The 72,089-nt window shown below is 38.5% G+C and overlaps 1 protein-coding gene across 1 annotated transcript; it reads left to right on the top strand.

Moving 5' to 3' along the window:
• Positions 1 to 26,359: 26,359 nt before the first annotated feature.
• On the top strand, positions 26,360 to 43,251 carry EDNRB (endothelin receptor type B). The gene is made up of 7 exons (XM_072361070.1): positions 26,360 to 27,205; positions 35,521 to 35,633; positions 35,808 to 36,012; positions 36,358 to 36,507; positions 37,448 to 37,581; positions 38,153 to 38,261; positions 39,833 to 43,251. The coding sequence occupies exons 1-7, from the start codon at positions 26,729 to 26,731 to the stop codon at positions 39,962 to 39,964; spliced, it is 1,320 nt and encodes a 439-aa protein (XP_072217171.1). The 5' UTR covers positions 26,360 to 26,728; the 3' UTR covers positions 39,965 to 43,251.
• The last annotated feature ends 28,838 nt before the right edge of the window (positions 43,252 to 72,089 follow it).

Consider the following 72,089-nt stretch of genomic DNA (forward strand, 5'->3'; position numbering starts at 1 on the left):
TAAGTCATCTTTTTTTCTCACTTTTACAAGCTAAACACTAAAGAATTAAGTACCACATAATTAATCATCAGAAGCTCAGGTTTTGCATTCACTTGTTCCAGAATGCATTCATAAAAGGACTAGTGAAAGCAGTGTATTTATGTTAATGATATATTTATATCACTGAGAGATTAATCACATTCAGTGTATTTAAAAAGAGCAGGACACTGATCTAAGCAACATACATTCCCACAGGCATTACCTTCTAACTGAGGTTGTCAAGATTAGATACCCAGAATTTACATAACAGTCCAAATAAATGGTGCCTGATGAAAATTCTCCCAAGGTAAATTCAAGACCTATGTAAGTTTAAATCATCGGAGCTTCATTAAATGCTCCAGCCAAATCCAGCGCTCAGCCAAGGACAGCATCAAATATTTTTCTGTCAACCTGGAAAATGATATACATTAATATGAATATAATGAACAGGGCCACTTGGGGCCTGTGTGCTTCAGTGGCATGGGGTCATAGCTTCTGACTGTAACTCTTGATGTGAAGTCAGTGTCTATGAAAAGCAGGAAAAAAATATATTGTATGTTACAGAATCCATATTCAGAAGATCCAGGCAATTGTTATCTTTTGTCCAATATACAGCCCAGCACGACGACCATTTGGTAGCAGGGAGCTGAGAGTGAGTGGTATACCTCTTGGAGTGTGACTGTATGAGAGACTTTTAGGCTTGAGGATTCCTAGACTGAGAGATTCCTGGGAAATACAAGAGAAGATGTGGCATGGAAGAAGCCCGCTATAGTGCTTCCATGTGGAGAATAAGCATGAAGGTCTACTCTGAATAAGGAATCAAAAAGGAGAGGTTATGAACGTAAAGCAAGATGCATTATAACAAAACCAAATATACCTTGTATTCTGTGCCTTTTAACACACAGAAGAGGTGTGTACCCTAGCAGTTGAAGGGCCTACCAGCAGAAGGGCTCTGACTCATCAGATGCCCTTTGAGGAATAGCCAGAACAAACACAGATAGCTGATAAATGCATGGTGTATGTCATCTGCAGATGTTTAGTCAGAACATGTTAGTTTGGAAGAAGGCTGAAAAATGTAAACAATTTCATAGTCAGCCTGACTTTATCATCTACTTCAGAAAACCCACAAAAGAGAAAAGAGGGCAGTTGCTGTTCCTCTTGCCTTCCTATAGAAGTTTTTTCTGGGGGGAGAAGAAAAAAAAAAAAAAAGAAGGTTTACTAAACTTTTCTGAGGTGTACTTTTCAGAGAAATATATTTGCAGTATAATTGTTCTGAAAGAGCAAATCCTGCAGGTATCATTGACCATTCTCTGATTATCACTCATCATTCAGATTTAAGGTAACATTGAAGTAAACAGAAATTCTGCAGTCATTTTGCATAGTGGCAGTCCGCCCTGGAAGATTCTTTCTTATCAGCTCTGTGTCTTTCCTCTGTACCTTACCACAGGAATCAGGAACGAGTGATTCTCTTATTATCTTTTTGCATGAAATGAGAAGCTTGCTGAAATAAGTATTTATAGCAGTAGTTCTACATACTGTAAAGGAAAGGCAACACAAAGAAGGTTCAACTTTCTGGTAGTCCAATTAAAGTTACCCAGATATAACTTGCTGTCTCTTCTTGCCCTTTTCAATATCCAAATTGCATTACAAGATGATAAGAAATACACTGAATACTCCCACAATGGTTGCTACAGGAATGCAATGTAGTTACAGATGGGAAGAGAGATGGTCTGTCTGAATTCAAGTGAGGGGAAAGGCAGTTCCCCTAGACTGTCTCTCCCTCTCTCAGAACACTGCCGAGATTCATATTCTGAGACCATGATAAACTGTGGGAAAACAATGAATAATTGGCAGTTTCTTACAGTTGCTTCAGAACTCAAAGCTACCATGCAGCTAAGTGACCTCTGGTTCTGCAGGGTCACAAGGAGGTAAATAACAGGAGAAAGGCAGTAAATGAAGCATTATTGTGCAGACTCTGCCTGTACTGTATCAGTTCTGTAGAAAAATAAAGGTTTCCTGTGTTCTGTTCCTCCATGGTCTCAATTGTGTGATTAAGCACAGCACTGTGTGGTGTGAGTTGCTTTGCCCCAGGCTAAGCACTGGGAGGTTCAGTGAAACAAAAAGATTCCCAGAATGAAGTAGTTTACATAATGAAAGCTTGAGTAAACTGCTTTGTATCTGTGGTCTGGGACATATGGAGTGACCAGGGGCAGTCCCATGCCCTTGCCTTACAGCAAGAGGTGAGACAAGGGGAGAAGTGGTCGTGCAGCCTACTTTTCCTTTTCCGTGATGTGTGTGCCTCCTCTACTCTTTTCCCCAGATTTACTCACGTCATTAGAGTATATAATCTGCAACACTATCCCTCCAATGCATGAGCACATTTGCTTCAAATCAGTGACGGCATTTCAATATGAAATACACTTCTGGGAGAAGGGAGAAACAAGGTGCATTATGCTAGACAGAATGCAGTAGGTATGTAGTCCTTCCAGGGCCTAATCTTGTCCATTTGGACATGGCATTGAAGAATATCTTGTAGTGATATTCCCTGGGAAGTTCTTATCCCTTCTCTGGCAAAATGAAGAGTTAGAAAACTATAGAATTTTAATTATACTCAAAACTTGGAATTAAGCAGATATGTGAAATGTAGAATTACAATAAATATTTTGTTTGTTTTACTCCCGTGATTTCTAGACAGTCTCACAGATCACGATTTACAGTGTTTCAGCATTCAATACCCATCACATCATGTTAAAGTCATTTTTACCTAGCAAAAGGATGGTTGGCTTGTCAATCAAACCACACAGCATATTCACAAATATGCAACATTTCTGCTGCCTTGAAACAAGAGCTGGGCTTTCTCCTAGAAGCCTTTACTGTTGTCAGTAATCCTCCTACACATGAATGATACTAACTAAATAATATTATTCATTTCAGATTAAAAAAAAAAAAATGTCAGACTCCAAATTTGAATTTAAGGCAGTGGCTCTTCCAGGTAAATGAGTCAGAATTGCACATTATGTTTGCATTTCCTTTGAACATCAAATCAGCTCCACCAAGTTTTTTTGCAAGCAAAGATTAATCACTTTCACACCACATTTTAATGTAAGTCATTCATCTAATGCTATCCCTCTAATGATCCAGACATCAATTTATCTTTTACTTTTCTATTACAAATGAAACATCATATGCTTAATGGGAAAAAGGAAATACATAACTTCTAAGAATCAGAAGCAGATTTGAAGTAGTCATAGCTTTGGGCTGTTTTGTTTGTAGCTTAGTAATATTTAACATAAATGTAAATGACAAAATCTCCCAATTGTCATCTGAAATGCAGGAAGAAAACTCTAACTCCAATGTGGTGTCAGAAAGCAGCATTCCTTTATTCCTCACAATATGTACTGGGTGACCTGACAAATCAAGTACGCGCGCTCAGAGTTCAAGTTCTTCATTTAAGCAGTTAGGACATATGCAGTATATTGGTCCTTCCTCTGATCCCTGTTGCTAAACCAGCCTATATGAAAGTAGTAGAGGACATTTCTCATCAAAAGCTACATGCTACACTTATGAGCAGAACTATACTGTTGACAAACATTATAAATGTAAGTAGCTCTTTTATATCTGGTAGTCCTCTAGGAATAGTGAGCAAAGCGTGAACTTGATGTGATGGCAACTCAGTGAAGAAGAAAGAGAAAAATGATGGAAACTCTAGAAAGACGTGCGTTTACAAGAGAAAAAAAGGGAGGAAGCTGATGAAAGAACCCACAATAGACAGAGTGTTTGGAAAACGTGCAGAATATCTGTTGAATATCTGAGTCTGAAAATGTTTTTCACAACAAGCTTATCTGACACAAGAGAATTAATAATATATTTCATTACATCTGGCTTTCAACAAAGTATCTGAAATACATCAGTGCTGGCTTGGGTGGCCAGTCTGCTTTGGTGGTCACTTATTTTCCCATCAGAGACATTCAAGTTTATCTCGGATTAAAGTTCTACTATAATTAAATTTTATGATCAGTAACAGCAATCCATTTTCATTTAGATTAATGATATATCACTCTGAACATTCTGACAAGACAGAGAAGGTCTTGGAAAACAGGCCAAAAGTGCTGTAGATGTTTATGTACATCATACCATTCAGCTGTTTCACAATGAATTGGCCTGGAGATATTTCTATCTGTGTTTTTATAGGAGATTTGAGGTGTTTATTTTTGCCTCCAAGAACTGTTGATTAAATAATTCTTTTCAAATGAACTTTTAAGTTTACTCAGTTTTCAAGAAGCAATCCAACAATTAACTTTTTAAATGTTGAATCACATTTTCTTGTAAAATGCCAGAAGATCTGTAGTCTAATAACTGAGGCCTCATTAAGGACAACTATGCTCAAACTAGAGTCTTTGGGTTTGAAGTTGGTTTCATTTTAGTTACTAGTGGAGATGACCACCAACAAATACAATAAATAATCCTGGATTTCATCTGGAAACATCTGTCCATGTAAACATCCCTCAACTCAAACAAGACCAGGGGACAAAGCCAGGTATACCATCCAGCCAATAATGATCTGACCAGTACCAGAAATATACCTCTGTTTCTGACAGCATACAGGCATAGGAGGAGATGAGTGACCCAAATGAATACAGTTGAGCACACAGTCATACCACTTTCTTCTTGCTTTAACTACAGGTATCATGCAGCTGATATCTTTCTTGCTTGCAAGTGCTAACTGTGCTCACACACTACAACTTCAGTTTGATCCTTCACAGAATGACTTTGTTCTTGTTTCTGTGGTTCCTCTCCTTTGGGAAGTGTTGCAGCCTAACACACTCTCAGCTGGAAGATTCGTTTCATGAAGCTGTCAGAATAGCTCTGTATATCTGCAGAGTCCAAGTCCTCATGTTTTCTAGGGGAAACCATACAGGCGTCAGACAAAAGCCATACTTCTGAGTATGAAACTCTTAATACATGAATCTATAACTCATTCAGCAGTGACACTGTCTTGAGGAAAATACTCCATGTGCTGTGAAGAAAAAACGTAGTGGGGGAAATTTGACAGTATGAACACCAAGGCTAGCCATGAGAAACTCTTGCCTGACAAAACATACAAGCACTTCATTTTCTAAATAATTGGTACTTGGTGAAATATTTGTGCACACTTATCATTGTGTCAGAGATGTCAGGGCCAATTGAACGTCTCAGGCATTCTGCAACTAAGATGACAAAGGCCCTCCACTGTGCAATTCACACTGCTGTGCTTCAGTGAAACCTTTTATGTCCCATGTCAGACAGACATACTCAAATGTATCTACTCTGCATGACATTGGTGACATTCTTTTTTGATAGCAATGGACTTTCATTTAGGCTGGATCTGTTAAAGTTATGTGAGCAGGAAGGATGTGAACCCCATACTGAGTTCAGTTTACAATGTGCTATACACGGAGTCTTTGCTTAAAAAAGCTTTCAAATATTTCTCATATCTGTGGGTTGCTATTCTACCTGATCGTCACTTTGAGTCATTTCTGCACTCTTAAAATCAGTGCATAATGTGAAGAGGAACACAATATAAGCAATATTAGAATATACAACTAAGCTGGAATTTGTTTCATATCACCAGGAATTCTATTGCAAGCAAACACCCTCTCTCTTTATCTCCAGTTCATCATTAAAGAAGAGAACACTCCCTCTGGTATGCTCTAATAGCCCCATGCCATGTCAGATATGCAAAGCAATCATAAATCCACTTTAGCTTGTTAGTTTACTGCTGTTTTCTATCACCAGACAAGCACAAAGCAACTGGAATGTGTCAGTGAATCTGGCCCTAAATCACACTTCCTTTTTTTCTTTTTCAAGTGGTATTTTTAAGCCATGCCAAGTAATAACATTCCAGGGAAAAGAATTACACCATATTCAGTGGCTTTCTAGCATGCAGATAGCTCAGTTCTAAGGAAGCACTGGTTGCATGGCACTCTTCAGGAAAAAGGCAGTTTAACCCCAGCCCTGCTGATAAATTAAATGAAATTTACTAGAGTAGTATGCACAAGTATATTCTTTGTGAAAGAGATGCAGCAGCAGTCAATAACTTAACTCATTTATTTTATTAAAACATTCAGAATCATTAATTACAATTGTAGTGTTTAAAGTTTCTTCCTATCTCCCTTCTATATGAACGGCACTACTGTATCTACATTTTACTGTTGTTTTGTCAAGAGGAAAACCAGAAGTATGAGTGACAGGAAGATAGAACTGTACTACTGGGTCTCAGTTAAAAGTCAGATCTGTACTAGGTTAAAAGACATGCATAGAAGATACAAAGACAGTGGCTAGTAAACCTAGAATGACAAGAAGTCTTTAAACAAGACATGGAAGCCTATAAAGATCTCTTTTAACACCACGTTCCAAAATGACCGTGCTGGTTCCATAGCCAGACTAAATGAAGTGACAATACATTTGGCAAAGATGTTGCTGAAATTTTATTTCTTTCACTTGTCACTGACCCAAAGAAAACTATGAAATCAGAAGCTAATGAAACATTAGGATGATCTGAATGTTCCTGTAGTCAGGGAATGACTTCATAAAATGTATATTGGAAAATTACGGGATTTCAATATTATTTTGCTTAATGTGACAGGAAAAAACAAGTCTGACTGTTTTTCTCAAAATCAAGTATAACAACCTTATTTGCTTTAAATAAGTATGTGGATTAAATTATCTACATGCTCAAAAAAAAAAATAAAAAAAAAAATCAATACAAATACATTTGTTCCATTGAAAGACAGCAACTCAAGTAACCTAGGACAGAAGAGAAAGTATTTATATGGAGAGCCTCTTCCCACATTTGTGACTTAATTCTCCAGCCTAGTAGGGCTTCAAATACAGGCAACAATTTAAGGTAGTTAGGGAACCAAACCCTATAGCTGAGGTGGAGGTTCTATAAAGGACCCTGTTTGTTTAAACAAACAAACAAACCACAACAACCAAAAAAAAACCACACAAAAAACAAAACAAAACAACAAAAAAAAACACCAACAACAAAAACGAGAGAAAGAGAGAATTACAGATTTCTTTAATATATATTCTTCTGCTCTTATTCCATGGGTGATCTATTTCATAGGTATTCCACAGTGCTATAACTTAGTGGCACATGGCTTCCTAGGGTAAATTAGTGATGCAGAGGTTGGTATATATTAATGGCCTGATTTCACAAAGCCAAAGAATGTGATCCATCTCCTCTCCAGGCTGAACCATCTCCCATCCCTTGGTCTTTTCAAAGGGCAAGTGCCCTGGTTCTCCTAAACATTCTGGTGGCCTTTCATTGGACCATTCTCAAGATTTGTACTACTACTTCTTTGGCATATACAGCTCCAAACAGAAGTTGTGTAGAAACGTTCAATTTTAAAGTTATTTAATTCAGTATGTATTTGAAATAGATATTTATAATCCAGTATATGTAGGAGTTGTTCTCACCTAAAACTTCCTTTACACTGTTGAGCTTTGAAGTGCTTCTCTTTAGACTTTCACATCCCAAATGTCTCATATAAAACTCTGTATAGTATTCAGTCACTCCCTTAGGTCTTTAACCTCTCTCACACTCTCTCCCTTTTTTTCTTTCTCATGATCACTTTCTTTCTACATCTTATCTCCCTTTATACAGAAAAGGCATCCAAATATATATTTTTAGATACTTTCTGAGAGAGCACTTTCAGACTGACAAGACTGTAAAGTCGCAGCATTCCCCAAAAGAAAAGCCACTCAGTTTCAGCTTTGTTTTCTCTGGTGATTTGAGGAAGATGAATAGCAATAATAACTATAGTGCACTCTGAAGCAAAACCTGGCAATCTGTGAGACAATTTGAAATGAAACAAAAGAGAAAAAAACAAAACAAACAAAAACAAAATAGCTCTTTTCTGACAGGTACAAAATGTTTCTGTGACTATTTTGAAATAATTACCTCTGTAGTTAGTTAACATTTTAAAAAGAATACTCAATGCAAGCTGATAGTCTGAACCATTTTCTATCATATACAGTGTTACTATTAGATTTCAGAAGATTTCAAATACCTATTAAAATGAGAAGTATTGTATTTCTTATCAAAGTATTATAATTTTGATTATTACAAAGAAAACATTATTTGGCAGCTTTGTATAGGGAGTTCAAAGTTAGCTTTAGGGGAAACACATTTTGGAATTGGCTGGTCAATTTTGTCCTTTGGTCCTTATTAAAATGATCTCTAGTGTAGTAGACAAGTAAGAGAATGAGTGAATTGAGGCACCTTATTCATAGAATCATAGAATCATAAAATTACTCAGGTTGGAAAAGACCTCAAAGGCCATAAAGTCACCTGTCACCAATGAGAAGAGACTTGCCCCGCTCTCACTGTAAGCACCTTTCCGATACTGGAAGAGATATATAAGGTCTCCCCTCAGCCTCCTTTTCCCCAGGCTAAACAGCCCCAGCTCCCTCAGCCTCTCCTCATAGGGCTGATTTTCTAAGACTTTCACAAGCCTCGTTGCCCTCCTCTGGACCTGCTCCAGTACCTCCATGCCCTTTTTGTACTGAGGTGCCCAAAACTGAACACAGAACTTGAGGTGAGGCCTCACCAATGCTGAGTACAGGGGCAGGATGACTTCCCTAGTCCTGCTCACCATACCATTCCTGATACAAGCCAGGATGCCATTGGCCTTCTTGGCCACCTGTGCACACTGTTGGCTCATATTCAGCCGACTGTCCATCAGCACACCAAGGTCCCTTTCCATCAGGCAGCTTTCCAGCCACACCTCCCCAAGCCTGTAGGGTTGCCTAGGGTTGTTGTGACCAAAATCCAGGACCCAACACTTGGCCCTACTGAAACTCATGCCATCAATCTTTGCCCATCAATGCAGTCTATCCAGGTTCCTCTGTAGTGCCTTTGTTCCTTCTGGCAGATAAACACTCCCTCCCAACTTGCTGTCTTCTGCAAACTTACTGAGGATGCACTCAATCCCCTTGTCAAGATCATCAATGAAGATGTTAAATAGAAGCGGTCCCAGCACTGAGCCCTTGGGGACACCGCTCGTGACCGGCTGCCAACTGGATTCAACTCCATTGACCACAACTCCTTGGGCCCACCCATCCAGCCAGTGTTTCACCCAGCAAGGTGTATGCCCATCCAGACCATGGGCAGCCAGCTTCTCCAGGAGAATGTTATGGGGGACAGTGTCAAAGGCCTTACTGAAGTCCAGGTAGACCACACTGACAGCCTTACCCTCATCCACCAATTGAGTCACCTTGTCATAGAATGAAATCAGGTTTGTCAGACAGGATCTACCATTCATAAACCCATGCTGACTAGGCCTGATCTCCTGGCTGACCTTTAATTGGTCCATGATGGTTCCTGAGATTATTCGTTCCATAACCTTTCTGGGCACCGAGGTGAGACTGATAGGCCTGTAGCTACCAGGATAATCTTTCCAGCCCTTTTTGAAGATGGCTGTCACATTCGCCAGTCTCCAATCCACCAGGACTTACTGTTTCATTAGCTCCCTGTGCATTGAAATACTGCTTTTTCAAATGGAAATCTTTCCTTCCATTCTCTTGACTGCTATGTATAAAAATACTTCCACTGGCTACAGTGCAATCTTTAAGCCAGAAAGGGAAAGTATCCCTATGAGCATGATGATCTTTATGAGCTAAATGGTCAGAGCAGTCAGAAGAGGACAAATTTCTTGTTCCTGTTCCTAGTTACTCAAAGCCAAGAAAAAATTAAACACAGCAAAAGTCCTCATAGCTGGTGCCATAACATTCTCAACTGTTGCATAAAATGTATCACTATATAGTCATTGGCTGTCCTTTTTAAAAAAATGTAAATACAACCTCTTAGCATATGTTACACGTGCCCGTAGTATATTGGTTGTATCAGTTTTATCAGGGCAGATAGGCAAACAAATATTCAGATTCAGGACTCCAACTCTGTCAGGTCAGATGCTCAGCCCTGTTAAAAGCAGAGTAATGCTGGGTGTAGTTGGAAACATGAAAGTAAAAATGGGAATTTTCTATGACATTTGAGTACTTCAAGTTCTGTGATACCTGAGTCTAGACTAATTTGTATATCAATAATTTAAGTTTAAACTCTCAGTACCTACCTAATTCCTGAGATGTAATCTAGCTCTTACTGTAATCACACCAACTTTTTTCTTTGGATTCCCTGGTTGTTTACATCTAACCTGGCCTCTCAAAGTCAGGAGTTTTTTCCAAAATAGTAATTTCAAAAGAGTGAGATGACTGCAGATGAACCAACCTTGTTTAAGTATCTGGGACAAAAAAGAATCACTTGTGCTAAATGCCAAAACACGTGCCAAAAGTGGTCCTATCCTAGGTTTGTGATATATTTTCTAATGAAAATTTAATGTAACACAGCACATTTCTGCTGAGGATTGTAGTTTTCTAACAAAATTCACTTTCCTAAGCATGCCTGTCTGTTTCTACTTCAAGCAGGACTTCAGTCTCTTAAAGAGAGCTAGATTATGACACACTGTCTTCAGTCAAGGAAGGGTCATACAGGAATCCACTGCAGCGTGTGTTTAACTGTTTTACTGGATGAGAAAAAGAGTAACCTGTGTATTTGAAGATCAAGTCCACCTGTGTGGTACTATTACAGATCAAAAATCTTATGAGACTTCTAAAGGTCTTGAGTACAATAAGCATTTGGAACAAAAAACTGCTTAGGATTTGCTATGGGAAGATCAAGGCAACAGTTTGTCGCCTGCATTACTGGAGAGAGAGAAGAAAAAATTCTCAAGGGACCACAAATTAACAAATTTTTATGGGGAAAGAAAAGTTGTATGAAATCCTGGAAGAATCCAAATCAGTTCTGAAAGATTAAATGAGCGTATAGTATAACCAGCATTTTAATACATTTTAGCAAATCAAGTCTAGATGTATTTAGGCATGTATGGATCATTTCTAGCATGTTTTTAACTCTAAAATAATGATGTTGGCATTACTGCTGGTAATAAAAAATGTTTTTATGAGTTTATCAAGTAGGAAGCAGTGTGATCTCAGCAGGCATAGCAAAGATCTTTCAGATGTTCTAAACTTAGCATTTGTTACCATATGACTTTTGCTCAGACAGAAAATTTATTAATGCTGAACAGACCCTGAAAAGTATTCTTTAAAGTCTTATCTGTGTATCAATGGCACAAATATATTTTACCAGGACCAGTATAATATCCATCTCTTCAATTCTGTCCACACAGCCATATAAATTGAGACTAATTCTTTGTTCATACTGATTAATTAACTGAAATAGACTTTGATTTTCTACCATCTCTGTAGCCTTTTACTAATCTCAGAGCACAGGAAAGCTACACAACTGCTATGTAATGATAGGATCGGCAGAACTGCCACAAAGCTGTACCAAAAGATAGATATTCAGACTAGATATTAAGAAAAATGTGTTTATAGTAAGGGTGATCAAATGCTGGAACAAGCTTCCTGGTGAAGTGGTTGATTCCCCAAGTCTGTCATTATTCAAGAAGCATTTGTATAATGCCCTCAATAATACACTTTTAATTTTTGTTTAGCTTTGAAGTGGTCATGTAGATGGACTTGATGATCTTTGTAGGTCCCTTTCAAACAAATTATTCTGCCCTCCCATCCCCAGAGGAGAAATCAAGGCTACTCTCCTCATCTCTGTTCCATCTCAACATTAGAAAACACTTATTTGCTGCGAAAGTAGCTGATCACTTGCTCAGGTCACCCAGAGAAATCTCTCAGCCTGTAGCTACCTAAAAACCATCTAGGCATCATGTTGGGCAACCTTCTCCACATGGCCTTGCTTGAGAAGAGGGGTTGGACCAGACAGACTCCAGAGATCCCTTCCTATCTCAGCCATTCTGTGATTTGTGATCTTTGATGCCAACAAATGAAGCCTCATAAATTAAGCCTTTCAAAGGAAGGATGATAAGTAACCGGGTAAGTATAAGAAAGAAGCTGGGACAGAATAGAGAATGTAGGTAAGTTCCAAATATTTAGTGTTAAAGAATACCTCAAGCTACATCTTACATAGCTTTTAAACTTATCATATTCACCATATATTTTTCCGCAAGCCCTCTAAACTTCAGTCATTTTCTTTTGCTAACATTGACTACTGACAATGTGGGAAAAGAGCAGAACACAGGTCATTGGAATTTCTACATGATAATCCAAAATGAACTACAACATACATAAAACACCAACAAATGTCTAAATGATTATTTAAAAAACTCTTGAACTTAATCAAGTCATGTTTCATGACAACCTCATATTATAAAATTCTCTCAGAAGATTCCTATCTTTGCCTGGGCCAAAAATATAAGAAAATTCCTTGGAATATACTGACAGACTCATAAATGATCCACTAGTAATTAATACTCTGTGACCATTTTAAAATCAAGTTAACCAATTTGATTAGTTTGATTTTGGAAAGGGTTTAGTTCAATTCATTTCAGTGATGGGACAAGCTGTTTTTCCTATGATCTCTCTCTCTCTATTTTTTTTTTAGGTCAAATGCCTAGAATCATGTTAGGAATTAGGAGCTGATTCATTGTATCAACAGCCAACTCCAATTGTGGCTTTATTGAAGTCACTAGCACCTTTGCATCAGTTTTTCCACCTTTAACAAGAATAGTTATCAGCACAGAAGTAATGGTTAGATTATATTTTGTGAGAAGAAAATTAATATTTAGAATCTTAAGCCTTCAAAAGGATGCCTAATTATTAACTAGCTTACTAGAGCTTTAAAGCATAAAACATCATGACAAGATTGTTTCAGTAGATCATAAGCAGCCAAAACAAATGTTTTTTCCTCACATGTAGAAATAAATCATTTGTATAAAATAGAAAATGCCTGCTGTGCTTTTTATGAAAATAACAGTAGCACTTCAGACAATGAAGCTGAGGGTGGGACTACTAACAGTTATAAATACAACATTAACAACGTCACTGTATTTCCCTTGACTTCCACACTTCTATCTCTGGGGAAATAAAGGCCCTGTTACTTACTAACTTGAATTCCTGTCATTGTGCTTTGAGAATCAGTTGCTTGAGATGAAAATGTACAACATATGCCTAAGGTTATCATATCTGGGGTCATACACAAGCACTGATGTAGAGTCAAAAGAATTTTTTTTTCTTTTTTTTTTTCTTTTGTTGTTGTTGTTGTTGTTGAAAGGGACACAGAGAGAGAGAACTTAAGTAAACCAGAATTAAAACAATTAAGTGATAGCAGAAATGTAGTAGGAAAGTGAAAGATTTCCCTAGTTTTACTAGAAGTTTTACTAGAAAATAACCATCCTGTACTGTGATAATGATAATTTCATTATTAAGTTTTTAGTCTGTCCAAAGTGATGATGTCTCAAGCTTTGCAAAAACATCAATTCCATAATTTCCAGTATCTCTCCCTCCTTCTTGTCACTATTCTGTTAAATTGGACTGATGACATCAAAACACACTGTTCTCGCACTATTTAGTTTTCTAATAGATGTATGATTGAAGAGATACCTAAATTAAGAGCATTATTGCTCTAAGCTTCCTTTGTTGTCATTAGGACAGGGAGGTCCTGCAGACTGCCCAAAATATTACACATCAGACATTGATTTCCCAAATCTCTTTCTGTCGATTTTGTTATTTCCTACTGAATCTAGGAGTTCTAGGAAAACAAATTCTAAATTCCAATGACTTTCACTGTATATTTTTCAAACTACTTGCATGGACTGCATGACAATTTAAGATTCTCCAGTCAATACCTATTTTCATTGTTATTAGTGAAATCCCAATAAAGGTATCAAATCCATTCAACTTACTTTTTGTACAGTAATGATTTCTATGTTTTCAGACCTTCTGAAACATTTTCATCATCATGATATTCAATACAATTTATCAGAGCACACTGCCTTTTCAAGTAAAACAAAACAAACCAAAACCAAAACCAAACCAAAACAAAACCATAATGTAAAATATTCTGTCTCCTTTACCCATTACATATTTATTAAACCTGGATTTTGTCCAGAAAATGTATCACTGCTGCTGATTTATTACTTTTCTTATCAGTGTTTGTAACTAAGATAATTGAATTAATCAAAGATATTTATTATTAATGATCCTATCCTGTTTGTCCAGAAGCCCAGTGGGAGACATGTTACAGATTTTCAGAAGAGTAGGACTACTTCAAAATTATCTGACTGAATGCCAATAAAAAGTTTGTTTTGGTCTGAGCTTTTGGCTAGTTTCTACCACCAAAAATAGAGATACTGTAAGAAACAGGCAATAAGCTGTTTTCTAGAAAAATTAATTCTGATTTACTAGTGGTGACTCAGGTTATACACAGTTACTTAGTGAGTTGGGGAACAGATACTGAGTTGAGACCGTAATGACAAGAGAGCCTCTGTCACATAATTTGCTTTTGACCAAGTATAAAATTAATGTGATAAAATGTGGAAAAATGAGGAATCTCAAGAAGTTCAGCTAACAGGTGTTGGAAGAAAAGCTTATTATCTTTTTTAACTTGCATACCCTACCCTAAACGTTCTTCCTGAACTAAAGCTCAGACACTGATGTTCATCTCACCTAGTTTGAAATATCTAGAATCTTGACAATTCTGAGCTAGTCACTGTGCTCTCAATAGACTCAATGGGAAGAGAGTAGTAGATAATCCAGAAGACAAATCTCCTGAGCAGTTTTATGCCCAAATCTGCAGGTGCAGTTAATCACCTTCAGAGGCACCTGGTTTCAATCAAGTAGAGAAACAGAAGCTACTTCAGGTTCAGAACCCTTCACGCAGATGTCTAGCTCTGAAATTATTCTCATGTGTAGTACAGCCACTAGCATACACTTTGTAGAGAAGCAAGGAAATCAGGAAAAACAGAGCTCCATTTAGCCAGAATCTGCCCATAGTTGCCTAGTCATTGCTGAAGGCCTCATGTGCATCAGGCTCTTAGAGACACAAAACAGAAATGCACAGATATTCTACAGCCAGCCTGCAGCAACCCATTAACTTATTTAGATGGCTCTGCATCTAGATCTAAAGAAGGACAGACTGTTCCTCTTTCCTATTCTACAGCTGTTAGTCCCCTCAGTTGAGTCTGAAACACTCCTGTTTTTATCCCAGATGACCCTTTTTTTTCAGCTACTGATCTCTATGTTGCCTGTGTTATAAGCTGATGCAGGCCTGACTATGAAAGCTCTACCTGCTTATATTTGAGATGAGTGGCTCCCAACTGGATGACATTCCTCCCCAGACAGAAGACAACTCCAGTTTCATCCATAACCCTGTCTCTGAGGCTTCCCTGGAACATGCAGTTCATACCTGCATCAATAAATAGAATTATCCTCGGACCTGCCATGACCCAGCTTACTTACAGGCATCTAATGCTCTTCCTTCACACACAGACCAAGGTGGTTGTGTCCAGATTTCTTATCGTAACAGTCTGTATCACACATTATCCTCATGAAGCATCCAGGCATTATTTAGCACAGCAAAAGCTAGCACAGACATAACAATATTGTGGTGCAGGTGTTCGCTAAACAGTTTTACCCATACATTAGTTCATCAGAAAAACATGGAATTACTCCTTGTTTGCCAAATCTTTCTCTTGCACTACAGTGTTTAGATATATAACTGCTCATGGTACTTAACAGGCTAGTGCGCTCTTGAAGCAAATCACCTGCCAAGAGGAAGGGTTGTAAAGTCCTTGTAGATGTCCTCTGACTAACATTCTCAAGATCATTTTCATCAATCAATCATTGATATGTAGGAACCATAGGTGTACATGTTTGCAGCTACCATGAAAAAGTTAGGGAAGGAACAAATGTATCTGTTACCTACTTTTTTTTTCCTGACCCAAGAAATAAACACACCGCTTTTCTCTTTGGTCTACTGAGCTTGTTGGGGTTTAAATGTTAAAAGGGGTAGAAGTGTTCCTTAAAATAGCAGCATAAAGAAAGAATGATGAGAAAGGCAGCAAACTGTCTCTTTTCTTATCAGTGAGGGCAAGCAGAGAGATACACTGGCAGACACATTGCTGGTCTGATGTATATCAGTACTAACTAGTCCTAATGATCAACAGGCAGCAGTAAATCTGCACTGCTATGCTTCTCAATTCCTAAAAGAGAAATAAATTTATTAGGAATTAAGCTGGTTACATTGGCACTAACAAGTAACTTTTGGCAAATTTGATGTTGCTACAGAGGAATCATACAACAGAGAAAATTGCAATTGCATTCTAAAATATTATAGTATTTTATCTTCCTTGCCCTAATTCTCATGGCTTTTTGCCCTTTGCATCTGGGCTTCTGGCATAACACAACTATGAAAGAAATGTGCATTTCAGTTAAGTGATTTAAAGGAAGGGTTACATCAATCATAATGCACAGGAATCATGTCTGAGGGATGCAACTTGTATTTATCCAGGAAATTCCCACTAAAATAAAGTGTCTTGTTTGCAAGGGCATTCTGTGTCTAAAATAGAGGAAGCAGTGATCCTCATTCACGTCATCAGAATAAGGAGGCAATACATCTGCAGTGAGGACATGGGCTAAAGGGTTATCATTCTCTTATATTTGACTAAAAATACAACTTTGGGACTTTATTTTTAACATAATAGGAGCAAGCTCTTTCTGCTGACAATGAGCAGAAATAGGGGAAACGGCTCAGATATAAGAAAACCTTCTCTGTCATTTCTCCCAAATTAGAATGACCCTTTGGAATCTGCAATATTTATACTTGCTTTTCTTTATTATCACTTAAGTTTAGTGCCTCTAATTCCTACCAAAAATAATAATAATAATAATAATAAAAAAACACAGCAGGGACAAGGAAACAAGTGAAATACATCTATTCTACAATTACTGTTCTGACTAGAAACCAAAATTGTAGAAGTGACCATAGACAGAGTTTTCTGTGAATTAAAGCTATTTCCAAAAACAGCTCAATTGGATTTGCTCAATCCGAGTGCATACTGCAGGTAATATGATGTGATGTAATGATGTGAATTTCTGTTCAGTTTCTATGTACATTTCATATGGTCTCATTCTAAAAGTCAGTTACATATAAATGTCAGACACACCAGAGAAAAGGCACAAAAGGCAAAGAGGTAACTTTATTAACTATTTGCTCTACTGTGCTAATTAATGAGCAGAGAGAGACAAAGGTGAGCTCGAATTGGCTTTGTAAGCAAATTGGCATAATGGAGAATGAGAAATGTGTGGTGGTCAAAACTTGGAATGGTGAGAATTCTATGAGGCAGAAGAATCATGAAAACCACAACTAGATGGAGACTATTTACATGGAGAATTTATTCCTTGAGAACAGTGTATCAAAATACACTCATTTGGATTGAAGTTAAGCTTGGAACTACCTCTCTAAGGTTTGTCACCTAGGTGTAGAGTCCTCCTCAAATCTAAAGCTGAAATTTCAGTAGAGAATTAGAAGAACTTTATTCTGCCTGCTTATGGTAGAATTACAACCCTTATTCAGTTATGGTGGAGAAAACAATAAATACGTCTATAAGAAGACACTGGCTTTGTGAAGGACTTTGAGGAGTTCCAAGCTTCTGAAAATAAAAAATGAGCAAAATCAAGATTCCAAAGGTAAAAACTGATATAGTAGAAGAAAGATCAACAACTTTAATTTACGAAGAACAAGTAGATGTACAACAGTAAAGTTTGAATACCATTTTTTTTCCAGAACCTGGAAATACATGGATCATGCTGTTAGCCTGCAAGTATGTGAATGTGGAGGTCTCTCTGGTTCTTGTAATAGATTCATGTCATGCTCAGAAACTCTGAGGAAGGAGAACTGGAGAAGAAACCAGAGGACTGCTCTGAGAAGAAACAGTATTCTGTGTCTTTGGCTTCCAGGAAAGTTCAAATTCTTCTATGGAAAAAATTCAGTAGATGAGGTCAAGGCTACATTAAGTACATGAGATATCACAGGAAGAGAAATGCCAGAAGCACAGTTTCAATGAAAAAGACAAAAAAGATCAGGAAAAAGTGAAAAAAAAAAAAAAAAAAAAAAAAAAAGTGAAAAAATATATACATATATGAGCTTCAGAGTATAGTTAACAAAAGAAAAGAGTGCACAACCTTGAATACTATATTTGTACCCAATGCAAACAATGAAAAAATTAAGTTAGAATGGAGAGAGTGTAGTATTAGGGAAGCTTATTTGGAAAGATGAATGCCAGCTGTAGAATGTCTCCAGTTCAAAAAACTGTGAGAGGACTGGTAAGGAGATAATTTCTAATTGGTACTGGGGAGAATATGATTATGCTGGCTTGGAAGCTTAAGAGAAAGAGGTAAAGGGACACTTCTCTAGCAAAGAAGAGAGGGAAGGAAGGGTCATGAAGGAAGGTCACTAAAAGATGATATGTAAAGGTCAAGGATGGGGAGAAAGCTAAAAATAAGTTGGATGAACTTTTCCTTGGAGAAATCAAAATGCATTTTGAGTGGGAAGTAACTTGGAAAGTTCCTCCTGAAACAAGAATACCTAACTTCCTGGAGAAAAAAAAAAATAGATTGCCATTAGGAGTAGAGGTCCATTTCACAGAACAGTGGCTTGATTTGAGAACTAATACATAACCAAGTGAATCTACAGAGATTTACTGTTAAGATTGCAGAGTCAGAAACAAGCAAGGCAATGTTCTGTTAACGGTTATAAGTGGAATGGGTATAATGGAGCACAAATCTGTGCAAGCCAGATGGAGAGTTTTGGGCTCCCCCGTACAAGAGAGATATGGAGCTACTAGATAGAGATCAATGAAGATGATTAAAGGGTTAGAGAATCTTTCATACGAGGAGAGGCTGAGAGAGCTGGGACAGTTCAGTTGGAGAAGAGGATGCTCAGAGGGGTATCTAGACATATATAAATATCTACAGAGATGATGCCAGGCCCTTTTCATTGGTGCCCAATGCCAGGTCAAGGCAATGATAACAAACAGGTTGTTTCCTCTGAACACCATTAAACATTTTATTGTGGGGGTATCTGAGTAGTGGCATAGGTTGCCCAGAGATATGGAGTCTCCACCTTGGAGATATTTAAATGCCTCCTGGACATGAGCCTGGGCACCCTACTATGGGTGTCCCTGCTTGAGAGGAGATTGGAAAAGCTGGAAGCAGGAATCCCTCCCAACCTCAACAGTTCTGTAATTCTGTGAAATGTTGTCATGATGGTACCAATGGCTATAAAGCTGGTTCATCTGAAGGGCCAGAGACTCCAGGAGATGTCACACAAAGTGAAAAAAATTAGAACCCAAAATGGATTCCAGAAAAAAAATAGAGAAGAGGAAAAGAGAAAAAGGGAAAGGGGAAAGAGGAAGAAAGAAAAGGAAAAGGAAAGGCCAAGGGCAAAGGAAAGGGAAAGGAAAAAGGAAAGAACAAAAAGGAGAAAGTGAAAGTAAAAGTGAAAGAGAAAGATGAGAGAGAGACAGAGAGAGAAAGGCAGTTCCAGTGCACCTGGAACTAACTAAATGTATTTTGTGTAGCAACAGGATGATTTCTTTTTATAGAGGACTTCTTGTTGTGAATCAGTGCCTATACAGGTTATATTAAAGGACTGTTTTAATAGTGGCAGCGCATCCAAGCAGAAGAACCCACTTTAAGCTTTCTTTAAGCCCTCAATGTGCTGAAATAGTAAGAAATATGTGTGGAGTGAAATGGAAAATTTTGAAGCTAGAATATTGGTAACTTCAATAATAAAGTTAGGGTTTGAGACTTCTTAAAGTAGCCATCTTCTATAAAACAAAACAAACAAACAAACAAAAAACAACTAACAGGAAAAAGAAAAAGCAAAAGAAAACATAAAACCCCACACCAATAACATCTGAAAATAGAATTCTCACTTTCTGTTAGCTAACAGCATAGGACCTCTTAGCACTAACCACAAATGTGTGTAAAATGAACATTCAGTTTGAGTCTTTATCACATAAAGGGCAAAGTAAGTCTTACTTCATGACCACATTTTTTTTAACTGGTGACGACTACATATTGTTGCAAAACAAACAATATAAGAAAAACATATTTGTGTTCAATATTGTAAGGACTGGATTTGATGAGTCCCTAAGAAGTAATGCATCTGTAGTAACTGCAGAATGTGTATGTAGAATACAAATCCTTCACCAGTGCCTTGAAAAGTATAATTGAAGTAAATATCTGTACAGATGTGATAAAAGGTGGTTTCAGTTTATAACATGATGATCTAGGTCTCCCAGATACAAAAAGTATGGTCAGCATGGCAATTAATATTGAGAGATTCCTAAAAGGTATCATGCAGCTTCAGTCTTCATTAGTGGGACAGAAGAGACTGCCCTACCCTTCTCTGCACTGAGAGCTAATGAGCTACCCAGCTTTTCCCATGGAAATACATTGCCAACATCCAAGACTGAGAAAATGACTAAACAACATTTTTCATCTACAGTTCAGTGCTAGTTTGAAATAAAAGTGAGGAGCTTCTCCAAATGTCTGAACAGTGGAGACAACAACAACAACAAAACTAAGAGAGGAGACTTCGATTAGATATAAGGAAGAAGTTTTTTACAATTAGGGCACTTATTATAAGGATTGAACAGATTGGTGGTTAATGTGCCATCCCTGGAGACATTCAACACCAGGCTGGATGTTGCCTTGAGCAACCTGATGTAGGTGTCCCTGTTCACTGCAGAGCAGTTGGACTGGATGGTCTTTAAGAGTTCCTTCCATCTCAAATGATTCTATGATTCTATGAATTTACTGTTGCACAGTTCTATCTACACAGCTTAAATTCAGTACATGCTAGTGGATTCATTCTATTATGATGAATGTTCTGTTTGTATGACATGGCCACCCTTGCAGAAAAGTATGGATGAGTGGAATCATTGCCTCTCTAGTTGAGCACAGACATTTTGCCCGGAAATGAATTTAATCCAGACTTGAAAGGTTTGCCTGGAGTGATTTCTGTGCAACACCTTAAACAGTGTATGGTCAGTTACCACCTTTGTTTGTATAAACTCATACATTGCTCAGCAACAGAAAAGAGGGTTTTGGTTTTTTTGTTAGTTAATTAGTTAGTTAGTTTGTTTGTTTCTTGACTAGATCTTATCTATCTTATCCAAGTTTCCTGGGAGAATCTGTTCCAGCCTCCTACCAAAACTGGAATTTACATGTAAACATGGTCACTTTCCTTCTTGAAATATGATGAAAAATATCTTTAATCATTTCAGTAAAATTCAAAACTGCTGCTCGTACAAATCCATAGGAACCCACAGCACAATTTTCAACCCCTTTTTGTAGCTTTTTTCTTAGAAGACATTGATTCAGTATATTTTATCATGCATCAATTACATGCCATTAATGATAAATGTTAACTGCTTTAAATTCAGCTTGTGATTTTCTCTGCTGATGCTTAATAGGAGGAATAAGTTGGGTAAGTTTTACTAAGTTCCATCATATTTTTTATCTTTGATTTAGAGGGGAAACATATTTCAGCTTAGCTTAAAGCCTCAAACTGTATTTAAAAAACTTCCGAACTCATATCAATAATGAACATTAATAGACAATTTTTTTCTTCCAGGTACAGATCATAGAATCACAGAATCATAGAATCATTGAATCATTGAGTCATTGAATCAGAATGGCCTGGGTTGAAAATGACCCCAAAGATCATCGAATTTCAGCCCCCCTGCTATGTGCAGGGTCACCAACCACCAGACCAGGCTGCCCAGAGCCACATCCAGCCTGGTCTTGAATGCCTCCAGGGATGGGGTATCCACAACCTCTCTGGGCAACCTGTTCCAGTGCGTCACCACCCTGTGAGCAAAAAACTTTCTCCAAATATCTATTTGCTATGATTGTCTTTTACCACTTTGCCTCTTACTACTTCAAGAGAAATTATGCCATTATTTAAGATGAAAACTCTTAAATCAAAATAGGTATTTGCACTCAGATTTCATGTTTCATTTGTGATATCTTCTGATATTATTTTATTGTAACTTTTAACAATAAAATAAATAAAGCTCCACCGTTTCCAGGATTAGATGAAACATCAATACACTGCAGGTGACAGCCAAAACTACAATTTATACAAGTTGCTTCACTTCTAAAAGAAGAGACAAAGCACAAACATATAGCACTCACAAAAAAAAAAAAAAAAAAAAAAAAAAAAAAAAAAAAAAAAAAAAAAAAAAAAGTGTTGGGAAGGACCTACAAGACCATCTCATCCAACTGTCCTCCCCTCCTCCCCTCACCACAAGCCACTAAACCATCTCTCATAGCTCGTCATCCAGATGCCTCTTGAACACTGTCAGGGATGGCATTCCACCACCTCCCTGGGCAGGCCGTCCCAGTGCCTGACCACCCTCTGAGAGTTTTTCCTAATGTCTAATCTAAATCTCCTCTGGCACAACATGTGGCCATTTCCTCAGGTCCTGTTTGTTGCCTGGGAGAAGAGGCCAAGCCCCTCCTCATCACAACCTCCCTTCAGGAAGTTGTAGAGTGCAATGAGGTCTCCCCTGAGCATCCTCCAGACTGAATGATCCCAGCTCCCTCACCACTCCTCATAAGACTTATATTCCAGACCCCTCACCAGTTTTGTTGCCCTTCTCTGGACATGTTCCAGTGCCTCAATGCACTTTCTTTCTTGCAGTGAGGGGCCGAAAAGTGAACACAATACTTGAGGTGCGGCCTCACCAGTGCTGAGTACAGGGGGATGATTACCTCCCTGCTCCTGCTGGCCACACTATTTCTAAAGCACACGTAACCAATGAGCAGCTCCACAGAAGTGGCTATTCTTTCTGTTCTTCCGGAACTTGCCCAGTTAGCAGGCAAATTTCTACTGGGCTCAATAAAAACAAAAGCAGACCTGATGCAGCAGATTTCCAAAGCTATTTATTTACTGAACAATATAAACAGAAAATGAATTAGATTTGCAATAGTACCAGCAAGCTCATGCTTTTGTTCAGTGAATACAGCATGCATTAAAATACGCATTCCTGAGGTGTGTTTTATCATCTTCATAAATGGAATTTCTGATGCCATAATCTTGACCAATTTGCATGATTTATTCTACACACAGTGGCATCATTCTTAAAACCTTTCCTTTGTTGAAAATCATCCTGCTGTTGACTACAAGTTATCCAGTCTATCGAGTTTATGAGGTTCCAAAACAAATGTCAGAGCTTTATCAGCCATTATACTGTAGGGCACCTGCTTTAGCAGGGGGCTGGGCTTGACAATCTCATGAGGTCCCTTCCAACCCCTGCAATTCTGTGATCAGCCATTGATGAACATGATACCATGGACTTGCAATTAAGAGAGTCATTAGTTACAGTTCATAAACTGTTAGTAGAAAATGAAGTACAGAAAATATTTAAACAAGTGCCAGGGAGCGTGGAGGATATATTATACAGTGATTTAACTTTTCTCACTCTGTACAAAAATGAACTTTAGGTAGGTCAGAACTATTTCTTCTTTCTGGGGAAAAAAAAGAAAAGCGAGTCAGATACATGAGAAGAAATTTGCATCATCTGTGATCAATTTCATACAGTTCAACACAGAATTTACTTCATAATTAGCAACCTTAATCAGCAGTTGCTTAATTAGTAATTTGGACCACTTAAGATAAATGGTCTGTTTATTTACAGACGTTTTTCTCCTGTTACAATCTAGATTAATTATATTAGCTGCTTCTTCATTTATGCTACAACTGATCTGCCAGTCTATATATTATGTGGAACTGAGTTTTCCTTTTTCACTATATAAAGGAGATTTGTATCATAGCATACTCTCTTTTTAAAAATTTCTCAAGTATTCCAAACTCTGTAAGTCACAGCCTTTTGGCTTCTCTGAAAGTAATGCCTCCTATTTTATTATGTTGGTCCGTGATATCAGAGGTGGAGGTTAGTGATACAGCAGCAGAGGTTGAACCTTTCCACCAGTACTCTGTTATATTTTGTTGTTGTGTGACAGATGGCAGCAGAGAGGTAGCCTGACAAAATGGCATCTGACATAGAAGTGAGCATGGAGCAAAGAGGCGTCACTGAATAAATACTTCCATGCAGCAAAAATGGTTCCCACTGACATTCACCGTCACTTGCTGAAGGTTTATGGAGACCAAACAGTGGATGTGAGCACAGTGAGGCTGTGGGTGGTGTGCTTCAGCAGTAGTGGCAAAGACAATACAGACTTTTTATGACCATGGCATGCACTCTTGTTCATCTTTGGTGAAAATGTATTCCTAATGGCAGTAATTCTGTCGATTCAATTTATTGATTTATTTATTTATTTAGTAGTGGAGTATTTGTTCTTAGTGTTATTGTATTCTTCATATCTGTTGTAGTTTCCATGGAAATAAATAGGAGGCATTACTTTTGGAGTGACCTTGTATTGCCTTGTCTATCCCTTCATTTCTGAAGACCAGGGAATTCTGTCATTATTAACTATTCACTGTAACTATCCATAATTATGACAAAAGCTGATCCAGGAAAACTGCTGGCATCCAGAAAGACTTCAGGTGCTTTCTTTTTTTTTGTGCAAAGCTACAGAGTAATTCTGCCTCAGGTATCAATGGCTGTCTGGAGTTCTGCCTGCACTAATGATATTACTAAAATTTTCTGAATCTAAATTGTGATTACTAATAATTCCACATCTGAAATAAACACTCCCAAGCAGCAAAAAACATATCCAGTGGAACTCATCTAACAACAAGGTTGGCAAACACAGCTCTGTGTGAACACTCTATTTCTTGATGGTCAGGATCAGCATAGAAACAATCTAGATGTAGAAAGCAATCTTGCCAGTCAGAAGCATTTCATAGAATCATAGAATCGTTTGAGTTGGAAGGGGCCCTTAAAAGCCATCTGGTCCAACTCCCCTGCAGTGAAGAGAGACACCTACAGCTACATCATTGCTCAGAGCCCCATCCAGCCTGACCTTGGATGTCTCCAAGGATAACGCATCCACCACCTCTACAGGTAACCTGTTCCAGTGCCTCACTACCCTTACCGTAAAAAACATCTTCCTTACATCTAATCAAAATCTCCCCTCTTTCAGTTTGAAGTCATTTCCCCTTGTTCTATCACACCAGACCCTGATAAAGACTCTGTCCCCATCTTTCTTACAGACCCCCTTTAGATACTGAAAGTCCGCTCTCAAGTCTTCAGAACTTATTTCCAACTAAAAGTTAAAGCTATGCTAATTGGCAAGAGCTTGTAATAAGAATCAGTGCTGCTAACACCGACTGCAGAACGGGAAATGCAGAAATGAAAACCGAAGGACCTGAAGTGCACGTATCTCGGAGTTCTTTCAATTTCACACTTGTGTCACGCAGAGCTGAATGTATCCTACTGCAAAATATAATTAGAAAAAGGCTGAACCTGGAAAAATCACTTTTCCAGCTGGAATGCAATTAACCTCCAGTTACACTCCTGCAGCTGAGAAGTGAGCACGGTGCCTTCATTTCAAAAATGCAAAACTGGAGAAAAATGAAAGTGCCACTACATTAGGAAATGGATCAAGGGTGATTAAAAGGGAAAGATGCTTCAACAAAGCAACTTCAACAAAGATGGACATACAAAAATGCAGTTAAATGAGGAAGGGAAAAGACTGTCTGCTACTGTGGCTTCAGGAGATGTTAGCAGGAGATGCTGGAAAGATGAGAGATCAGACGAGCAATTGTAGTGAGCTTGAAAGAAGCGTTTCTTTTTTGTTGTTTTCCCCTTTGGGTGTACATCAGTGATGTAGGTACGTTGGTCACAAACACAGTGTTTACTCATCCACGCTCTGCATATGACTTTTAGCTTCCAGAGCAATTAAGAAGATGCACATAGGTCTGTTGGAAACAGCCTCACATCCATTTCAACTGGATGCAGAGTTGTTTCCAACCTTCAGAGGCAGCTCTCGCTTACAGAAGACCCTGCACAGAGATCTTCTTCCCTTACGCTTCGCTGAAGGAAGGGCATTGTAACTGGAAGGAGCTGAGATCAGAGGCATCGCTGAGGCTGCCCGCAGCGGTGAGATAACCGCGCTGCACCGCACGGGTTCGTAGCGGTCAGGACGCTACTGCAAGGAGAATAAAACGTGGAGGGAAACGCCTCTCCCTCGATACTGGGGAGGGGTCCAAGGGAGACCAGCAGGGAAAAACCCTCCTCCTTTCCATAGGCGACCTGTGACAACACCAAAAACGGCGTCGCTTTGAAAATTGCGGTGACACCTCAGCGCCGCTGTGGCTGAGGCCGACGCACCTGGTGCAGGGGGCGGAGGACAGACGCAGGGAAGCGCGGAGCGGCCGGGCAGCCCCCACCGGGGCAGGCGGAGAGAGGCGAGAGGGGCGGGAGGCGCGGGTGGGGTCGGGCCGTGACGGACGGGTCAGATACAGCCCTATGTTTTAGAAAAGGGGGGGCCCTGCACTGCCGCCTGGGTTATAGCCGCCGACTTTGGCTGCGTCGCTGACAGCCGCCGGGTCCCTCCGGCCGCGGCGCGGGGCGAGTGGCGACAGCCGGACGGGGCGGGGAGCGACCGGCGGAGCGCGTTTCCCTCGCTCGACAGCCGCAGCTCCGCAGGCGGCGGGCGGGGAGACCCGACCCGACCCTACCCGGCCCGGCAAAGGGGAGCGGAACGGGAGGCGCGGGAACAGAGAGGGTCCTCCCGGTCACGCTTTTTCCCTTCGTTCCGGCGGGGCTCGCTGCGGCCCCGCTCTCGCTTCCCAGCACCGCTCACCGCGCGGCTCGGGGCCATGCCCGCCGCCCGCCTCTGGCTGCTGCCCGCCCTCTTGCTGCTGCTGCTCGGCCGCCGCCCCGCCGCCGCCGAGGGCGACGGAGCCCTGCGCCCGCCGGCTCCCGGGCGGCTGAGCCCGGCGGTGGCCGACGGAACCCCCCCAACGGCCGCTCCCCCAGCGCCGCGAGGCTCCGAGCCCAACGCCTCCCGGGCGGCCGCGCTGCCCCAGGGCGGCGGGGCGGCGGGCGGCGGGCGGCAGCGCTCGGGTTCGCTCCCGATGTGCACCGGGCAGACGGAGATCAAAGAGACCTTCAAGTACATCAACACGGTGGTGTCATGCCTGGTCTTCGTCCTGGGTATCATCGGCAACTCCACGCTGCTGCGGATCATCTATAAGAACAAGTGCATGAGGAACGGCCCCAACATCCTCATCGCCAGCCTGGCGCTGGGTGACTTGCTGCACATCATCATCGACATCCCCATCAGCGTCTACAAGGTGAGAAGGGGGGGACACGCCGGGGGCAGAGCCCGCCGGCTGCGATGTGGATGTGATCTCTTCACAGCCAGACGGGCCCTGTCCTGGCTGGAAATAAGGAAGAGGTTTGTGCCTGGAGTTGAGCAGGCAACAAAATCACCTGGAAGCCGGCACTGACCTAGGATTGAAGGGTGGTCGGGCAGCAGGTGAATGCGCTGTTTTAGAGTCGTAGAATCATGGAATAGCTTAGGTTGGAAGGGACCTTAATGTCCATCTGGTTCCAACCCCCTGCCGTGGGCAGAGCTCCTACTCACTAACTAGATGAGGCTGCCCAGGGGCCCATCCAACCTGGCCTTGAACGCCTCCAGGGATGGGGCATTTTCAGCTTCTGTGGGCATCTGTGCCAGTGCCTCACCATCCTCCGAGTAAAAAAATCCCCTCCTAACATCTAACTTAAATCTCGCCTCTTTCAGAAAGAAACCATTCCCCCTTGTCCTGTCACTGTCTGCCAGTGTTACAAGTTGATCTCCTTCCTGCTTATAAGCTCCTTTTAAGTACTGGAAGGCACTATGTCCCTTGAGGGACATAGAGAAGGCACAAAAGTGGGTACTGCTCAGACCCACCTGTTCCACTGGGACGGGGCTGATAGTGACCTTCCCCCACAGGGGCCCACAGTCAACATATAGGGGCTTTGAAATGTTTGTTCCTTATGTATGTGGTGATGGTGGGTGTGGTGCTGTCCTGTCAGGAGCTGTAAGCTCTTTCCCAGTGCTGCGCCGTGAGCTGCAGGACGTAGCCACACCTGCTGCTTTCTGCTCTTTATTGTGATGTGGCTTGGCACAGGAGCACAGTCTGTCCCATCTACCAGTTTGAACAGCATGTGTATCCTTATGGATTCATTATGCGTGTGAATCAAGCCTCTAGTGGGATGAGAGCTTTGGAAGGGGATGCTGGAAAAACAGGGCACCTTCTGCCTGGAGAGTGTGCAGGTCCATCCATGAGGGGGGGTGGACCAGATAGCCTTTTAAAAAGCCCCATCCAGCTCGAACAGGTCTGATTCTTTGATCAGCTGCTGCATAAAGTGAGCAGAGCCTTCATCTCTCACTTCTCCTTATATGTGTGGTTTAAAGCACTGCATTACTTTTATCTTTGGAAAAACCTGTTGGAGGGACAGGTTTTGTGTTTAGTCTTTTTGTGTCTGCAGTGGTGAGTTACAGAAGCTGTTGAAATGGGAGAATGCTGGTTCATAGAATCATAGAGTCATAAAATGACCTGGATTGAAAAGGACCATAATGATCATCTAGTTTCAACCGCCCTGCTATATGCAGGGTTGCCAACCAGTAGAATATAGAATAGAAGGATATTTTATCCTTCTGAAGTACAGCAGTATTACCAAACAGGGAACTTAGAGCTCATTCTGGTTGAGTTAAATTCCTGAGCTGGGTAATTTGGGTTACGTGAGAGTCCCTCAGTTTGTAGTGTATTTCCCATACGGTGTGTTTATCATAGTTCTTGTGAGAGCCCTGTGAGTCTGGAATTCACGAAACAAAACAAACCATTGTGAAAAACTGCATTTTCCTAGAACAGACGAACCACTTTGTTTCCCTTCTGTTTTCTAAAAAGAATATGGGGGTAACAGTTGCTCAGCAAGAGGCTTTGCAATCTCAGTGACGCTATTTCACAATTACATTGATGATAAAGTGTAGTAATACACTGCTGTCCTTATCTCGATTGAATGCCATCAAGTATATCAGCGTGGGTAGGTTGGAGTGGGAGGAATAAATGGTCAGATGCAAACCGGTAAATATTATACCAGCTATTTTGTTGTGCTGGGAGGATAAGGCTGGGAGCTGAGCAGTGGCTCGCAGGTGCTGAATCTGTTGCGTGACCGCTTGTCTTGGTGAGCAGCCCGTAACAGAACTGCGTTATCCATCCGAACAGTGTGTGAAATATTGGCTGTTTTAAAAAAGGACTTTTAAATAAATTTGAGTAAATACGAAGGCAGACTTTATATATATAAGTGTGTGTTCAATTTAAGGTGATAGCTCTTTCTCTTATCAATTCCACATCCATTTAATTCCACCCACAGAGCACCCACAGTACAGCAAAGCGCTGGCGCTGCTGTAATCACCCAGCAATGTAGGAAAACAAAGGCTAGCAAGGACACAGTCTGTAAAACAAGTGTGCTTCACTGTTGTAATCTGCAAGCTGAAACAATTTCCAACTGAATGAAACAGATGTTCAGAATTGCTACCAGATCCTCACTTAGCCAGCGACACGAACAAGAATGTGAAAGGATTTCTTCTGTTAAATGCCATCAGCTTCCTTACTCTCTCAGAGTAGAGAGCACGAAAATATCCCTGAGCATTTTCCAGACAGATCTGTAAGACAGAACTCAGAATTGACATTAGGAGCATCACTTTATTAGCTATTAAATGTGATAACTGCAAAAGATGTCCCCTGTGAGCATTTAAGTTAATTTAAGCATTTGAGTGCTGTCCAAGGAGCTGAAAAAATACACAAATGAACGTTTACATCACTCTTTTGAGGGCGTCTGAAGTAAAATTCTACAAGATAAATGCAGTCCAGTGTGTAACACACTAATTAGTCCATTGCAGCAGATAAATGTGATTAATTCATTCAGTAGAAGATGGGAAGCACTGGAATCCTTCACACGATCAGCAAAACAGGTACAAAATTAGGGAAAAAGGAGCACTGTGTTTTAGCAGGCAGAACCTGGAAGGCATTTCAGCTTTCAGGGTCCGGGGAAACAAGCTGGCTTTGGCTGTATCCCCAAAACTGTAGAAGAGTAGAGAAAAGCCTGAGACTATCATTCTACTGCTAGTTGTAGCAGTTGCAACATGTAGCAGTTGCAAAGATGCTTTTATGCCTAGATCAGCTCCATAACCATGCTTTTGTTCAATGTTAGATTTTTCTCTTTAATTCATTAGACTTAATCTTCACTTAATCTGTGGAAAATGGATAGCAGTGGCAGTTTGTCCTTCTGACAGTACAGGTCTGGGAGGCTGACACTCAGCTTCCGGAATTGACAAAGGTGATAAGTCTTGTGTCAGATACCAAAACAACATCAGAACAAACTTAATGCATTTCCACAACAGTAGCCCTGCTTCTTATGCATATATCTGTAGTGATATCAGAATGTGTAGTTTTAAAAACTAACCACACTGTGTAACACCCTCCTTTCTCTTCTTATGCTGACCTCTCTCTTTCTCTTATTTTTAATACTCATTCTCATATATTAAACTAAATTTATGGTCATGTTCCGGTGGATTTTTAACAGGGGAAAGATCATAGCCTTTGCACACTCTTGTGTGGCTTTCTGAACTCTGGTTATCAATCTACTGTGACATAAATAAATGAGGAAGAATGAAGAATGTCTACCTGGGAATACTGTGATTAATTCCTTTATCACAGAATGCAATTTAAGAGTAGAGGAGAGGAATTTCAGAGAAGGAGCAAAAATTGGTGTTTATCCAAGAAAATGATCAAAGGCCAAATTCAGCTTTTTAAGGCTGTTGATTTAGGATCTCTTCATTGTCAATGAATGGAGATTGTGGGCACTTGGTAAATCATAAAATCCTTGGAGTTGGAAGGGACCTTCGAAGGTCACCTGATCCAACTCCCCTGCAATGAACAGGGACACCTACAGCTCCATCTGGTTGTTCAGAGCCCTCTCCAGCCTGACCTTGAGTGTCGCCAGGGATGGGGCATCAACTACATCTCTGGGCAACCTATTCCAGTGTCTCACCACCTTACTGTAAAATATTTCTTCCTTAAGTTCAACCTAAATCTACTCTTCTTTGAATTTGAAACAGTTTTGAATGGTCCTGCAGAATAACCTATCTGGACTCCACATATGATAGGGTAACTTTGTGATTAGAAGGGAACAGTCTACACTGAGATCCAGTGTATGGAGTGGCAGTAATGCCTGTATGGTGAAAATGCATGCAAGCAGTTTTCACTACGGGTCTCCAAACCAGAGTACCAGCATAGATTTGTAAATTTAGAATGATTGTTTCACTGTGCATATATTTGTTATGCATACATTCACTTAAAGGTGCACATGTCGAATTTCAAAACAAGTTTTTGTATTCTCACCTGTGGTTTTTTTTTAGCTCTGCTCTGCATTTATGTGCCCTAGTTGATAGCGGCAGCGCTTTCTTTATGGTCCTTTTTGATGCAGTCCTTACACTGGGATTGGGAGACTGCAGAAAGTTTGACAAGACATTACAAGGCTTCTGTTGTTTTCAACATGCGTGTTTGATATTGTTTCATTTAATTCTGTTTTTTGGTTTGTTTGTATGTTTTCCAAAAAATACAGTTGGTAAGCAGAATTTATGAATAAAAGCACATGAGCAAGAAAATAATCATGTGTCACACACTGAGATTTAGACTGTTTATTGGATGGATAAGTAAGACATTCATAGCTTAACTATGGAGAATGAAATTAATTTTCTTGTCTGAAGAGAAGATCCCATTCTGACATATGAATAAATCCTAATTATTGTTAAATACTAGTACATTTTGTAATATCATCTGAGTCATCTCTAACCATAAGCTTAATTTCCTGGGCAAACACACGTTGTGAAGAACGCTTGCTCCTGTGAAGTACTGAAAAATCTTTTATCTGCCTGACCTCCCTGTCTAAAAAGTGAAAAGCTGCCAATTGTTTCACAGATGTAAAGTGTTGCTTGTGATTTAGTTGTACTTGTGCATGCCTGATTGCATGATCTGCAATTCGTAAGTACTAATATCAATTCCTTCCCTACTGTGCACTAGACTTAGTGTGAATGCTCAGGCAGGAGGAGTTAAATTCTGCTTTGCATTTCCTTGTGCACTTGTTACTTTGGATTGGGACAGAGATGTAAATAAGCGCACACCTTGCTGCTACTTCATGTCTGACTGCGGAAAGTCAGCAGTGGTGGGCTGGAGCTGTGGCATCAGCCCTTGGGCGTGCTGGCTGCAGCCACTGGATCAACAGGAGTGATGTGTCGCTCTCACATGCTGGGATATTCCATAGGAGATTGCTAACATCCCTCTCTTCCTACACAATCAAGAGGAAGCAGGGCAGGAACTGTAACTTGCAGGTGTGTCTCTGAGTCACTATATCTCTCGGGGCTACTTTCATTGCTGAGCAACTTTCACATCAGCTGAGGCTCAGATCTGTGCCTGGCCTGAGAAAGTATTTGCTGGGAGTGCATCAGATATAGAAACAGGGATTGTGATAGAATTAGTTCATTTCTATTTAATTTATCATAATTCTGAATTGTGCTGTTGGGAGAGATCATTAAAGGCCATGTAGTCCATCCCCCTGCACTGATTTTCAACGCTTCTATGTGTCTTAGAAGCTGAAACTGCCCATGCAAAACAAGTCGCAGGAAAACACTGGAAAATGCCACTTTGAATACATCCAGTGTAGAGTTCTTTTAACATTTTACTTCTGAAAATGCAATATTATTTTTCCCTTTCCTGCCATTTGGCAGTATCTCATGACTTAGAGTTATTTGTCATTTGTAAAATGGGACTCTTGTTACACATACCCTGCCATGAATCATAAGAAAATTGTTATATCTATATAAAATTGTACTAGGCTATTTCAATACAAAACTAAGAATAATCTGTTGTTCTTTCCTGCAAATGCTTCATAATGATTTCTTACTGAATACTTTACAGAAGTTTTTCACTGTACTTTAAGGCAGTGTTTTGAAGGGATGGTAATACAGAGGACAAATAAGTTGTTAAAATACTTCTTCCTTTTTCTATCTGTATTTTCAAGCTTTTGCTGCAAAGTATATCATTAGCTACTTGTAATGCCATGGTAGGGAAATGGATGACTCATGCATTAAAATGCTCAAATTTCATAATACATCAGCTGCAAGAGATAAAGGACGTGCTTTTCCAATCCAAGGCAGACAGCTGTGCATCCATTCTGCCTCTGATTTAAAAGCTGGCTGAATGCAAGTAATATTTTGATGTGATGCTAAACCCAAACTAATTCCCCCTTTCTCTCAGAAGTGCACATTCACTCATGTGCAGTCCAATTATAATCCAGCCATATGGCTCCCAAACTGGAGCTGGCTCTGATCCAGGCGGCTCAGAGCACAGGTGTGACTGTCTGCACCTGAGAGATAAGCATTAGTTCTGGGAAGTCTCATGCGTGGCTAAAAGGTTGTGATTTTAGGAAGAGAGAGAGAGAGAGGGAGTGTCTCGTACAGACACCAGCTAGTTATAGCTAAAATTCTTCTGTAGGGTCTGTCAACAGAAACTTGGACTTCTGTTTGGTGAAGACCGAAATATTTCCATTTAAACATGCTTTTTTATGAATCAGTTCTGACAATATATATAAATGTACGATGTACAGTAGATATCATAAAGGAGTGTACAATGCACTTTCTATTAAGTCTTCGATTTCTCTAGCAACTTGGTGTGTGGTAGAGTGGAGATTCACTGGCTAATTGATATTTATAAATTAGTCCAGATGTCATTTGATACTTCAGAGTGTACATTTAGAAAACCTGTAATTATTCACATTGCAGTTTTAATAGGAGTTTGTTACTCTCATCCCCTTTCAGCAATTAAAAAGAAGTCTCAGGGAGAGGCTTTGCTGAAAATACTTTAATTACAGTCTGAGTTATTTTCCCACATCACAGAAGCAAAACATACTGTACAGTTCTTACAGCCTTCTCCCTACTTCCTCTGCTTTATTGCTTTCCATGAAATTCAAGAAACATAAATCCTTAGAATTTATTTTTCTGCTTTGTTTCTGCAGAAGCATTACACTCCTCATCCGACTTAAGGACATCATGGAAAAAGCAGATCAAAGCAGGGTTGTATTACAATTTTCTTAGTGCTGTTCTTTCAAAGATCCCATTTCAGCATATGTCTAAAGCAAGGTTTTGACAGTATTCTGGTCACTTCATAGGGATTTCCAAAAGCACATGGTCATGATATGTATTTAACTTCCTTCATGTGGAAATAAAATTACATTCAAATTATACCAGGGCTATTGAAAAAACTTTCTGGCCCATGTGAATGGTTATCCTTAGATGCGTGTGTAGGTGTGATTGAAGACTTCTCTAAACCAAACTAGCATCAGCGGGCAGTGCTGTGGTTGTTTTCAATCAGTTTGATTCTTAGCAGAGTCTTTGCTACATTGTGATCTATTTATTTTCTTATGTTCCCCTTAAAAAAGATGTCTGAGGGGACCTGAGCTGAGGGAAAGACTTTGTAATCCCGTTCTTTTTTCCCTCTCTTTTTCCATGTTGAAGTCCTCTCTCTGTGATAGACCCAAAAGGCCCCATTTGAAGAAAGTTATTAAAAACAGATCTGTAGAGATGAGTTTAGATAATATAACTAATTACAGAAACTCAGAAGGTTTACTTTTGTATAAAACGATTGCAGCTATTTCTTGGCGTAACCCCTGTTCTGGAGAGCCATGTTTTTATGAGGAACGGGAAGATTTGGCCGTGGTTGTGATGTCTTTGAGCCATTAAAGCAGCTTGCAGCGGAGTACAGAGATTAAATATTTCTAAACTGAAGCTGTAAGCAAACAGTTCATAGCTTCAGCTGTGAGGAAAGTGCTTTCTGTGTCTTGTAAGTCTTGTTCTCTGAATCGGCTTTACTGCGGCACTGGGGATTTGTCAGAAGATTTCTATGCAAGTATAGGGCACAAAGTGTAGTATTGGAAATTATTGGTCAATCACAGAACTGATAAAGATCTTCTGCTTTACCTTATGTGCTGTGAAATGTTTACAAACAAGTTGGTTGTGTTCCTTGGGTGGAAGGAATGAGGACCTTAAGAAGGCCCCTCATAGACAGCACAAAACTGTGTCACATTGACCTCCAATGTTGCTCATCTTCTCAGCTGAGGAAACCTTGACACCCAGGTTTCAGATAACCCCCCTGCCCAGGTGTGCAGCTGTTGGTTCTGTCTCTGTTCCGATCAGCCTTGCTTTGTTTTCTCTGTTTCTAACAAATGGAAAATTACTTGTGGGAAAAGCTATGAACACTCAGGTCGGATAAAACAAATACAAGGAAGCTGGAAATCCTTACTTTTTCACCATAAACACTGAAGCAGTGAAGTTAGAAGCAAATTTGAAGGGCTTAAAAGTCAGGATTAGGCCTTTATGCATATTCATGCTCAGCCTGTGGCTGTGTTGCTGCCATTCAGTTTTTAGGATGTGCACTTTTTGAAATGGTTCTAATTAAGTTTTACAAGCTAGAAAGAAAAAAAATAGAGAAAGACAATATTTTACATCTAAGGGAATTATTTTTAAAAAAATTGTTCATTTCTAATGGCTGTTTTCCTTTCACAGCTACTTGCAGAGGACTGGCCCTTTGGTGTTGAAATGTGTAAATTAGTGCCCTTCATTCAAAAGGCGTCAGTGGGCATCACGGTGTTGAGTTTGTGTGCCCTCAGTATAGACAGGTGAGACCCATTTTTCCACCAAACTCTGTACTCTCTTAAATAAGGGCATTGCCCCAAATTCTCTTTTCTCTTAAACTAAGAAACTGAGTTTAAAAGCCATTTAAAGGAGGTGGCTTCTTTAATTTTTTTTTTTTGTTTTTGCTTTTAATCTGCAAATGTATGCTGTTACCTCAGGTACCGAGCGGTTGCTTCTTGGAGTCGAATTAAAGGAATCGGAGTGCCTAAGTGGACTGCTGTTGAAATTGTACTCATCTGGGTTATATCAGTGGTATTGGCTGTTCCTGAAGCTATCGCATTTGACATGATAACAATGGAGTACAGGGGAAAGCATCTCAGAATCTGCCTGCTTCACCCCACACAGAAAACATCCTTTATGATGGTAAGATGCCAAAGTTGGTATCACAGCTCTCTGGAATGGTTGCTTCAACCTTCCCAGTGTTCTGTGGATCACAGTGTTTACAAGTGTACAAGAAATACAGTTGAACATGTTCAAATGAAATACTAGCAAATTTCTCAAGTATGTCAGCTAAATAATCATCTTCAGAAGACTGTCTTTTTGTGAACTGAAAGCTGCCTTGTCCTGCTTTCTCAGCTGCAACATACACCTTATATGGATATTCTTTTAGGACAGACTGAGCAATTTTTTATAGTATACTTTTCACAATTGTCAGCAATTAACTCTTAACAATATTTTTATTTTCATTTTTATTTTTCCCACTTCTAGTTTTACAAGCAAGCTAAAGACTGGTGGCTGTTCAGCTTTTATTTCTGTTTGCCACTGGCTATCACAGCACTTTTCTATACTCTCATGACCTGTGAGATGTTACGAAAGAAAAGCGGGATGCAGATTGCTTTAAATGATCACTTAAAACAGGTAAGAATTTATCCCTGGCAACTTCGTTGATTTTACTGCCGCATTGCCTTACTCTTCTATGACAACTCCAGGAGTACTACTAAGGAGTACTTCATAGCAGTGGAATAAACTCATATATGTGTCAAAGCTGTTAGAAACCTAAGAAGTTCAGTGATGATCACAAGACACTTGTTCTTATCTGCTGTTAATACTCCAGATTTTGTAGGCTTTATTTCTTTGTAATAATGAGAGCTGGGTATTTTGTGATTAAAACTAAGATCATCCCATGATATAGAAGCTGGTTCTGTAGAATTGTTAATTACTGTGAATTAATTTAATGCCAAACTGTAGTAAGGTTATCAGTGTATCAGAACAAAACACATTACAGAATACATTCCAAGTTAGTAGTACATCAGAGGGAAACATCATGTGTCATGAATTGAATTCTGAAGAGAGAGAATTAATTTACATTTTTACTGTAAAATATATTTGTGATCCATGCTTTTCTAGTAGCCCTTTAGTTTGCATGCTAATTTGCAATGGTGGTGTAAATAAGTATGATCTTCTTACCTTGATAAAGCTATAATTTCAGTCTCTTAGAACCATGAAAGGAAGGACTGAGATCAAAGTGCAAGAAAATGCAGTTGAAAACTAGTTGGCCTTTGAAAGTGATTGAGCTGATGACTATCTTCCCCATTTTGATTTAAAAGACTGTTTCTATGTCTGTGATTTTTCATATCATTACTCATACTTCAGTAGAGATACAGAGAATTGGTGCAAGACATCCAAAACAACAAAGAACTTTAAGTACATATTCCAAGAAAATAAAGTACTCTGATGTTCTCTTAACTCCTATTTTTATAGGGATTTTATTTTACTAAACATTTGGATATTAGAAGGTAGCAACCATCAAGAGAGACACAGAAACTATAATGATGTGCTTTCCAATTTTCATTTTCAGAGACGCGAGGTGGCCAAGACTGTGTTCTGCCTGGTACTTGTTTTTGCCTTGTGTTGGCTTCCACTTCATTTGAGCAGAATATTGAAACTCACTATTTATGATCAAAAGGACCCCAATAGATGTGAACTTTTAAGGTGAGACTACACAAACAAAATACATATGTGCTGCTGGCATTCTCCATAAGGATATTTGGATTTCCCAGTGAATTAACTTGTTCTGTACATCAGAAGTTTTCTCTTCTTTCTTATCCAGAACGTTCATGTTTCACTCCAGTAACAGTCAGAAAATTATGAGGAAGCTCTCAAACAGAAGGCTTCTATCCTCGTTGCCTGGTTTTTTCCTGATCGCTTTTGAGACTGTCGTTCTGTCTTGTGACATTGCGTGGAAGTGGGGGAAATTCCGTCCCCATTTTCCCTTTCAACTGAATAGATAGGATTAAACCTATGACGAAAATGTTGGGAATATTTCTTCCCACAAGTTAAAGTGTATTGATCTTTTGAAATTACTTTCAAGAGAATGGCCTACTGATTCAAAATTTGTCATTAAGCACAATTATTACCTGCATGAGTTAATCCTATTGACAGAGGCCCCTTTACTATCACATTTAATAGATCTTCTTTATTGAATATAGCAGAATACAATCTTTATAACTGTAAACATTTTACGAGAAAATGAGAAGTCTCACTTACCTTAATTTCCACACAGCTTTTTTCTTGTGATGGACTACATTGGCATTAACATGGCCTCACTGAATTCCTGCATCAATCCAATTGCTTTATATTTGGTGAGCAAGAGATTCCAAAACTGCTTTAAGGTAAGAGACCGTTGGGGAGTTGCACCTCTGGTTAAGAGATGATGTTAGCTGTAAAATTAATTCTCTAACATACACACACAGTGTTTTAAACCTTCACTAAAGTTAACTTTAAATTTCAGTTGGATTACGGTAAGTATTCTCACCCTCTCCCTCTGAAGCTATGTAGAAAGATATTGAGGATTCATAGAGTTAAAAAAGAAAGCAAAATAGCATAACATGTAATAAACCCTTCTGGCACCATGCTCATCAGGCTACATCATTTCCTGACTGGTCCTGGCGTGTGGCCACTTTGAGAGTCCTGACAAAGCAGTCTTGAGCTGCTCTGCAGAGATTCATGTAGCCATATCCTCTGCAGCCCAACAGAGGGGACACACTGACCCCGTGCTCCCCAGAACCTGACTGACCTCTTGGTTCAGTAGACACATAGGTAACAAAGAGTGTATGAGTATTCCCTTGTCACTTTCAAATGCCAAGGGAAAGGTCTGATGTGCTTGTCATTTTGTCTTGGTTTGTGTCAATAGCCCTGGGCACTCATTCTCTACACAGGACTTCAGGCTTTGTTTTGTAGCCATTCTCCCTTCAATCCTACAGCTTTACTTCCAGCCAGATCTACCACATCTACTCAGAAAATGTCCAGATCTGACATCCAGCATCATCAAACAGAACCAGTGTTCTTTGAGCTTTTTTTAGGCTGCTCATTGTCTTCAGACAATAAGGTTCTTATCAAGATTCTTACATTGCCATGCAGAAATTCTTAGATTTTTCTTTTGTTGCAAAGCATCAAACAGTTGATCGCTGCTAGTCCTATTGCCTAGTTATATAAATTCTTCGGTGGCAATATTTTTCAATCAGATATCAGTCAGCTCTACATCTAGTAGTCCAGTAGTGCTGTGTTATCTCCCTCAAACTTATACACGTTGCAAAAGCTTTAAGTGTTGGCCTCATCTTCCCTGTCTACATAGCTGGCACTGTGAAGGAATGACTGGGGCTAAGAACAGAAAACAATCAAGGCCCTGATTGTGCAGAGAGGAAAAGCATGGGACAGAAACCATGTAATATCCCATCCTGTTAGGACCACAGGAGGACTTTGAGAAGCCAGTCAGTGTGTAACACCAGCAAGAGGACTGAAGTACATCTGCTAGAATTTGTGTAGTTTTTCACCGTTCTCCTATTCAGTTCTCTTTTTTCCCTCTAAAAATGAACTAAACAGAGCTCAATTTAGGAAGTACAGATTACTCTACATAATTTTTTCACAAGAAAGATTATGAAATAAGTGGTTTTATTTGTGGATGCATGTAGAATTGCAGACCAGACTCAGGTGCTATGTATGTGGCTGGAACATTGCTCTCCCTGCCATCCAGCACCCAAGTTGCTGTGGCTAGTTGTGATCTGAGCAGTGCAGAGCATAACCTTATCAGTTTTGACTTACACTGCTGTGCTGAAATGGGAGCTTATGCACTGTCTCTTTCCTAGAGTACTGCTGAAGAAGGGCAGTGTTTCCATGCATTCTGCAACATGTGCAAAACCAAATGATTCTGGATGTTCATTGTTCATTCCTTTTATTTTTACAGTCATGTTTGTGTTGCTGGTGCCAATCCAAAGATCTGTTGTCCCTGGAGGAAAGACAGTCGTGTTTAAAGTTCAAAGCTAATGATCACGGATATGATAACTTCCGTTCCAGTAACAAGTACAGCTCCTCATAAAACAGGCATGAAAGGTATATTATAAGGTATCTATTAACACTGGTGCCTTTTGAAGAAAAAGTGGCAATTACCTTTAATGAGACGGTAGCATTCAGAAAACTTAGTTATGTTTTTGCACAAAGAAGACTTCATAAAAAGAATTGCCCCAAATCAGCGTAACTCTCAAAATCATGGACGATTATAATGTTGTCATTTAAAAAGCATGAAGAAAAGCATAAAAAGTCATTGTTAGCACTTGAAGCCCTCTGAATCAGCACTTCCGAACGATCCCTATTTCCTGTATATTAAATCATTACTTGTATTCACTGTAACAGTTGTAAGAACTGGAGTCACAGTAATTACTAAGCAGTATAATAATATAACTCTAATTGGGTCAAAGCCAGTATTATGTATAACTCAATATATTATATTTTATAAAGCAGATTAACCACCATCACTGTTGTTTTGTTCTTGGTTTTTTATTTTTAAATAAAACCTTAAATATGTTGTAATATGAGTTAAAATGTAAAGAAGTAGAACTTTTTATTTGGTTTTTATAGAAGTAGTTAATGAATTATTAAAGGATGCAGTCAAATTGAAAATGTATTTCACTCAGATGATTGTTTTTACCCATTGTTGTAGAAGGAACCTCCAAGGCCTGTATAAATATCATTCTGTAGCCTCTTTGCTTATTCAGTGCATTTAGCAGCACTCTGGTATGGTCCATTTAACTGTTTCCATGTTATTTGTGTTGAATGGCAGGAGAAGAGAGAAAAACACACAAAAAGCAATAGAATAGAGTAGTATATTCATACAAACAATGGCTTGTATTGGAAACTACCAGCTTTTAACTGAAAACAGATTGGTTGTATTCCTTTGTAATGAGTGGGCATTCAAGAGCCCTGACAGCTTTCTCAAGATACCTTTGTGACAATTAAAGCTGCAATTGGTATACTGTCATTCAGAAACAGCAGGTGGAAAAAATGTAACAAAGCAAAACAGCGGTAGAATTTTGAACATTTGTTTTCATGCGGATTTAAGTCTTCACGAAGAAAAATAATTCACAAACTGTACTTTGAAAGAGCAGTATTATGTAGCACACTCGGTGTTGTTTTAAAATGTTCTATTTTGGTAGTGCCATGTTTACGGGCTTAAGAAGATGTGTGATTAGTTTCTGCTTCTGTAAATAGTTTAGTGAAGCTTAATTAATTATAAAGTATTAAAATACGGGCAGGACCCTGTATAAAGCAGAAAGATAAAGATGCCTGTAGTAAACATGATGTGTGTTGCCAGGAGCAGTGCACATTCTGAACATACATAACAGGTCATTCTTTGGCTTTTCGTGTCCTATGAATTTGTTAAAGATGTCCCCCAAAGACTTATTAGCATATTTTGTGCACTAAGGCATGAGTCTTTCAAGAAAAAAATATCATATAACATGCTTTTATAAAAGACATTTTTTCAGTAAGCATGGTATTTTATTATAATAAAATTATTTATCACAACTCAGAATTATTTTTTTTTTAATTTCCAAATTTCACATATAAGGACTCTTACCTTTTTTGTCCAGCCTTAACTCACTTTAGATTTTTTTTTTATCAAGTGCCTTGATCAGGATGAAAACAGTTTTCATAAAATCTTCAGCTGATGTTTCTTTGAATGAGGTCCATCTCACTGTAGTTGAGGTAGTTGATACCTTGAAGACAACTGAAAACAGGAGAGATGAACTGCATCCCTGGTGTTGCCCCATTGAAAATTAATAAGTCTATGTCTGTATTAACAAGCTGAGGACCTAAGCACATGCATTTGAGCATGTTTCTTGTGTGTGTGTGTGAGTGTGTATATGCATTTGTTTTCTGCCATTAGGTTGCTGTTACCACCTTTCCCTGCAGCACAAACACCCAACTGCTATAATACTGAAATTCTGAAGAACAAAACTTATAATTCATTCATATTTATAAAATACTTTTGACTTAACTTTCATGGTAAATCTCATGGTAAGCTAAGACTATCACTTCACCCAGCCTGCAGCATTTTTCTGTGAAGTGTATTTCTTCTGTTAAGAATGGAGACTCAGTTAAATCCTAAGTTTGATACTGGTCAGTGTTATTTTCATCAAGTTTTATATAATTACAGTATTGTACATGTGCATTATTGTTATTTAAAATATAGCTGTTGCATTGTGTAACATTTTGCATTTTTCCTGGACTAACTCGTTAAGACTAGTCTTGCTTAAGTGAGACATCATACGGGTTTTGCAATTAAAGATCGTATATATTGCCCACTTTTCAAAGTACTGTGTACATATTTGTACACTTTTTGTCTTTTTTTTTTTTTTTTTTTCCCAGTCTTTTTCAAAGCAGTATTTTTACAGAAGGTCTCATTTTCTATAAAAAACATAATTCAAGAATTCTGCTCTCTTATAAGAATACACAGGAGGGATCAAATGCATTTGTGCTCTAGATAAGACTATTTCTCTAAGAGTGAACACTGACATTTTGTAAAGTCCTCAGTAGAGGTCTGTTCACAGACCCTCTGAAATCAACGAATGTTAAACATTCAGTTCACGTGGAACAGTATTAAGGCAAATCTTTTTAAAAAACAAACCTGAAAATTGCTGCCTTGAATAATAATAATTAACAAAAAAGCTCAATGGTCTCTTTTCTGGACAAGAGAATTGAAAAGCTAAAAAGAAAAAGAGAATAAAATTCGTTGTTGGGTTAAAGCAGCACATGTAAGACTCATTTCAGCCTCAGATGGCAGGTTGCAGAGAGGAGTTCAGTGTGGCGTGACTGAGGAAGAGTCATTGGTCACGGTGGACCGAAGAGCTGATACATGAGGAAAACAAGTGAACTTGGAAGAAGCTACAGAACAGTTCTGTACTTTGGCCTTCAGATGGAAGTTAGGTCATTGCTGCCACTCTGAATTCCGCCTGTGTACAGCTGAGTTAGAAGAGCAAATTGCAGACTGGATGGACTAAACTGGTGCACTGGTACTACACCTCGGAGAAACTAATGGAAAAGGCAATGGTTATGGAGCATCTACTGTGAGCTGTTGTATTTCAGTGTCCCAAATGCCTCTTAATTGATTAAGATAAGGTAGGCTTAGTAAGAAAATGTTGTTTGTATTGGAATAATGATAAAAGGACTTTTTAAAAATTGTTTTGTATAGCTATGTAAAATAATTTTGTATTTCATTTTCTGCGATCTCTTGAAATAGGAACTCCTGTGGTTTAGACAGTGTAAACAAATGAAATTATCAATAAAAATATTCAAAATTTCTATTCATTAAAACATATTTTTGACCTTATTTCTTTTTTGGGATCTCAATTATTTAACAGTGGAGAAGTGAGGATTTAAGAATTAAAAATAAAAGCTTTTGGTCAGGATAACTTTATACTGCTAGTTGAAAATTGGAAAAAGTTCAGGCTTGCATACGCATTGCAAAACTGTTTGTTAAAACAGTCAGTCATGCCTATCTTTGCTGTGCTTGTTTTTGCTCAAAATGCCAGTTGCAATCTCTCTACATACCCATATATAGTCAGAAATCCTCTTGTGTTAGGGGCATAACAAAAAAAGAAAAGGCATGAAACTTTAGATCTTTGTGCATTCTACACTCGAATAAGCCTTATGAAAACCATCACCCTCTTTGTATGATGACTGTAATTTCATGCATATTTCAATTTACCTTCCGTACAGCTGTGGAAAACTATATCAATCTAAACAGTCTGTTGTTCAAATATATAAGTTTTTATACTTGCAGTATCTCTACATTGCGAAATACATAACCTGTTATCGGTGTTTAGTTCCAAGTACTTACGTTTCCTCCTGTTTAGTTGTTGACCTGCTGCATTTGTTATAGATTTGCCTTTCCTTGTGGTCCCAAGGACTTTTATCACATAGTTTCAAGTTCCTTGTGCCTGGAACAGAAGTGCCTGTAGAGAAGAAATCTCTTGTAAGTAAATGTACTATTTAATATCTCTCCTGACCTCTTCGCTTATTTTCCCTTCATCTTTGGTCCTCAGTAAGGTTATAGATTTGCATATTTCTTTTAAAATCCTGCAGATTTATGTACTTAGAGTGTAGCATTCACAGATCAGTTCCTGCTCCCTTGCCACAATTTGCTTTTATCACTCTTGGGATCCGTAGTTTTATCTACTGCAGTCTTGACTGTTTCATTTAGGGGATTAACTGTGCGGCTTGTTGTTGGTTTTCTAAACATACTCGGATTTACGTAGCAACAAGGATATACATGTAGTTTACGTTCCTCAAATACTGACTCATACTAGCCACTGAGGAGGGGTTATATTTGATGCTGTGGTGTGGATGGCTGACTCTGGCCCTTGAAGTGGTTCAGTTTGTACTACCTCTTCCTTAAGGCTGCTGTTCTTGTGGTCTGCTCAGTCAGGCTAAAGAGTTCTCAATATACATACTGTGCAAATCTATATTTCAGTAACTGACACGTGCAGTAATCACACATACGTACATAAATTTGATACATATTTACGTAAATACACCTCTATACACAAACAAAATATTGGATCAGGCTGTTTAATTTTATCTTCATAATCATTAACTTAAAACTCACAAAAGCCTTCATAAGAAAAACAATGCCTCACATATAGTTGAGGTCATCTGAGATTTGTTTACGTATCTATGCAGCTTATGCAAGAGAATTTAACATAAAATCTTCTTTAGTTGACTAAAAGAATAAGACATTATAATATACAAACACATTCAGTATCTAATTTATATTTAAAAACACCTATGCATATATTTGTTTTTATCTGTCTGTACATACATACATATATATGCATATATTACATAAGTGCAGGTGTAGTTACACTTATCTCTATTTTTATTTATTTATTTTACTTGTAATTACACTAACAAATCATTACAGTGAAAGAAGCAGAACAGACTAGAGAAGCTAAAGTTAGGAGTTAAAGTACTGGAGATTTCTTGTGTAGAAATTCTTGGGTAGATTTACTGAAACGTCTACTTGAGCTCACAGCTTTGATTCAAATAACCAGTTTTCCAGCCAACATGATTATTCCAGCTTTTCCAGTGAGTGGTAAAACCTGGAGTACAATCGTATTTCATGGCAGTCTTACAGAAAAGCAGAATTGCTGATGCTGGGCTCCTTGCCAAATTCCAATTGAAATAATTATAATCTGCTGCTTCTTTCCTATCAACTGTGGTATGGTGCAGAAAAGCATACTGCTTTGTTCTGTAGTTTAGCACTCTGCACAGAGACATCTGCTGTGTCTCATACAGGAGGTAACTATTTCAGTGCTAGAAAGTGGGAGCATTCCAATCTGCTGGTTTGTAAAGTACTTGAGGGTGTTTCAGAATGAAAAGCAGAATTTAAACATAAAATCAATATCTTAACATTGCAAGTTTCTTTCAATGTATATCATCTCAATGTTAAGTGTATCTAAATAACTTCTTTTCCTATTCTGTTAAGCAGTTTTATAAACATACACTTTAAAAGGCTTTAAAAGTTTAGTGTAGCTTTTATTTTATATAGTTAAAAAGATTTATTATTATCTACAATAAATTAAATAGTACTGAAGTACTTTAGATATTAAGGTTGAATGTAGGAAGTCAGGAGTGTTAAAACTCAGTGGGCACCAAGCTGAGGCTAAGGTAGTTGTACTGCTTCCAGAGCAGGACTGGCTAACTTATATTTAGCTCATATCTTCAGTAGAGTGAACTAGTATCAGTTTGTTTCCATGCTTGCAGGTAGATCCTAAGTGACGTGTGGCTACTGATGCAGATAAATGTTTGAACTAGTAGAGTATATGAAAAGATCATCACCTCCAAATTAATGGATTTATAAAAACAAACTAACAAGGAAGTAAGGAAAACCCCAAACAATGATCATGCTTTGAGCAATTCTGAAATTACTTATTTTTTATTGGCCCTTTGTTTGATTACATTCAGAAATTTTAAAAAATCACAGTGGAAATAAAATACATTCCAGTCAGTGATGATTGTGAAGTAAAAGATGGGTTGGAAATGAACTTGATTTGACTGTGTTTGTGTGGTGTGGTAGAATCAGTGTAGAACAGGGAACACTGATTTTAAGATGTTTCATTCCTTGAACACACATTGTGTCATCTGACATATAAGGTGAGGTTGAGAGAGCTGGAACTGCTTAACCTAGAGATGAGAAGGCTCAGGGAGGGTTTCATCTATGCATATGAATATACATAAATAAATAATGAAGGGAGGGTACAAAGAGGATGGAATCATAGATATAAAGAACAAGGAATGAACCCAAGAATCACAAAGTTCCAACCCCCCTGACACAGACAAGGCCAACAGCCTCCAGATCTGGTACTAGACCAGGCTTCCCAGGGCCCCATCCAACCTGGTCTTGAGAATCTCCAGGGATAAGGAGTTAGAATTCTCCTAGTGGTGCCCAGTTAACAGGAAAAAAAAAAAAAAAAAAAAAAAAAAAAAAAAAAAAGTAGCAAAAACTGAAACTGAAACAGGTTGTCCAGAGAGGCTGTGAAGCCTCCATCTTTGGTGGCACTTGAAACCCAAATGGACACAGCAGCTTGGAGCACCCTTGGGTAGGTGACCCTTCTCAAAGAAAGGAGTTTGGACTAGATGATCTCCAAAAAGCTAAGCTGATTTCAGCAGTTCTATGATGTAAATGTAATCTATTATTTGTACTTTCTGAAACTAAAAGATCTTCCACTGTCAGAGAATAGGCATATGATCAGAGAGATAAGTTACAGTGTTAAAATAACATGAAAATTCCTTCTTTGTCCTTACCTGCGTCTGTTTCAATCCTGGTCACTTTTTTAATATATAATTAAAAAGACACTGGGAGATCCGCAGATATAAAACAGATGATTTGATAATTAATGAATAGATGTATGTATGGCAACAAGAGTCCACAGACATTTTGCATAAGTTGTCTAACAGACTGCCAAAATGGACTTCATAGAATCATAGAATTACCCAGGTTGGAAAAGACCTTGAAGATCATCAAGTCCAACCGACTTCATTGTTGTTTAACTGGGCTGCTGAAGTCAATGGAAGTTTGCAAGGCAAAAGTGTGTTGAAATGCAAAAGCACTAATGAGTTTTATCTCCACTTTTATGGGATTCAATGTGGATTAAGTTATGATTGTGTCTGTAGGAGTTATATGCTTATTAATAATGCACTGCATTAACTCCTCGCATAATAAATATGAAGCCATCATCTCTCAAGGCTTTCTGTTTCTGAAGGTGCATATGAAGCAAAACAATATTTTATTTGTGAGGTGACACAAGTGATTAATAATGTACAGTTTACTTTTGTTTCATTAACAATTGTATGCATTTGAGGAGACCTTGAAATAATAATTCTCTTGTTCAAAAACCTTGGATTTTGCTCGGCTTCTTGAAAAGCGGGCAGGAAGTTGTGAAACACACATTGTATATACACAGATGTTGAGTACAGTTAATGAAGTTAAGCAGATGCATTCTTTAACAGCAATTTAAGCAAGAAAAGGGATATTGTCCACTTCAATTAAGCATTTTCTCTTCAAGACTCCTTACCTGACAACAAATGTCAGTTCCTTCTCATCATCTATACCAATATTTTTTAAAAATTATTTCTGGAAATATACAGCATATTAAAAACAACAGCAGACTTCTCTGTTATACAGGATTATACTCTGTTATACAGATGCACCAGTGCAAGTACTTAAAGTTCACGCTTTATTTTACTATAACAAGCACACAAGACACACCGACAAACTGTGTAGCATACAATACTTGAAAGATAAAAACATTATCTCAGACTGGAACTCCACAACGTATTTATCATAAATATGACTCTCCTTTCAGTATTTCCCACAATTCGATTTTTCTCTTTTTTACAATGTTATCATGATGTTGAATAATTGATCTATTACCACCCTTGATCTATTCTGATTGTAGCCATGTAGTTTTACACTGTTGGTTACAGACTGTTCTCCTGGTCTCTCATTCATCAAGACAGTCTACACTCCTAATAAAAAAGTGTGCCTGCATATTCTGTGTTATTTACAATTTATTGGGTAAACTACCTGTAATCAAGTCATTTGTTAAAGTATTGAAGAGACCCATGTCTGTGATTTTGAAATCACATGAGTTTGGAATAACTGTATGGATTATGTTCTTCTTCAAGGACTTCATGAGGCTGTCATGTGAGACAAGGTCAAAAATCTTGACAAGGTCAAAAGTCGAAGTCTTTCCCCAAGGCTAGGCAGTCCTTATTTATCTCATGTAAATCAGACATGTAATTTCCCCCCCTCCCTCCCGCCCAATACTGCCTATACTGTTCTTTTGTGCTGTGGTGTCTCCTGCCCAAACTGCCTTCCCAATCTGAGTGTGAATAACATGTGTTGTGAGACACAATAGGAGAGGAAAAGAAAATTAATCCTATGGCTGCCATGACTATCCCCACAGGTCATTACTTGGACAGAGTTGTTCTCTGGGATCCCCTTTTCTCTCAAATAGAAAACATGCAGCTTGTAATTGCTGCTGCTTTGGTCAATTTGATATTCTGAACCTGAAGGAAAGACTCATGGTTTGTTTGTGGACAGGATCCATAGTATTGACTTGATCAGTATTTGAAGGTGTGGTGTTCAAGGAAAGGAACAAGTGGCACAATGGAATTTTAGTACAAAACCCCTGGAAATCTGTTTTTCAGGGCTGCTGCATGGGCAGTTCATTTGGTTGCTGAAATTACAGAAGAAAAACACTCTTAAACAGAATATTTTCTGATGCAGCTACTTGGTTTATACATTATTCCCTTGGCTATTGGTCCTCAGGATTTGAAACACTTGTTGTCAAAGTCTACAGGCCTTAACAAAGCACAAGAACCACTTCAGAGTGCCACAGAATGTATCCTGCCACATCCATCAGATCTGCATTGGGCACTGTGTGATAATGAGTGCCACTCAGAGGTACGCGCCTTAACGTCAGTTAAGCAGTGGAGGACACTTAAAATGAAAATTCCAGTTTAGTTTATTCCAAAAATAATCTAGCTCGAAATCAGTGAAACTACTATGAGACCCAAAACACATTCCAACAAGTGAAGGAGATCAAGTATTTTCCTTCAAAACTCAACTTACTACTTTATTCTGAGGTTTCACTGTATATCTATGGACTGGGTTTGTTTACTAGGGAAGGCTTTTTAGGTGCTGTAAGAGTTCAAGTGACTATCATACCTAGAAACTCTCGTTTGAGGTAGAAAAAAAACACATATCCTCCTTTAGCCCACAGAGGTATCTTGAAATAAGAGAATATATCTGTGAAATTCCAAGAATGAGATCCAATAATACAAATAATTACTTCCATGTTGCAAATATTTATTTGGAGTAAATACGGAGAGATATGTTCTGGTGCAATGAGTGTCTGACTAACTGAGATAAACAAGTACAAACAAATGTGAAATGGTTTCCATTATTTTTTGTTATTTCACGCAGTTTTTCAGAGAAGTTATCCATTTTCATGTCATCAGTTTCCTCTTCTCAGTATGAATGTCACAATAAACCCTCTGTTCAGTATTTCTCCTTATAGTACAAGAAGGAGTATCAAACACATTAGAGCCAAAACCCAAAAATAGTGTGTCATAGTGTGGCTAGTTTATTAAGGCAACCAGGCACACTGAGCTATCTCAGCTACCACTGATATTCAGATATATAAAACAGCTTAAAATACCCCAATACAATGTGGTATTACAGTAGTGACTTTATCTTCATTAAAGAGAGAAGCACTCTATTGCAGCCATTTTTTTTTTTTTTTTTTTTTTTTGGACATACCAACATACTTGCTTAGGGTTTCTGCTGAATTGTACAAATACCAAACAGCTGCATAGCCCTGGTTTGTTTACAACCAGTTCTGCTAAGGGAAGCACCTTAGTCAAATTACAACAATAGTCTGAGCCAATCATTTAATAATCCGAGCTCACCACCAGAATTGCTTAAGGTAGACTTCTTCCTACATCAGTCTATACAGATTCAGACTAGGTCACAGTGAAGAATGGCACACCCACAGAGTTGTAGATAAAGGGCAGAAGGGCTCAGATATGCTTGTCCACTGCAATCTCACCTGTGACAGAGGTCACAGAGTTTTGCAGTTATTTCAGAACAAGCAGACCTGTTGCAAATCAAAGCTTGTCTTTAGAGAGACACCTAACCCAGTCTTAAAAACTGTTAGAAATGCCATGCTTCTCCAGTAAGTGAATTTAGCCACTAATTTCACAGATTGTTAAGGAAAAAAAAGTGTTGTTTTTTTTTGTTTGTTTGTTTGTTTGTTTGTTTGTTGTTTTTTGAATTTTTGGGTTCAGAGGAACTTGTCAGACCTTTGACTGCTGGACTGAACTGCACTTCACTATTTGTCCTGCTTTTGTGTACCATGATGAATTATCTTTGAGTCATCATGTTGATAAACTAAATAGATTGAACTCCTGGAGACTTTCCAGGTCTTTAATATTCCCATGGCTTTTCTTTGACCCTTTCTTCAAATTATTCACATCCATCACAAACTCTGAACATTAGAACTGGACACTCTATTCCAGTAGCAATTGCTTTTCTGCCAGATGCAGCAATGACTTAACCTTCCCCTCCTGTCTGGTGGAAACACCTCATGATAGCATTTGTCTTTTTTGTCTAATGGAGGATTATATTATGTCCTCTTCAGGATCACAACTTCACAGAAAAGTCTTATATCCCATTTTAATGGCTTACGTTTTTGTTTTTTGTTTTGTTTGTTTTTTTTTTTTTCCCTAAATGTGAAACCTTCTATTAAGCTCTACATAGATCTCATTTTTTCTGTCTGCTTAACCAGTGTCTCCGGATCTCTTTTCACTGATCTCTCCCTTAATTTTCCTGTTATCTTTGTGCCATCACCAAATTTTGTCAGACAATATGTTGTGTCTACCCAGTAAAAGCAGAATAATCAATCAATGACATGGAGCCAAAATATTCTTTCTGGCATCTCATGGAAAGCAGTTAATCAAACAAGAGAGATACTCTCATATTTATAATTACCAGGGAAATAAGCAATTTATCATCAATGTAATTTGTGTTATGTTGACCTGCTAATGTGCTTGTGTGTTAATGAAGATGTTGTGCAATGTCTTGTCAAAGGTTTTTCAGAAGTTTCTCAGTCTGCAAACAACTGTTGAATTAAATTATTCAGCAACTTAGTAAAATAATATTTACCTTGATTCTGTTGGTTAAAATAAATTATATTAGTTTTTCTTAATATTAATTGGTCATTGCATGCAAACTCTTTCATTATTTTCTATTAATTTTTTGTTTTAAAACATGTGATAGTGTTAGCTTCTCTTGAATTCCCTGAAAATTCTAAGACTTCTTGAAAATCATCACCAAAGAATATTCATATTCACTTTGGCAAAGGTTTGACTGCAAGATTACTTAATCTTACAACTTAAAGATGTGCAACTTATAGAACGAGTAGCTGTCCTAAGTACCACTGGATATTAAGTCACTGTTAGCCAAAAGGAAGACATCATTCATTTTTCTCCCCAGTTTATAATAGAGAACTGAAATAATTATGAAGTGATTTTATATTTTCTAGATCAGGTGTTGTAGTTATGTCAGAGTCATCTAGCTTTTAATACTGTCAGTATTTTGTTTGGATCTACTCAGAAACTATATTCAGTGGAGAAAATTACAGGCTTCAATTCTTTAATCTTCTTTCATCCATTTTCTTAATGCTTTGGCTTTCAAGTTGTGCACTATCACTCATAAAAAAAAAAAAAAATCTTCCTTTTTATAATTTATTCTGCCATGGTTTATCTTCATCCAGACTGCTTCTTTTCTTGGATATAGAAGTCCGTCCTCAAAGCTCCGTAGTGTTTTCAACATGTAGTAAAATATGTTTAAAGAGATCCTAGTTATCATTCATGCATCTTTTCATATTGTTTCTTCTAACGGCATGTGTGCACCATCTTGTATAATAAGATACAGTAGCTGTGGACAACTAAGGCATGCAGACCATATGACAGAGAATGTCACAAAGGCATCAGTCATCCAACAACTGCAGGCATCTGGTAATAGACTAGTGTAGGTTTAATGGGAACAAGAAACCCAAAGGATCTACTTGCTATTGTTTTGTGCAGAAAGTCAATCTCCACCACATTTCAAAGATATGCTGAGAAATACCACAATGATATACTGATGGTGGAGAATAGTATCACAGTGACACATGAAAGTTTCTCCAGCAATCTTTAGTGTATCCTGTTCAGTTCCATGGTCTTGTATAGGTTCAGTTTTCTTTAATGGTCCCTAATTCTGGCATCCTCTACCATGGGTAACACTTCCCTCTGTGAGACTGCCAGAGACATTCCAGTAGCCTGAGTGCTGACCTTGCAAATAAGAACCAAAGCAAAAGGATACAGAATCAATCTGTCTTTTCCTTCATCACCAGGTCATCTTCCCATTCAGTAGTGGGTCTTCCTTTTTTTTTTTTTTTTTTTTTTTTTTTTTGTTGGTCTTCCTTTTGCTATGAAGTGTTTATAGCAGTTTTTCTTGACAGTTTTTTTCATTCCTCAACAATTTAAATTCCATCCAGTCTTTGACTTCCCTAGCTTCATTCTTGTGTACTTGAACAATACTTTCCTTACTCCTTAGCCCTTCTGCTTCCAATTTCTGTGTATTTCCATTTTGTGTTTGAGCTCAGTCAACAGTTCCCTGTTCAGCCAAGCTGGCCTCCTGCCACACCTGCTGTTTCCTCCTTGCACAGCTTGCACTTTGAGCAGATGTCCCCAGAGATCACTGTTCTGCCCTGCCCTTTAAGTGAGGGCTTCTCATGCAAGGCATAGATGAAGATTGTAGCATTTCTACTGTTCTTCTAGACAAACAGTTTATATTAATGTTTCCTAATCCACTTAACACAAAGCAAGTCAGGTAAACTGCTTAGCTAAAGTAATCAAACCAAGTAATTATTCCTTAAATTAGTTAGGAAGTACTCACTAATCACTTTACTTGCTAGATACAGGACAGTGTATTCTTCAACGCACTGGCTATCACTGGGCAAGGTTTGCTCAGTGGGCTCCGACGAGATGTTCAATTTGATTAACTTGGCCTTGGTGTCTGCCTTCAAATCTGAGATGTTTTCATACGGTTCACCATGGTATTCCTCCAGCAGAGGCTTATATGTGTACTTCTGTATGAAAACTACATCTTCATGATCTGGATTATGGGATAAGTCTTTAAGAAGAAAAACTGGAATCACTTCCTCCTTTCCTATAGCATGGGTAAAGCCCCCCAAAAATCTGTAGACTTTAAAACAAACAAACAAACAAACAAACAAACAAATAATAAAACACACAAAAAAGCTACCTGTCAGTATGGTTCTTCTAGTTACTACCTGGGCTTGAAACAGTTTTGTCTCCTACTTGTGGTCCTGCCAGGTATCCCTACCACTGGGGCTAAGTCCATAGCTGCTCCAGCAACAATTATGGTGAGCTCTGGTTGCCCTTATCCTAACAGTGGGCTTGAATATCTTGAAGAATCAGTAGAGATTCCCCACAGTTCAGATGGGCCTTGTGCAAAATCACAGCTGCTGACCTTCCTCTAAACTACCATTACCCAATAGCTAAAAATGTGTCTCTAAGAGGTGTGTCTTATTGACCATCACTGCCTTTTTTTTTTTTTTTTTTTTCTGAGATCCCTTTGAGAAAAGGCTTCTCCCCTTATCTTTACTGAATCATAGAATCATAGAATCATAGAATTACTCAGGTTGGAAAAGACCTTGAAGATCATCAAGTCCAACCGCAGCCTAACCAGTAGCCTATCTCTTAAAAAACAACCACGAAACAACACCACAACAACAAACCTCTGCTAAATCATATCCCTTTGTGTCTTATATGACTTTGTGTCTTTATAATGTCTTATTGGTGCACATTCTCCAGGAGTGGTCTGATATTCAGTTTATTAGCATTAAGGTGGTTATCACAGAAGGCTGAGGGAGATTCATTTACTGGTTCTCCTAGGCTTGATTCTGTGACATGGCAGAGAAACAGTGAAAATTTCACATGAGATGGCCAGGGTCTTGATTAATCTGTTATCAACCAATCAAATTTTATATTTGCAAATATAAATTACATTTTCAGTTAACTTTAACCACATTTTTGGCAATTAAGTAAGCTGATAGGGAAAATATTATTTGGTTCCAGCCTTATGTTTATTGTAACAGTGTTTGTATAACTCAACTACGAAGAAATTATAAACATCAGTGCTTTGGAAAACAGTTAAATTCAGCAATTTACCTCTTTATTTCAAACACATATGCTTTTTTTTTTTTTTTTTTTTTTTTTTTTTTTTTTTTTTCAGTTATTTACTGGCTAAAATTTCTAATGTTCCTTCCAGCATTTGTTTTGTCATAACAATTTTACCACTGTTAATCTCCTCCCCATTACTGGAAATAACAATTCGTTTTTCCCTCTCTTCAAACATCCTAGTCTGCAGATGAGCAGGATACAGAAAAAGGCACACCTATTTACCAAATCTAAACATGCCAAGTTATCATGACATCTTCAAAGTGCTCCTCTTCCTTCCACTCTCCCCCCCACCCTTGTTGCCACATACATAATACAATTGCTTTTGATGTCAGTGTGTCTGGATTCCTGGTTCTAGTGTCAGCCACCATCTAGGATACTTAAAAGAAAAATTGAAAGAGGAAGAACAAGTCAGACTAGGCCTACGTTTTGTTCTAGTAAGCCTTGAGAACATTATTCATTTTAAACATGGGAATAATTGGATTAAAATCAGGTTTCTTTGAAAAATTCGTCTTAAAAGCTGTGAATGTACCTCACAAGACCAAAGACTAAGAGCCAAATCTAGGTCCATATTTTCATATATATAGCATAAATCAGAACTCTGAGCTACGGTAGGTATCATGAAAAACATAGACATGTTAATGACTACTCTAATACTCTGATCACCAATACGAAGTCCTAATGGTTTTCAATTGCCTTAACACTGGTGACTAGTAAAATTTAAATTCTGGAAATATTTCCATCTTGTATTTATCTTACTAATTGCACTAGAAACTCCTGAGATCAATTCTAGGACATCAGATCTGCAAGTCAAAGAAGCCCTACTACAAGGCTTTGTGCTTTTGAGCTGTAAGCCAAAAATTTATGGTGTATTTTGATTATTGTTCATTAAAAAAAAAATTAAATTAAAGAGGGAACAATGCTGCAGGTCTGTTGGCAGATGTCCCTCAGAGTAAAGGATCTGTCAGGCTAATCTCAGATTGCCAGAGACCCCTGTGTGCTACCTGGAGACAAATTCCTGAGTCCAGGCAAAGAGCAAGTCAGTCACATTTTCTCCTCCAGTGTTTCTTTTTATGGGCCATGGTGGATATGTTCAGTGAGATGGATGGTGAGAAACAATCCTGAGGTTTCTGGTTCATCTGCCACATATTTCTCACCTGTTGGTCAACCTAACAAGTCTAGATAAAACATCATTTTGGATACAATACCACATATAGAATCATAAAATCCTTAGATTTGGAAAGGACCTTTAAAGACCATCTAGTTCAACTCCGTTGCAATCAACAGGGACATCCACAGCTAGAATCAGGTTGCTCAGAGCCTGATCCATCCTGACTTTGAATGTCTCCAGGGATGGGTCTTCAACTACATCTCTGGGCAACCTGTAGAAGATTTTTTCTTTATATCCAACTTAAATCTACTCTCTTTAAGTATGAAACCACTTCCCCATGTACTGTCACCACAGACCCTGCTGAAGAGTTTATTCCCTTCTTTACTGTAGCTCCCCTTTAGAAGCTGAAAGGCTGCTATCAGGTCTCCCTGCCTTCTCTTCTCCAGGCTGAACAGCCCCAGCTCTTTATGTACCAGAGAATATCCTGTGATAACATCTAAGGTATGAAATCTATGAAGAATTCAGCGGTCTTGACCATCTTCCTTCCAGAATTCAGAAGCAAATTATTAGCTATTAAAAAAAAAATAAAAATAATCTATTCATTGTTCAAAAATAGGTCATTCACATTCTTCTTCCCTTTCAGCCCTTCATACAATATTTCAGCAGATGTAGAACCTTCTGAAATGGGAAGAGAAAACTGTTTTCAGATGTCAGTTTGCCTTTTCTCACCTCTAAAAAATGTACCAGACACCAGACTGCAGGCTGCTGGTGTCAAGAAACAAAGATTATTCATCCCCGCTGTTTATCTGTGCGCTGTACAAAAAATTAAAAGTACAACCAAGATTGATCAGCCTGGAAAATAAGCTGATTGCTCTTTTCAAGCAATTATGGCACTTGCTCACAAAAGAGGGGAAGCTAGATTTTCTTTCTGACTTCAAAATCTGCATTTCACAGAATCACAGAATTATCAAGGTTGGAAAAGACCTAGAAGATCATCCAGTCCAACCATCACCAATACTTCCCAGCTAAATCATATCCCTCAACACAATGTCCAAAATTTTCTTGAACATTCCCATGGTCGGTGACTCCACCACCTCCCTGGGCAGTCCATTCCAATGCCTGACTACCCTTTCTGAGAAGCAATATTTCCTAATGTCCAGCCTGAATCTCCCCTGGCGCAATTTGAAACCATTGCCTCTAGTTCTATCACTGTCTACATGAGAGAAAAGGCCGGCCCCTAGCTCACTACAACCTCCCTTCAGGAAGTTATAGAGAGCAATAAGGTCTCCCCTGAGCCTCCTCTTCTCCAGGCTGAACAATCCCAGCTCCCTCAGCCGCTCCTCATAAGACCTGTGCTCCAGACCCCTCACCAGTTTCGTAGCCCTCCTCTGAACGTATTCACATGAAGTAGTCACTAGCTAGCATGAGCATTAAGTGAATTCATGATTTTCTTTTCTTAGTACATTATGCAAAGCCCTGAATGTAAAAACAAAACAAAACAAAACGAAAAAACATCACAACAACAGAAAGACAATATCTTATCAAAAGTCATCTCAAAAGTCTGGGTTTGCTTTCTGTGACTAAGTAGTATTTTTTCACATTTTTTGTCTAGAACAAGGAAGAATTCCATGCTAATTACTTGTCAGAAGTATTTAACTCAACAATCAAATTAGTCTGGTCTGCTGTTTATAATTCTTGTTTTATCTGAACAAGAGCAGAAATTGACTAAGATACAACTTGTGAGGTCAGCTAGGAATTAGTTCTGAATTCAGATTTTCACTGTGGAGCAGACAGCAAAGACACAACAGTGTCTGCATTGGTGCAGATACCCACAAATATAACTTTGCTAATGGACAAAATATTTTCTTGAAACAAACCATAAATAAGACTGAATCTGTCTGAATGTCATGTGAGATATTGCTTTGTAGCATTGGGATACGTATGTCTTCACTTCTGTTTACTCATTCTCCTGTAATTTGAAGAATTCCAAAATTTGTCTGGATGTTTCACTTGGGCCTCAAGAAAAATATTTAAATTCAATTTAATTTCCATTTTTATATTCTCTTTTTCCAGCTCTAAAGCAAAATAAATATTAAAACACACTTAATTTCTTTGATTCCTAAACCTAGAATTGCATATATGAATTGTATTTCTTTAAGTAAACATTATTTAATTCTTTAAGAATTGTGATTAGCTTTATGTGGATTTCTAAGAGCATTTTGAGTAATTATCCAAAATTCAGTGTGGAAATTCCAAATGATCTCCTGTCCGTATAACCTAGATTTGAGCACATCATGAATAGAATTCAACTGCATGGGAGGCTCACCTTGATCGTGTCCTGTGCATATCATGTTTTGTCTTTACTTTTATATTAATCAAATAGCACAAGAAAAAATTTAAGTGTTCAGTGTCTCTTTGATCCATATTCAGGCAGCACGTGGGCCTCAAAACACAGCAGTGCTAAAGAAATCAAACATGAAATATGTGCGTAAATACCAACAAGCTTAAAAGTTATGCCATAACAACAGCATGTACTTGCTTGGGGGATATTACTGAGACCATACCTGCGCTCAGATCTAGATCACAACATTTTCAGTGTGATCGATGTCTCTTTTTAAATCATATTAGTTCTTTTCCTTCAAACAGCAGCTGGACAAAAGGGAAGACAGTTCTCCTAAATTCTGTCATCTCTGCAACTTGAAAGCTCATGGGCCACACATGTTCCCTACTGAAGAGTAACTCTCCTGCATCATTACAGACAGCTGGTCAACTGTGATGAACAGGCCCAAAGACTCACATCTATGTTTGTATATATTAGTAGTAGCTCCTTGTTAAGTTTTGGTTCATGTACATCAGGATTTTTTTCCAAACAGTAAGTAGGACCAGGGGCTGCTACACATAGCTGTAATGTAGCCACACTAGTTGAGACCTAAGGGAAATCAGCTCTGTGGGTGCAGGCCATTCTATGCCAGCAAATGTTTACAGTCACATTTAATTTACGTACCTAAATTTACCAAACCAAAGCTCCCACTTCCTAACTATTTCATGAAAACCATGCTCTGTATCTGGCCATGTAATGACCTGAACTCCATGTTGCCCATGTGCTTTGTGGTGCTATCAACTGCAATTGTGATTCTCTTTACTTTGGGAAGGTACCTAAGCTTTGCAGATCCAATGAGAACTGCTATAAAGTGAGTCTACAAGCATCTCGAATCTGGCAGCTTTGTCGATTCCAGAAGGAATTCCTGTTTTTAACATAGGTGCCAACTCTATACAATATTTTGTTTGAACCATAATTCAGTATCGTTATCTGTTGTACTCATTATATGTCAAAAAATGATCCACTTAGGTACCACAGCTGGTAGGCTGAATATAGCCCTATGTATTTTGTTTTTTAATTGTAAATTGATCAAAAGATCAATAGAAGAGGGACATTCCTTAACAGTATCAGATGGAAAAAACTACCTTATCTTATAAATAATTGTTCATATAAATAATCATATAAATAATAAATTGTTAATAGTACCTAGTAAATACATCATGTCTTAAACACTGTCTTTTACCTGACTGCAATGTAACAAAGATTAGAAGACAGGAAGAAAACTAGCAATCATATTAATGATATTGTTTATTTCTTACTGCCTTACTTTAGTTGTCCTGAACAAGTCTGAATGACCAGTCTGGCAAGTCTTCTCTCTGAAGAATGAGTACTTAACATTTAACAGAGGCATTATTAGTTTGGCCTTTAATACCCTCTGTACTTCATTCCTGACTACATTCAGTCTCCTCTGCACTCAGTCTAAATCCCATTAAAGTCAATGCAAGTCTCTCCCATTTTAATGGGATTTAAATCAAGCCTATAATCCTCAGTGTCTGTGTCGCGGAGAGAGAAAATAATGAATGTGATTTTGAGATGTAGTTACATACTGCTGCACTGGAAATTGAATGGTAGCAAAAAGTACAAGTTGGTATGAGAAAAATATATTTTTGTATGCCTTTGTTACTGATGAAAGCATAAGATCTCTTCTCCTATAAAAAAAATCTATGGCAAATTTAACATTTAAGACATAAAATTTTGAAGAATGCATTCATCTGCCCTAATGAATTTGCCTAAAAATTGAAAGCTAATACTTCAGGATTCTTTTGCTGCAAAAGAAGAGTTAGAATCATAGAATTGTTTGAGTTGAAAGGGACCCTTAATTATTATATAATCAAACTCTGCTGCAGTAAACAGGGACAATTGCAGCTAGGTCAAGTTGCTCAGAGTTCCATCTAGTCTGATCTTGAATGTCTTCAGGGATGCAACAACTGCACTTCTGGGCAACTGGTCCCAGAGCTTCACTACCCTTATTATAAAGAACAGTTTTTTTCTTATATCTAGTCTAAATCTCCCCTATTTTAGTTTGAAACTATTTCCCCTTGTCCTATCAAAAAAGACTCTTCTATAGTCTGTCCCATTCCTTGTTATAGCCCCCATTTAGATACTGAAGACTGCTATCAGTCAGGTCTTCTCCAGGCTGAACAGCCCCAGTTCTCTCAGCCTCATAAGGGTCCATCATCCTTTGGATCATTTTTGTGGCCCTTCTCTGTATGTGCTCCAACAGATCCTTGTCCCTTCTCTACTGAGAACTCCACATCTGGACCCAGTTCTCCAGATGAGATTTCACCAGCACGGAGTAGAGGGGCAGGATCACCTCCCTCAACTTGCTGACCACATTTCTTTTTTTGGCAGCCCAGGATACTGTTGGCTGGGATGTATGGGCCCACTGCTGGCTCGTGTTCAGCTTCCCATCCACCAGTACACCCAGGTGCTTTTCAGCAGGGCTGTACTCAATCCTTTCATCGTCCTTCTTGTACTGATAGCAAGGTTACTGTCCCAGTACAGAACACTGAGAGACATCTCTATCCTAACATGAAGTGACTGACGACCACTCTGTGTACAATCTCACAACCAGTTCCTCTTCCATCAAACAGTCCAACCATCACATTTTTATCTTCCCAGTTTGGAGAGAAAGAGGTTATGGGGACCTTGCTGAAAATCCAGATAGATGACATCAGTGGCCTTTCCCACTGATGCAGTTACACCATCATAGAAGGCCACTAGGTCAGGCAGGAGCTGCCTTTAGTGAAGCCATGATGGTTTGTTGTCCAGTATAGGGCCCCCGGCTTGGAAAGGAAGGGAAAGGGGGAATGGGAAGAAAGAACAGCGGCAGCAATCTAAGGAGGAAAACTTATTTTACTAAATATGATATTGAAATACAAGATAACACAATATAATATAATATGATTGAGGCTAATAAATCGAACAAAACAGAGAGAGAGTCCCCGAAAACCGAGAGGCCTACTGTGAACTCTAGGCGACACGGCTGGAACGCTTCTCACTCCCTGAGAGTCCGAGAGAGAGAGAGAATTCCAGCCTCGGAGCGAGATTATATATATGTCCTCCTCCTGTGATTTATCTCTGGCCGTGATGTCCTCTGGGATATGTAATTCTCCTTCGAGAGCTGAGTACTTGGGACGCTGCCATTCCATGGAACTGGAGCATGAACCTTCCAATGATCCATACTGCACATGATGTTATGATGGAGAATAATGACAGCAACACCACAAAACCATGAATCAGCCTTCTCTTTGTTAACAGCCTGTCTGTATTACTCACTAGGGAGCATATGACTTCTTGGACTTAACCCTTCTGGTTGATATACCTGTAGAAGCCTTTGGTGTTCTTTGCATACCTTGACAAGTCCAGTTCCAGTTGGGCCTTGGTCTTTCTGACCCCATCGCTACACCCTATCAGCAATCTCTATACTCTACCTAAAGAGTTACCTCCAGAGGGCAATTCATCTGATCTGCCTTTGTTGTATATCTTTCAGTTGAGATGAACAGTCTTCTTCTGATTCTTATTTCTTGATATTGACCATACTGGTAAGCTTGAATGTATAACTCAGATATCAAATTTTGAGCCATTTAAAAGGCAGATTTTACTGGATTTTTTGAAATGATTAGAGGAATTATTTAAGACTGAAAAGTTGATAACTTCTTATATTGTGCTGATATTCAGTTCCATTTCTAAAGTTAGATGTAAAAAGTATATTGTTACACTTTTCTACTGCTTCCTTGTTAAGTCTTCTTTTAATATAATGACACTCTCCAAAATATATCCGTCCCATTACTGCATTCAATGATGAAAAACAGTATATACCACCTGTTGGAGTCTAATTTGCAACATGATCTCTCCTCCTTATTATTTAACTGTTGGTTTTCTGTGTTGTTGTCAAAATATGACTGCATTATATAGTTATTCTTATAATTCCACTGTGGACAATGTGATGAGGTTGATTTGTTATATGAGATATGATCATCAAATTATGAGTTCTGCTTTTTTGCTTGTATGTTTCTCTCTTTCTTTCTTTCTTTCTTTCTTTCTTTCTTTCTTTCTTTCTTTCTTTCTTTCTTTCTTTCTTTCTTTCTTTCTTTCTTTCCTTCTTTCTTTCTTTCTTTCTTTCTTGTGGTGTTTTTTTTTTTTTGTTTTGTTTTGTTGTTGTTTTTTTTTTTTGTAAAAATGAATGCATAGAACTAAATGACTGTAGTCTGTACGCTAGAATATATGCTGAAACACAGGAAATGACATAAATCCATAAATCTTTAAGTCATATTGAAAATACATAGTTGCTTTTGAACAAGAATGTTATTAAAGCCACTGTTTTACAGATGGCATGCAAATGATGAGTATGGTTTGAGCTAATAAAAGAACTATGACTACATGGAAACCTAAAGATCTTGAAAAAATATGAAAAAGACTTTTATAGAACTCAGGAAGTAGTACAGCTGAAAGGATCTAAAAGTTCTGAAGTAATATCAGAGAGGAAGAAGGAAAGAAGGAAAGAAAAAAGTAAAGAGGAAAGAAAGAAGGAAGAGAGAAAGAGAATGACAGAAAGGAGAGAAAGGGGGGAAAGGGAAGGAAGGAAGGAAGGAAGGAAGGAAGGAAGGAAGGAAGGAAGGAAGGAAGGAAGGAAGGAAGGAAGGAAGGAAGGAAGGAAGGAAGGAAGGAAGGAAGGAAGGAAGGAAGGAAGGAAGAAGGAAGGAAGGAAGGAAGGAAGGAAGGAAGGAAGGAAGGAAGGAAGGAAGGAAGGAAGGAAGGAAGGAAGGAAGGAAGGAAGGAAGGAAAGAAGGAAGGAAGGAAGGAAGAGAGGAAAGAGAGAAATGAGAGAAAGAGAGAAAGAGAGAGAGAAAGAGAGAAAGAGAAAGAGAGAAAGAGAGAAAGAGAGAAAGAGAAGAAAGAAAGAAAGAAAGAAAGAAAGAAAGAAAGAAAGAAAGAAAGAAAGAAAGAAAGAAAGAAAGAAAGAAAGAAAGAAAGAAAGAAAGAAAGAAAAAGAAGAAAGAAAGAAAGAAAGAAAGAAAGAAAGAAAAAAAGAAGAAAGAAAGAAAGAAAGAAAGAAAGAAAGAAAGAAAGAAAGAAAGAAAGAAAGAAAGAAAGAAAGAAAGAAAGAAAGAAAGAAAGAAAGAAAGAAAGAGAGAGAAAGGAGGAAAGAAAGGAAGGAAGAAAGAGAGAAGGAGAGAAAGAGAGAAGGAGAGAAGGAGAAATAGAGAGAGAATGAGAAAGAAAAAGATTCAGCCTCAAGACTGTAGGACCGCTCAAGTGCTTGCAGCTCACAATTACCCTGCTGACAGTTGTAACCGCAGCACTAGGACTAAGTCGCTTGTGTCTTGTCATTACAATGCTTCCTTTTGTCTGATGGCTGCAAATGTTTGACAGTCATTAGAAAGTCATCCAAGGAAATACTTCCTTTCCATGTGCAATCTGCTTGTAGTGGATTTTTAACACTGAGCTTTCTCAGTAACTCAGATAGCATTAGCAAAAGAATAGTTTCCCTCAGCCTGCCTCTGCCCTTAAGGTTCTTTTATAAAGAGAACAGAAGCTCTTTGTTCTTACTCCTTCACACGTTATTAACAGAGGTTTAACAGAAAGAAGAGGGGCTTGTTACATGCCCGCTGCAATTTGTCTTTTTCAGTTCATTCGGATCTCCATCATGTCCAACCAGAAGACGGATTAACCCAGATCCAGGGTGGCTGTTTCCATACTGAACAGAAAATGAATTTTAAAAAGTCAGACAGTGTAATCTCTCTCTGCAAAGAGCTAACTGAGCTTGCTAGACAGTGAATACCCCTGCATACCAAAAAACAATTTAATAAGACAAAGTGTTGTTAAATGAATGAAAATAAATTTCAGTAATGTGAAGATAAATTATTTTGATAATCTCTAGTTCACGATTTTACATTCGTCTCTGCCTAGTTCTTCCCCTCCTACCTATGTTCATCAGTCATGATGTGCAAAGCAGTAACTTATGCTGGCTTCTAATCCTACTGCAAATTGATATCTGTGATATGTCAGTTAAACAGAACTGCTCTGCTGATAACAGATGAATGAGGCTGAGTCACACTTGCTGAGCCTCAGCTTTCTCAGTTCTGCCTTTGGCAGTGTCCACACATCCACTGTGATTTTCAGCGTTTTACATCCATAGCAAATCTGTTGATAAATTTGGGATAAGGTCCAGTATGAATCATAGGCAATCACCCAGTATCGCTACTCAGGACAGGAAGCTGTAGATTTTTCTGTTGTTGCCCAATGAGTCAGTTTTCTGTGAAAATTTCTGTTGGTTCAAGATGTTATAAAGGGATGGTGAAAACCATCAGCACTTGTACTAGATGATCTTAGGAGATCTCTTCCAGCTACACCATCATATTCCATTCTGTCTAAAACCAAAGAGACACAAGCATAAAAAATAGAGTTAGCAAAAGTGGAATCCAGTGCTGCAGTTCTTGCTGAAGTACAAATATCTTCTCTTGAAAGCCAAGAGCTTTCAGCCGAGGGTATGCTGTAGTGTTAGAATGCTGATACTTAAGAGTTAACACTGTTAAATACAGTTTATTTAGCAAATGGGACCTATCTTTTTCTTAGAGTGCCAGTTACGGTTTCCATTTTAACTGGCAAGCAAATTAATTCCTGAACAACTTCATCTACCTCTGTTGCCTGTTCCCCTTCTCTGTTGCCATGTTCCATCCTAAGCTATGCTCATAGAAACTCACAAAGATGTGGCAAGTCTCCACTGTGATCAAAGTTGAAAAAAAAAGTCACCCTCCCAACCTCACCAAATATAGCTTTGGGATAAGTTGAAGCAGAAGAGTAAGTAGTTGTAGGTGGACTTTTTCAAGACAGTTTTGAAAAGATGATAAAGAAATCTGCAATGTGTAACTAACCTAAAACAAAATAAAGCAAAACAAAACATAACAACAAAAATAAACCAAACAGAAGAGGGGAAATTTTTACACCTTCTATAATAAGAATAGGGTAGGGAAGGTCTACTGATCTAGTTCACAGGAAACAGTTAATTAATCCCCAGAGGGGATGCTCTGCACTTACAGATAAGGTACAGCCAGATATCTGACCAATTTGAGCGGACTCCTGAGTTCAAGCTGTATAAAACTCATAGAGTCAGTATGAGTTGAGTCATCTGTGTTCAGCTCAGGATACTCATAAACAGGCTGGAAAAGAGAGCCAACAGTGCAATGATGAAACCTGTGGATGATATGTAGTCATCAGGTAAACAAAAGTAAAATGTACAGAATCACAAAAGGACCTTAAACAACTGAGCAATAAAACAACAGGTGGATTTTAATGGAGATAAATGTGCAGTAATGCAAAAAAACCACACGAAAAAATGGACCTAGCATCACATTTTAAAATGTCATATGAAATGATCAAGATTTTATATTCTGCGAAAAGACTTGGCCTTAATAGCCTCATCCCAGTTATTCGAAAACAGACAGAATATTATGAAAAGCTAGGAAAGGAATACAGAACAGAAGATATCAGTATGTTGTTATTTATATGCATAATTGCCCATAGTTTGAACAGTGTGTATAGCTTTGATACCTTCATCGTTGAAAGGCTATTAGAAACCATCAATTACTAGCCCTATTTTTCCCTTCCTTCCACATCCACTTATGGACAGTGCTAGGATAAGGTGGTGTACTAACCATGCTTTTTGTCTGAATCACTTTTATATTCTTACATGTATGTGGAGATTATTTTACAGCTGTGAGCTACTGCTAACTAATCTAACAAGTGAGTGTTGGCAGCCAGTTCCAGCTGAAAAATGTTTACCCATTGTATGCTCTATTCTCTGTGAGGATAGAGAGGATGAAGACCTGATTACAAAAAGATCTGAAAGAAACTCTGTATGTATGAGATCATCTTGAGGATAAATAGCAACCAGTCTGAACAATTTGCACATCCACCAATACAGATATACAGTTGAATGCTTATGCATATGGAAATAATACAATAACTGCATAGTATTTTGATCAGTGTTAAAATGTCTCAGATACATGTCTGGTGACTGTGGCCAAACCATGACAAGTATAGACAAAGATTATAATTCTACAAAGCAATGTTCTAACTGGGTTGTTAAGTAGTGTAAAGATGCTACGTAGGCAGGGCATTTGATACCATTCCCCCACACCCTGTTCAAACCCACTACAGCTTTCCCATAGTGGTACATAATGCCAGCCGTACACCATTAATGTATTTATTTGAATGCCCAGTGATTGATGGTTGCGAATCCCATAAGAAGCTGCTTATTTCTGCTTTATATTAGCGATACTTACTGCATGGGAAAATCCACACAGTTCAAATGATGTATACAATGTCATTTTCAGATCTCTCTGAAAATATCAGGGACTTCGGTAGCATCAACAGTACCCCATTGTTGTTAACAGTTGCAAGTAACACACACTCCATTCACTTGACTGCTTGAACACTAAGGGATGTATTCTCTTACTCATTCTGCTTTCCCTCTGCTCAGCTGCCAAAATGACAAAAGGAGGCCAGCTGAATGCTGTGGGCAATTTTATTGAGTATAAAGATAATGCTTTCATATAGTCTCAGGAAAACAGTAGGTCAGATATACTCAATTGCTTAAGAGCAATTGAGTGGCATAAAGATACAAATTGGACTGAGAGAGATCAACATCAGCTAGCTCACATTAGCACTGTTCTCAGTCATGAAATGATATGGAACTGAAGACTTAGATGCTTTTAACAACCTCTTCCTCAAATACTGACAAATGAACATCATGGATGTTTTCAAAGACAGTCAGATACACATTGTAAATATTCATAATTTCTCTCTTGAACCTTGAAACTCAACCTAAATCTAAATAAATACATTCCAAGTCCCTGTGTGAGTGTTCTAATTTGACACCAAGTGTCTTTTGGCAGCTGGGCTTGATCCCAAATTATGCAAAGCATCAAGCAAAACTGCACAAGCACATTGTTATTATAGATAAAATGGTATATATAAGAACCTCAGGCATGCTCTGCTTGTGCTTTTCTCTCTTCCAGGATTTTAGATTTTAGATCAGTCCTCCCATAAATTATGTGATTTGACTAGGTACCTGAACCTATGTGAAATAAATTCAGAACACACAGCCTCGACAAAAAGCTGCTCATGTTGAACACTGTCTAGCTGAGACTCCATTTAAAATTCAGTGGGGTAATCATGCCATAAAATATTGTTCATATATGATATGTATTTGGAAAGCAGAAACATTCTTTCTGTGGACAAAAATCTCATTAAAAACCCTGCTACATTTTTTATAAAAGCAGAAGCAGATCAACATACCAAGCATAATGTTGAAGTCAGAAGGGAAAGCAGGAAAAAGAAGGAAAAACAACAGCAATGACCTCCCTCTAATACTTTAGGAAATGCTTGTTTGGAAGAGTTGCATGAGAACATACAGACAATGTTTTTGGTTTCTTATCAGGCTGGACCAAGAACAAACCAGTGACCTCAAGGTTGAAAGCCCTACATGTCTTTTCCATGTTCTTAAACAATCCAACCCTTCCTTCTAATAAAATATCCTATTTAAGGATCCATACTATTGAGTTACATATAGCTTCTAAATACAACTAAGTCTAGATAACCATCTGACAGTTGTATTCCACTAGAGAGTAGGAAGAAAAAGAAGCTGATTCTCAGTGCTACAAAATACTTTATCTAACATAGTGAAATGGCTCCTGTTAAGAGCAGATACAGGTCTGACATTTGGTGCTTAACATTTTGCGTGTTTTAAGAATGGATTATTTATTAGGTATACATTTGGGAAACGTTCTGTAGTATCTACTCTGAAAGGAACTAGGACATCTTATATCACCACAGCATTCAACTTCTCAAGTGCTGATTTCAATTGTTGTTCAACTTCACCCAGCTTTTACAATGGGAGATGGCAATAAATTTTATCTTTACAAAAAAAAAAAAAAAAAAAAAAAAACACTGAACATTTCATCACTGCCAGTCTGTGTATTTTCCTACAGAACTATCTTATTTTGGTGGAATAACATGCTTTCTCATTGTGTATATCTTTTTTTTCTTTATATTTATCACAGAAGCTTTTCTGACACATGAAACATATGAACTGGATACTCTATTCATCAGTAAGAGGAATATACCACAATGTGTTGGTTGTTCTGGTCTTCCCACCTTGCATACACAAACCCATGAAGTGCTTGAGTTCAGTTTTTCTCCTCAGCAATCCCAGCAGGTAGATGCAGTATTGACTCATGTAGAAGGAGGCCACAAACCAGCCTGTGCTGATCACAATTGATTTTGCCCAGGCGGCAACCAGCTCAACCTGTGCCAAAACCTCAGCTGGTCTGAAAAGCACACCATGTCTCTGCTAAGAGACATGTGAAAAGGGCTGGGAGCTGCTGTTGACAGGAGCTGTGTAAGAAGACACAAAAGGACACACAACTAAAGATGAAAGAGGAAATACGCAGGAGACATTGTGATCATGAAGGGATTTGCAGTTTTAAAGGAAGCACCCCTGTACAGAAATTATACACCTCTGAGACAATCCAGCCCAAGGATACACCCAAGGTGGAGCAGGAATCCCCCTGAAAGAGACTTCTGTCTGTGGCAGAACCCACACTCACACTTGTCCCAACGTCCTGCACTACCCATTGCATCACAGAAGAGACTGGGAGCTCTCTGGATTGATGCTGAAAAGGGGGAAAGAGGGTGGAAAGTTTTCCTCAAACATTTGTTTAAATGTTTAGTTTCTTTGTTTCCCAATACCCAAATTGGTGATTAAAATTTTATGTTAATTGGCAATAAGCTAAATTAAGTGAAATTACAGAGTCAAGGCTGCGCTGCATATGACAGAACAGAAGGAGATCTCTTCAGCTGAAGTTCTGAAAGAGAACCAAGGAGGTGGAAGCACCTCCACATACCCATTATACCCTCAGTATTAGGATTGAATAGACACAGTTTGCAGTCTCACTCATGATATCCATGTTGACCTTTACATAAGACAGGAGGGGAGTGAGAATTATCCTGACCTGAGCAATATCTTGTTGCTTTCTACCTTCAGCTCTCCACTTAAACAGGAAACATGTAAGTGAATGAAGCTTAATTATTTCACTCTTTCTGGACAGAAGATCATAGAAAAGCTGTAAAGAAAGAGCTGGAATTGTGTCATGATAAGGAAAATAAATGCTGTTGATAGTACTTGTTTCTAGGAAGGTTTGTATTCAGATAACTTCTCACCACAAAGCTGGCATTCCGGTCTCTGAATAAAAGAAATCTCTGACAGCTCAGAAGTTTTATTTCCTTTTACGAGTCACCCGAGGCTGTTATTAATATTTCTGAGCAGGATATAAAACAAATATTTAATTCCATACATTTCTTTTTTTTTTTTTTTTTTCTAGAGGTCAGCAATTGTGTGAGAACGAAGGCTAAAACATATGAGAACACAAAAAAACATATGGCACATGATCTGAAAGTATATTTGCCCTCCATATTTGTTTCAAATTTCTGAGTGTTTCTACAAGAAAGAAAGAAAAGAGAGAAAAAGAGGAAGAAAGAAATAGGGAAATAGGGAAATAGGGAAATAGGGAAATAGGGAAAGAGGGAAAGAGGGAAAGAGGGAAGGGAAGGGAAGGGAAGGGAAGGGAAGGGAAGGGAAGGGAAGGGAAGGGAAGGGAAGGGAAGGGAAGGGAAGGGAAGGGAAGGGAAGGGAAGGGAAGGGAAGGGAAGGGAAGGGAAGGGAAGGGAAGGGAAGGGAAGGGAAGGGAAGGGAAGGGAAGGGAAGGGAAGGGAAGGGAAGAGAAGGGAAGAGAAGGAAAGAGAAGGAAAGAGAAGGAAAGAGAAGGAAAGAGAAGGAAAGAGAAGGAAAGCAAGGCAAGGCGAGGCAAGAAGTGGGAGAAGCCTGGCTTAAGTCATCTGATGATACTTCATTAAAATCCTCAGTGCCGTCAAGACAGACAGTTTTTTCTCAGTAGATGTGATTTAGACAGATGGTATGAAAAGGTTAGTTACTGCTGAACACAAAAGCCCTCAGATCCAGCTTACTCTGACAACTCCAAAAGACTCCATTTAATTGTCTGGAGTATAAAAATGTACATTAGAGAATAAATACACTTCATAACAATGCTGGTATTTCAGACATAGGCACTTGAAAATGTTAAAAATACATTGTCTTCTTATGACTATTTCCAAGTAGACAAACAAAGAAGTCAAACCTTTTTCTTATGTCAATTAGCTTGTCAACTCTACTGAGTAAATAATAAAGCAAGTCTTCAAATTACTTCATGCATGCCTGAAATTATCCTATTAAAATATCAAAATATTAACTAAAGCATACACTGAATTTACAAATCACAGTATTTCCAGTTTAGTGGATTTTTTGTTTACAATTTTTTTAATCTGTCTATAAACAGTGCAAATATTAATACTGGATATATTTTAGATCAAAATGCTATTTAATTACCTAAAATGTTACTTTATTACAAGGAAAAGTAGTTCAATATATAGGAAAATGAATGTGTAATTACTAACATGTTAGAGTGGCGAATGAGTTGAGGGAATATTACAGAGACATTCCAAAAGAGACTAGTTGAAAGAGCTTAATGTCACTGACTTTATTGGGAGCTGTTCCAAAAGACGCAAGTTGAAAGAACCCATGTCATTAATATTACTGGGAGTAATTCCAAAAAAACAGTAGTTGAAAGAGCTTCTTGTAGGATGATTTATTTGTTGGTTTAAGCAGATAAGTTAACCCATTTGGTATTTGATGCTGAATTTTGACAGTAATTCATTGTACTGATGATTTTCAGAAAAGGAGGTAGGCTGACCTGGACTAATATTCAAATTCGAGGTTGAAGTTAATTGCTTGTAATCAGGAAAAAGGTTTTTTGTATTCTCCAAGACCCTTTAAATAAATCTGTTTATTTTATTATTATTATTATTTTTCTCATGGCATAAGTGCAAACTTTTGTTTTCCTTGCCCTTTTCAACTCTGTTCTCTATTTTCACTGTTGCGTATGTATCAGTGCTGTGTGTTGCTACTACTATGTTTTCATTTAAATTGCTCTTCCACTGTCAGGACAGATGCTATCCTTGTGGAAGAGTTCTCCATGTTTTTAATTTATTATCCTGTGCTTCTGCACTGATTGTAGCTTGAAATGATCACTTCTAATCTTACTCAAAAATGTCTCTGCATGACAGTCTTACACAGGATGGACTATAGATACTTGTCTGTGAAACTGTTAATAGGAAATTTTCCTCAACATTTTACATAACAAGGGAAATAGCATCCATGCTTATTATGCTGGATAACACTGTGTTATGCTGGATAACACTATATTTTTGAGAAAAGCACTGGGCACAGAGCACACCTGGGTACTGCAGAATTTCAAACAGTGTCATACCTTTATTGTCATGTTCTTTGTTACATATTTCACACTCAGGTTTCAGTCCTTTGGTCTTCCTGGCTACATACACATTATTTATCATCCAAGTTCCCATTATGGTATGGTGAGAGGTGGTGCTGGTAGAGGTGTTGAGCCTGAACAACTCCCTTGGCAAAAAATTGCAAGCATGAACTGGAAAACATTGCCTGCCAAGGTTTCATTACTATTTCTGCAATATAAAAATAAATTCTGGCACATCTGACTTCTTCAGCCTGCAGGCAACATGGCCTTATGTGCCCTTTCTAATTCTCATGCTACAGACAAAAATGATATGCCTTAGCTTTGGCAACAAGCTACAAAACATTCCTGAGTTAGATTGTGAGGCAGTTGGCCTCCCGGGCTGCAGCTGAATGAGAATGATGCTAAGCAGCATTTAAAAAAGTGTCAGCTAGGGTCAAGAGGAGATCAACATTTATGATTTCACCAGTTCAAAATAAAAAAAAAAATGATCTGAGGCCAAAGAAAGAATCTGGAATCTGAGGGAAGTTTCGGTATTTCCAGCATACGCACAGCAACTTGGATGGAGAACTAACCACTCAATCTGCTCTTGATGCTCCATGCTCAGGCTAAGTCCTATACAGAAGTGCCAGCATCCAAGAGATCAGTCTGTGACTAAGAATCACCAGCCACCCCAGGATCTAGCTGTGCAACATCCCACAGGAGCAGCCTCCAATAAAGATAACCACAGTAGCGGAGGAGATGGGAAGAAGTGGACAGGCACATGGACAGAGCATTCATGAACCTCTACAATAAGAAACAAGGCTCTACTGGATCAAGAAGTGATGCCTCTACCAATCACAAAGTTGTTGGTCTTGGGAAATCTGAGAGAATATTTCACTTTAGTCTCTTAGATGCACAGTGGGAAGATACACTTACTTGTTCAGAGGGGTCAAAAGCACAGTAATGCACAGACTTGGACAATGTGCAGAAC

Source organism: Excalfactoria chinensis, chromosome 1 (genome assembly GCF_039878825.1).
Source record: "Excalfactoria chinensis isolate bCotChi1 chromosome 1, bCotChi1.hap2, whole genome shotgun sequence".
Taxonomy (NCBI): Eukaryota; Metazoa; Chordata; class Aves; order Galliformes; family Phasianidae; genus Excalfactoria; species Excalfactoria chinensis.

What these genes read in the sequence shown, in the direction of transcription:
- EDNRB (XM_072361070.1), top strand. Translation starts at nt 26,729, where the DNA reads ATGCCCGCCGCCCGCCTCTGGCTGCTGCCCGCCCTCTTGCTGCTGCTG. An exon ending in TGTGCCCTCAGTATAGACAG is followed by an intron (nt 35,634 to 35,807) that starts GTGAGACCCATT and finishes CTGTTACCTCAG; the next exon opens with GTACCGAGCGGTTGCTTCTT. An exon ending in AGAAAACATCCTTTATGATG is followed by an intron (nt 36,013 to 36,357) that starts GTAAGATGCCAA and finishes TCCCACTTCTAG; the next exon opens with TTTTACAAGCAAGCTAAAGA.